The 58,140-nt window shown below is 43.0% G+C and overlaps 6 protein-coding genes and 1 long non-coding RNA gene across 21 annotated transcripts in view; 3 read left to right on the forward strand and 4 right to left on the reverse strand.

Moving 5' to 3' along the window:
- The window catches only part of LOC146519408 (glutamine-rich protein 2), a 20,437-nt gene extending 17,978 nt beyond the window's left edge, over positions 1 to 2,459 (reverse strand). The window contains exon 1 of one of the 5 annotated variants that reach the window (XM_085157863.1): positions 1,660 to 2,459. In XM_085157863.1, coding sequence (XP_085013989.1) covers positions 1,660 to 1,986 — 327 coding nt within the window. In that variant the 5' untranslated portion in view covers positions 1,987 to 2,459. The remainder of the gene's footprint in view (positions 1 to 1,659) is intronic. The other 4 variants (XM_085157861.1, XM_085157862.1, XM_085157866.1 and 1 more) reach the window with 4 other exon arrangements.
- Positions 2,460 to 3,306: 847 nt separating this feature from the next.
- mfsd11 (major facilitator superfamily domain containing 11) lies at positions 3,307 to 12,232 on the reverse strand. Of its 2 annotated transcripts, none has more exons than XM_085157879.1 (14): positions 11,911 to 12,232; positions 11,368 to 11,549; positions 11,231 to 11,286; positions 10,468 to 10,575; positions 10,308 to 10,387; positions 10,123 to 10,219; positions 9,580 to 9,638; positions 9,313 to 9,472; positions 6,719 to 6,762; positions 6,566 to 6,631; positions 6,297 to 6,422; positions 6,036 to 6,210; positions 5,597 to 5,732; positions 3,307 to 5,514 (listed from the first exon to the last, which is right to left on the reverse strand). In XM_085157879.1, exons 2-14 carry the CDS (start codon positions 11,461 to 11,463, stop codon positions 5,353 to 5,355), a joined length of 1,365 nt encoding a protein of 454 aa, XP_085014005.1. In that variant the 5' UTR covers positions 11,464 to 11,549; positions 11,911 to 12,232; the 3' UTR covers positions 3,307 to 5,352. The 2 variants fall into 2 exon arrangements, with proteins under 2 accessions (XP_085014005.1, XP_085014004.1); XM_085157878.1 differs by having other exon boundaries at positions 11,951 to 12,231.
- Positions 12,233 to 13,799: 1,567 nt separating this feature from the next.
- Positions 13,800 to 18,161, forward strand: srsf2b (serine and arginine rich splicing factor 2b). Of its 8 annotated transcripts, XR_014873855.1 has the most exons (5): positions 13,800 to 14,530; positions 14,860 to 15,159; positions 15,318 to 15,380; positions 16,409 to 16,475; positions 17,971 to 18,161. XR_014873855.1 is itself a non-coding variant. In XM_085157886.1 (3 exons), the coding sequence occupies exons 1-2, from the start codon at positions 14,172 to 14,174 to the stop codon at positions 15,155 to 15,157; spliced, it is 657 nt and encodes a 218-aa protein (XP_085014012.1). In that variant the 5' UTR covers positions 13,800 to 14,171; the 3' UTR covers positions 15,158 to 15,159; positions 15,318 to 18,161. The 8 variants fall into 8 exon arrangements, 3 of the variants coding, with proteins under 3 accessions (XP_085014012.1, XP_085014011.1, XP_085014013.1); XR_014873854.1 differs by having other exon boundaries at positions 15,318 to 16,475; XR_014873851.1 differs by having other exon boundaries at positions 15,318 to 15,939; positions 16,145 to 18,161.
- A 5,087-nt stretch (positions 18,162 to 23,248) lies between these two features.
- Positions 23,249 to 25,655, forward strand: eif1 (eukaryotic translation initiation factor 1). Its single transcript, XM_085157895.1, has 4 exons — positions 23,249 to 23,441; positions 24,070 to 24,233; positions 24,330 to 24,431; positions 24,516 to 25,655. Exons 1-4 carry the CDS (start codon positions 23,411 to 23,413, stop codon positions 24,558 to 24,560), a joined length of 342 nt encoding a protein of 113 aa, XP_085014021.1. The 5' UTR covers positions 23,249 to 23,410; the 3' UTR covers positions 24,561 to 25,655.
- LOC146519413 (serine protease 33-like) lies at positions 25,252 to 34,391 on the reverse strand. Of its 3 annotated transcripts, XR_014873850.1 has the most exons (7): positions 34,204 to 34,389; positions 31,936 to 31,956; positions 31,549 to 31,711; positions 31,093 to 31,361; positions 29,271 to 29,416; positions 26,559 to 29,184; positions 25,252 to 26,436 (listed from the first exon to the last, which is right to left on the reverse strand). XR_014873850.1 is itself a non-coding variant. In XM_085157882.1 (6 exons), exons 1-6 carry the CDS (start codon positions 34,331 to 34,333, stop codon positions 28,921 to 28,923), a joined length of 990 nt encoding a protein of 329 aa, XP_085014008.1. In that variant the 5' UTR covers positions 34,334 to 34,391; the 3' UTR covers positions 25,252 to 28,920. The 3 variants fall into 3 exon arrangements, 2 of the variants coding, with proteins under 2 accessions (XP_085014008.1, XP_085014006.1); XM_085157882.1 differs by having other exon boundaries at positions 25,252 to 29,184; positions 31,093 to 31,358; positions 34,204 to 34,391; XM_085157880.1 differs by having other exon boundaries at positions 25,252 to 29,184.
- Positions 34,392 to 34,978: 587 nt separating this feature from the next.
- LOC146519414 (uncharacterized) lies at positions 34,979 to 43,731 on the forward strand. The gene is made up of 2 exons (XR_014873858.1): positions 34,979 to 35,356; positions 37,696 to 43,731. It is a non-coding gene; the product is annotated as an uncharacterized LOC146519414 (long non-coding RNA).
- Positions 43,732 to 45,250: 1,519 nt separating this feature from the next.
- LOC146519415 (uncharacterized) lies at positions 45,251 to 56,133 on the reverse strand. Its single transcript, XM_085157537.1, has 6 exons — positions 55,942 to 56,133; positions 53,683 to 53,703; positions 53,331 to 53,493; positions 52,766 to 53,034; positions 52,024 to 52,169; positions 45,251 to 50,668 (listed from the first exon to the last, which is right to left on the reverse strand). The coding sequence occupies exons 1-6, from the start codon at positions 56,009 to 56,011 to the stop codon at positions 45,251 to 45,253; spliced, it is 6,087 nt and encodes a 2,028-aa protein (XP_085013663.1). The 5' UTR covers positions 56,012 to 56,133.
- Positions 56,134 to 58,140: the final 2,007 nt, after the last annotated feature.

The raw sequence follows: 58,140 nt of genomic DNA on the forward strand, positions 1-58,140 counted from the left end.
TTACACTCCAGCCTCGTGCAGATCAGTCACTCATTAACTATAACCCCCCCCCCCCCCTCCCCAACCCAACCCTGACCCCGATGCACCAAAAGCCATGTTCAGGTAAACAGTTGTCTGTCAGATTAATGGCTGATGGCCGCCACCCGGCCTTTCACGTGGAGAATACACTGAGGTCATGCAGCAGGATGAAGAGGGCGCGCCAGCAGGAACAGCAGCTGACCCGGGCCGAGCCTACAGAGGACATGAATGATTCAGCCGCACCTCCGTGCACCTGCTCGGTGTCCTGCTCTTCACCTGAGAGCTATTCATCCCCTGACAACCAGAGGCATCTCTGCAGGGGACTAATTACCCCCTATCACGCAGACAGGGGAGTGCGAGGAGGAGGAGGGGAAGGGGGAGGCAGCAACGTGTGAACCGCAAACACCTCCGACCTTTAACGTCCTCCATGCTGCGTGACGTTTTTAAGATCAAAATGTTGCTGGGCGGCCTGATGATGTTGTATGTGCTCATCTGCCGGCGGCAGCTCTGCAGAAACCTGAACGGGGACACTCAGGGGTCATTTGAGATGTCAGGGTGGCGCCCATCTCCCATTGTGCTCTGCTCTATCATCAGCGGCTTAGTAATATGCTGAAATGTTCACCACTGCAAGCCAGACGTGGAAGAAGAGAAGAAGAAGTCGCTGGGCCACGGTCAGGGGCAGCGTCATGTGGTTATCTACAGTGTGTGGTCTTTACTGACGCTTTATTCTTTCTTTATTCTCACTCTGTGCAGGAAAACAATACATATTCACTAAAAACAAATAAATGTAGTCTTTTAACTCGTCTCCAAACACTCTGAACATTACTGCAGCACAGCACAAAAGCATCACCCACCACATCAGGCACCAGCATTGACACTGATGTTCAGTGTCTGGAAAAACAAGGATTTCTTTCTTTTTAAGATGCAAAAAAGGCGACGAAACCACCAAAGAATTCAGGCACACGCACGTCTACAGGTGTCAGCACTGAGCAAAAATGTGATGATTGTTTAATACATGGTACCAACAGGCAGACCACGACAGCAGTGTGGTGTCACCACATCATACTGCCTGTTGATCACTGTTACACGTCCATGCTGCAGATGCTAATAAAGCTGCGTTCTCAGCACCACCAGAAAAGGAGCATAAACTGAGGAACTGTTGTTTTTTAAGCAGACGGTCATTTCAAACAATTCAACAAATACAGGACAGTGACTGCAGGTTATGGATGTTACACTGGTGCCCGGCACACTGTGGGAACCATGGTTATTACTGGGTGGCCATTGGTTGTGAGGTCACTGAGGTCAACCTCGTAATTTGATTCATTGGAAACGGGCACCAAAGCTTTCTTTTACTTCGAAAACTCTGTGTTCAGGTGGTTGGATGACTAAGAGTGAATCAGAGCTACTGAGTGGGTGACTTTGCCTTCCTGCTCATTTAGTTTCAGGTGAAGGAATATTTCTGTGTTTTATTATTTTGTTTTGTTTATGAACGCAGTGAGCAAAAGGTTTCTCCATTTAAATGTATGAAGTGTATGAATTTCTATTTAATCTTCCACTGATTATATATCATCATACAGATTCTGATGTATTTCTCAGTGATCATAGGTGGTTTTTCTTTAAGGTGGTCTTTGAGTACTTCACCTTAGAGAGGCCGTCCTCACATGTCTGGATGCGGGAAAGGAGGTTCAGCTGGTCGGGGTCCGGGCCCGGGCATGAGGGAGTGGCTGCCCGATTCTGGAAGTCAGTGTCCGGCTGAACCTCCACCTGAACCTCCTCCTCTGCCGCCGTGAGATCAGGGCTCCAATAACCCGAAGAGGAGTCCCTCCACCGGGTCTTCACCTCCCGGAGATTCAGGTGTTTCAGCAAGGCGAGGAGCAGCGAGTGCAGGGCGCCGAAGTTCACGGAGGACTTCTGGGGGGTCCCGATGGATAGGTTCAGCAGGTCGTACAGACTCACCTCCTCCGACATGTTTGACGGACCGTTAAACCGTTACCGTGAAGCTAACGTTCGCTCAAACTTCACCCTTAGCTACTCAAGACCCGGTATTTATAATAAAAACAATTACAAGTGTCAGTGGTCTTTCCCTAGAGTCGGTTTTCCGGTGTTTCAGTCAGACATCCCACCAGCGGCGGTAATCTCGGGTTTGTGCTGGAATCTAGTCACGTTCAACAGAAAACAGCAGCTCCCACTTAACAAGCTAGCCATATTAGCCGGATGCACAAACGCTGACCTCTCAAAATAAAGTTTGAATGCAAACTAAAACCCGTATTGTGGAAACAAAAATCTTAATCAAGCTAACATGACTTATTGTATTTTATAAATATGCAGATTAGCGCCACGTCGTTCGGCTCTGTTGTGAATCTTGCCAGCAATATTTACCAGTTATACTTTTATTGTTAAGACGGTAACCGGATGTGGTGTTGACCGTTTACTCTTACTTGACGTCGCGTCGCGCGGCAGTCCCACGTTGGAAAGCTCGTAGCGTTGATTGTTGCCAGGCAACAAGCGGCCCTAAGGCTGTGTTGAGGAAAAGCGGATTTCTGAGAGCTCTGTAATGGAAACAAAAACACGTCCGGGACTATTTTAGGATGAGTTAATTTTTTTAAAATCGTTTTTAGTTTACACTTCACTTTTATTTTCTGTTTCCAGCTTCACTTCGCTTCCACGGAGAAACAGATTGTTGCATCAGGTTTTCGTATTCTTTTATGTGGCATGGGTAGGATTTGTCAGGGGAGCTATTTAATGAGTATCATAATAAAATGAACAATAAAAGGACATATTTGAAGGCAAATACCTCGCAGTCACAGTCTCTATAAATATAGAAGAAAAACAGACTCACATAGTCACCGTCTGCTCTGAAATCACTGTAAAAATCATTCATATCACAGAGCTGATACAGCTCACAGATATCTTATTCTTTTAGGTTTTTTTCTTGAGTTTCAGTTTCTATCACCCTTGGAAACACATCAGCTCTCATGCTTACATTGCACAGCCTGTTTTATCAGATTTGTAGTTTCTATGCAAGCACTTTGCGATGCTGGTTTTGACATGTCATACAAATAAACTTTAAAACTACTTAAGAAAGGAACTTAAACAGTTTAATGTTTGTTCATGTTAAACAGTCCAGAGGTCCAGATGAGTGAGTTAGCTGAGGTGACGCCTCAGAGCCCAGAACAGTTTGTGTATCAGGCAGTAAGCATGATTATTGCTGCTGCAGAGGTTTAACACAGGAGTCTGTGGGGACTGACTCACTGCTGGAGCCTCCTGTGGACATTAGAGGAACTTCTCTTATTTTATTTTATTTTTTTGTTTCACACATGGTACAGCAGTAATTCATTTCCCATACACAACCTTCCTTTCAATTAAAGTAACACTGTTTCCATGCATGAAAAGGAGCAGGAAGAAGAATAAATTCTTAATTCTTCTCTTTGGTTTAGCGTCTCACACACACAAATAACTCAGCAGTCAGTGAGGATCCAGGTGTGTTTGAAGTGACCAACAGCTCTGTTCAGATCATCTCGTGTTTCTGTCCTTAAAGCTGTGGAGCTCTCCATGTAAACACAATGAATGCAGAAAACTGTATTTTATGGACAAGAAAAACATGCAGGCAGAAGTTTGGGTGTCATTTTTAATTACATTCAAGTATAAAATCATCATCTTGGTACATTTCCCTTATTTATCCTTTGATTGCGTTCACTGCAGTAGCAATATTAACCAAAGTTGAGCAAACCCGACTCCCAGCAATAAATTAACTACAATAGTGTACGGCCATTCGTTGTTTGACACTTGGAACAGAAAAAAAAAAGAAACTACAGCATGTCTGATGTTGCTCCTCGTCACCATGGCAACATTATAAAAAGCATTAAGGCTCAAATGTCACGCTGTGTCTGTTTGGCGTCACATCAGTTTAAACCAGAGAGTGAAACTGTGAATCTGCACTGAGCAGCAGCCCAGAGAGGCTTGACCTTCTGTGATTACCCTGTGCACGCTGCAGCCACTAGGTGGCAGTGTTTTCACGTGTTGAGCTACAGTCCACCATCATAAGTGAGAATATATCATGAAGATTTAACTGGTTAAAGGCTACTGCACCATCTAACAGAACATCACAACTGCTTCGACTCATTTTGTGGCACTTTAACTGTTTTTAAACAAGAATTTATCATTTAAGAAAACCTGAACCAAAGGAACGATTAAGTTCAGTTCAAGACGGGCAGAGGGGAGTCAGATGACGAGCAGAAAGATGAACGAGGGCACAGTTTGTTAGATTTGTGTTCCTTTAGTTTAAGCATATTTTTAATCCCGATCATTAACATTAAATGGGGAAATTTTGAAGTTCATTTGGTTGAGTTAAAATGTGGATTAAGGAGGTGAGCTGCACATGTAGGCATGACCAGTCTACGTACAGTCAGTGGAAAGAGTCTGCATTTCCTTAGATCACATTAATAAGTGCGTGTCCTCTTATTATTGGCCATTTCATTTGTTAAAGAGTATTTCTAGAGTAAAAGCTGTTAAAAACAATCAGTTTTGGTGATTTTCTTTTAGTGGAAGGACAGATTTTTCGCCCCTATATGCAGGAAAACTCTGGATATCTTCCCATGATTGTTTCTCGTGTTTTTGGTGGCACCTCCATCGTCACATTTACCAAAAGTGATTCAAACTAAGTGAAATAGCACCCCCTAGTGGGCAAAAACTGCACAGGGTGCCTTTAAGAGGAAGGGAAAAAACAGTTCAGTGGATGTTGCATTATGGGATTTTGTAGGAACAAGCATTTTTCCCTCTCTTTGTACTGTAGACACCTACCCGTGTGAGCCACCAAAGGTTAGAGATACCCAATCACTGAGGCGCCCATACAAAATATGTTTAACCTTTTAAAACTGCTCCGTGATTGGCTCAGTGATCTGGACGCCATTTTTCCCCTCAGGTGGGTGTGGTTTCCGTGGAGCTCTCCTGTATGTTTCTAACAGATGACCGAGGGCTTTTCACAGAATTTGTTGTCAAGGTGGAAGTTGGTCGAGTGAAGGAGGACTAACAGCGTGACGCCAACACGAGCAGTGGGATTATTACTCTCTTTGCCTTGAATAGAGTTTATTTACAGACCGAGTGCACAAGAAGGAGGAGTCTGGTTATGAAACGAAACGAGGTATATGAGGCGTGCACACCACCGTCACCACATGCCGTTTGATTTAATTGGGTAAATGCTGAGATCAGGAGGAGCGTTTGGTCCCGGCTTCAGAATCTAAATGTACCACAGCGAGCATCAGTCTGTGGGCCGGTCGTCCCTGGGCGAGTGGAGAGCGAAAAAACTCCAGCTGTGCCCTCGTCATCCGGCCCGGCTCAGATACTGTCGTAGTCCGACTGCCGCCTGCTGGAGTTGGCCACGTGCTCCACCTTGAAGAAGGTTATCGTGCCCAGAAACCCCACCAGGACCAGGATGAGCAGCTGCCAGTGCAACAGCAGGTAGTTACTGTAGTAGAAGGCCAGAGCGGCCATGATGGACTGCACAGGAAATGACAAACACAGGTTAATTCAAAATAAAACTCAGCTGTAAAACAAATCTCCTGTTCAGTGTTTGTGTCACCTGGATGAACTTGAAGACGGCAAAGGCGGGGGCGCTGTTGTCGTGGAACATGAAGCCGATGATGCTGAGGAGCTGCGTGTTGAAGCAGCTGTCACCCAGACCGAGCAGGAAGCTGCAGAACAAGGCCACGCCCACGCTGAGGCACACAAATGGTAACGTTAACCCGACAGCATCGTTTAAATAAGTCAGAGGGCTCGTAACGGAGGCTCAGGGGAAAGAGAACAAGGCTTTTATTGTGAAAAGGTAACAAAACCATTTATTTGCATTATTTCAGTCATTTCATTTTAAATGCACACACATTAATAATCATATATATTAAAAACTTTATAATTTTTCATCAACATCTCTCCTTTTTCATTAGTTTGATAACAAATTATTTTTTAAAAGTCAATTTTGTCGTTATGACTCAGCCTCAGCGCCTCACGTGATTTTTCATTACCTGGGGGTGATGAAGGCCTCCAGATCTGTTCCTTCTTCCGGGGCCAGCGGAGCGTCGCTGGCGATGTTGAGGAAAATCAGGTAGAAGGCGATGATGTGGGTGATGAACCCGAGCAGGACGATGGGGTTCCTCCCAAAGCCGATGCGTTTGTTCAGAATCCCGAACACGCTACCACCTGCCGGAGAGACGCGACACTCCTCAGCTCGTCTCCTTGTTCTCGCCCTGCGGCGTTTTCCCTTCAGACGAACGAAGATGACTCACCTAATATCTCGCCCACGCCGATGCAGATCCCAGAGATCCCGATCAAACTCTTCGCATCCTGGCCGAAGCTCATCATGGCGCCGATGCACGTGCCGTACACGCCGCTGTAGAAGGTCAGCTCCAAACCTGACGGGTCAGTTTGAGGGCTTCAGTATCAGTCGTGTTTAAATGTGCACTGAGCAGCTTTTTGCATTCAATTATTTTCATAACACATCTGATTGTGACTTAAAGGAGACCGTCCTCTCCTCGCCCAGCTCGTCTCCACCCACCTGTGTATCCGATGGAGACGCCCAGCAGCAGCATTTCTTTGGTGATGAACAGCTTACAGGCTTTGACTGCAGACAGGACGGCAGAGGTTAACACGCCGCTCGGGACGTTTCAGCTACAGGCGAGAAACCGAGGGTATTTTTTCAGAAACTCACCGAACGCGTCGAGCGCCTGAGAGCAGAGGTGAGAGCATCCCGAGCTGCAGAGAGGAGAGAGAGCGGGAGGTCCGTCATCCTCATCTAAACAGTCACCGTGAACGTTTCGGCCCCTCGACCTTCTAAGGTTCATATTTATATTTGGGCCCTCCCTCCTGAGCCGCCTCGGTATCCCGGAGACGGAAATGCACAAAAGACCACAAAGGTTGTGTTTACAGTTAAAGGTCGCCTGTCTCATTTCCACAGTCCCTCTGAAATAATGATCCTTCCTCCCGTGGACCAGAGAACCACGGCACCATCCGGCTTTTAAGGGGGAAAAAAAAAAAAAAAAAGAGTTTTCCTGAACATTCCCAATCTACTTCCCATAATACACGGAGCTCTTATTTAAAACGCATCTCAATTTTCATTTTGAATGTACTTGATACTCACACAGCACACTGATCACCTGAATAATTATTAATGACTCAGAAAAAGTTTCCATTTACTCTCATTTTTCTCATTTTCTTTAAATTATGAATCATTTGACTGTTTAACCCTTTAAGACCTACCATAGAACCAAGTCCGCCAGAGCTTATATTATATTTTTACATGCTGTGGAGCCATTTTTGGGAGCGTTTCAAGTTGCTATACATCAATACAACCATTACAGCCTAAATTTTAATAATATGTCTGCATTAAGTGCATAGTAATTACATAAATTGCAAAAAAGTGCAATAAACTACAAAAAAAAAGAAGTAAAATCGTTTTTGTTTTTTTAACATATATTTCTAGTTAGAGAAATTTAAGAGGCTTATCCCTCAAAACTGTAAATACAAAAAAGTTGCACAAAATAGTTTCCCACCACAGGAAATTTATTTTGAGTGTCTTTATAGTTTTATTTTTGAAATACACCAATTTTTATACACTGCAGGAAAAACGAAAATAAATATTATAATGCAAATTTGCAAAAAAGCAGCATATGCATCAAAATAAACTATTTCCAGCAGTGCAATATGAGTCCTAAGCATCCCAGAAACCACACAGAAAGTCATAAAGTCAAAGATAACTTTTAAAAACACCAGTATAGGCTCATGAGGCCCTGATGGTAAAAAACTACATTTCTGCAAAATGACGTCACTTCCGGTTTCGGGCAGGTCATGGCGGACATGCGATAGTTCGCTCTGATGGACGTAGGAAGTGTTACAAACAGCTGATTGGATCAGCAAAGCGTGTTTCTGGAATATTATGTTTTTGTTGCTGCAAGTGCTTTTTATGCAGTTTTTGCAAAGTTATATGTGGAAGGAAACTGTGACCGAGGACAAGCTGATGGCATAAGATGTAAGTACAACTCCTCAGGTTTCATATGCAAAAAACATTATTGCGCTAGCTCACGTGGTTGCAGAGCTACCGGGATTTAAAAATAGTTACGCAAAACAGAGCGTGCTGCTCTGACCGGCTTTAAAGGGTTAAGATCAAAGCTTCGTGTCTAAGTGAGGTGAAGCCATCCCAGGCCGTGTTTGAACATACAGCCAATCTGTGTGATTGGACAGTGAAACTGCAAGCCAATGAGCTTGCAGTTTCACAGTCGGACCCGCCCACTCCACCTGTTTGTGTTTTAAAAAAACAACGACAGCAGTGAAAACGCTCAAAGCTTCCATATATTTTTCAGTGCAGCCGTAAACACGTGAACGCTCGCCGGGTGGAGCAGGTGAGGCTGATGCAGAGGTGGGGTCTGAATCCACGCCGGGGTCATTTCCCACTAGCATCTACTCGACTCAACTCTATTGCATTTCACTCGTTTTCCATTCCAACTGGGTCATTAAGGCAAAGCTGTGCCCTCCTTTCAATGAGACGAGCAACAATGGAGGACATCGAGGTGAAGGTCCACCTGCTGCTCGCTCTGCAGCTTTTTCCCAGGATGAAACACGAGAGCCCACGAAGGCGGCGGGCGGCGCGTGCACACACTTCCCTCACTGCTGGATTTTTTTTTCTTTTTTAAAAATGGAGCTTTGATGGCCCCGCTGATGACTCATCTCGTCACGTCCCTCCCTGACCAATCAGTGGTCGAGCAGGCATTATAAAAAAAATCCTGGTACCAGGAAGTCGAAGTAGGTCATAGTGAAAAAGAAAAAAAGAAACCGTGTTACTGCGCATCTTTCCCTGCCGCCTGTCCACCGTTCTGTCACAATAAAGTCTTAAAAAGCCCCAAAATTATTTAAAATAAAACTGAATTTTGTTGAAATGCATCATTTCCAGGTCTTTAATAACAAAAAGCAACACACAGAGACATCTCCATCTTTTCCTGAACTCAGTCACCCAAATGACATCCGTTCCACTCTTAAGCGATGGCCCTGCAGACCTCAGTCTGCATGTTGTAGCTGTTTCCTGTCAGCAGGGGGCAGTGAAGAGGCGCTCTAACAGAGCTGAAGGTTGAAACAACGAGAGAGTCCCGCTGCAGCGGCGTGTGCAGTCTCTCATGATCTTTGAGCGTTTTTTTTGTTTTTTTGCTCTGTTGTTGCTCCTCGTCCGGTTCCATCCAATCAGCATCTGACCCACAAGGCTGCACACGCCTCTGCGTACACAGACACAGACCATAATGTCACCTGAGTGCTCACCTGGTTGCGGTGTTGTCGCAGGATTCCTCCTGCAACAGCGGCTCAGTCGCCTCAGCAGAGGAAGAGCTTTCAGAATCAGGCTTCCTGATGAGGAAGAAGAGGAAGCAGCCGACCAGGCTTATCACCGTCAGAGAGATGAACACCGTCCGCCGGTCCTTGTCTGAGAGGAACAGCGTGAGTCAGACGCTTTTCATGAGACGACCACACAGGAAGTTAATGCTATAAAAAGCGCCGTGTGAGGCTCAAAGAAAATGGCTGGAATCAGACCTGTGATGTGGACGTGTCCGTGCCAGGCGCAGTAGATGTAGAGGTTCCCAAAGAACAAGCTGCAGAGAGAAGGAGGACGTTTAAAACGGCGTGCACAGAAATCATCATGTGACTCAACTTCCCACAGAGCGCCATGAGTTTCAGAATCCACCGGTCACGTGAGCCACTCACGGTGAGAGCTGTTCACGAGCACCACAGTATCATATTCACCAGCATGCTGCACTGAACATGCTCTGCCATAAAGCTCGCCATCGTTACCGTGGTTCCCGTACAGCTGGGTGACCTCTGACCTGTTCATAGTGACAGTAAGGCTTATATCCAATCAGATTTCTTATTACAGGCACAACAGCTGGCCATCAGGAAGACCACTGTAAACCTACATCCATCTTTTATTTACAGTCTATGGCCTGCTGACGTGGTCATTGAGCAGAATCTGAAACGTTCTGAGGTTTGTATGGCGGTGGTTTGGCTTTTAGACCAAACTGGGGGCAACATGGGGGTCATTGAAGCTTACATCCTGACTATGTGCTGCTGAAGGTTTACCTGAACTGCAGCAGCGCCCAGAATATACCACTGTTTCTCCCAATGGTGCTGTCCGTGGAGTTGATGGTGAGGACGTTCCCCTGAGCTGTCCACAGCACTAGAGTGCACAAATCAAAATGTCAGACATGTGCACAGACCAAGCGTCTTTTCCAAATATCCGGGCTACAGGGATGCTGCTGCTTTACCTGCTGCTGCTATTCCAACCAGCACGGACGCCGTGTAGAAGCTCCAGGTGTACGGGTAGATGAACATGGCGATGTACAGGCTGTGGAAGACGACAGTGCAGGAATTAGGTTTGTTTTCTATTGAAGGGGTGGAAGAGAGTGGATGCGAGTGTGCAGGTACCTGTACAAAAGCCCGCTGAAGAACATGGAGAGCTGGGGCCCGATGACCGCCACCACCGACGGGGCGATGAGGTTGGATGCAGAGAAAACGCCATAGATGATGGCCATGCTGCGAGAGGCAGAGCACAGTCAGGCACCTCGCTTTAAAATTTGAAGCCACGCGAAGTGCACAAAACCAAACTTTACAACCACCACACAGAAGAAAAAGGAGCGGTTTAGGTTCCTGCTGACGGCCTTGCAGTGCTTTCCACCAATCAGCTGTTTTCAAGGCTGTGCCTCTGCTAACGTGATGTACTAACGAAGCCCTCTGCTTCAGTTAAATGCTCTTGAACTCTTTGGTCACAGAACACTGACGAACTCCGGATGATCTGCTTGATCCACTCATACGGCATCATGGGAAATGTGGTTGTAATCACATGGTTGGTAGTTAACAGCTTCCTTCATTAGCTTTTTTTTTGGTGAAAGTTGTTTTTTGAGCCTTCTGCAGACATCTGAACACTTTTCTGTTTTTTTCTGCTGCTGGCACCGAATTGAAATGAATATAGATTTAAAACAACAACAACAACAAAAACAGTGAAATGTCTCCGTTTTAAATGTGACGTCTTTTCACTGCTTAAAATCAGCTTTAAATAATCGACAGTGATTATGGTCTCCTCACTTTCTTCGGTTCAATAAGATTAACCTTAGACTGAATTAACCCCTCGGCGCTTTCTGGCCGCGACTGATTCGATTTGAGAAAGTGCCACCAGTCGACACTTGTTTACCTCGTGTATCCGCTCCCGTGAAACTCGGTGCTGTTGAAGCTCTTGATCACTGTTTGCTGTTAAGATAAAGAAAAAATGACTTATAAGATGTAAAGTCTGCGTAACTTTAACAGAAGTGCGGTCAGTGACAAACTTACCTCTATATTGCCACATGTCTGAAAAGCTGTGAACATGAACATAAAGCCGAAGCCGAGGATGATGATGTTTAAAAGCTTCTTCCCTTCTGGACTCATTCTGGAGGTTATCTGAACTCCCAGAGGAAGTAAAAACCAAAAATACAAAAAAAAATAATAATCTACTGTTGGTGTGAAGAGCTCATCTGAGAATAGAAACAAAGGAACATGTCAGAATATGTCTGTAAGAAGCTTTAATCAGTCAACAGCAATAAAACTAAGCCACATTTATATTAAATTAAACACCCATTTTCTGCGACACTGCCTTCAAAGCAGTGTAGTGTGATTGATGTGATGTACGCCGAATTATAAAGAAGACAGTCTGGGCTGAATGACCACAGCTGTGTGCTCTCACTTGTGTGCTACCTGATTTTATATGAAAGAGCGTTTAATTTAGACATTTCTAAACGAGATTCGGTCTGCTGCTCGTTGCTAGAAATGCATAATGCGGAAATGCTATTTCTAATGACAAGAGACTACTTTTAGTTTTTTAAGTGTCACGCTTACAGAGCAGTTGTGCCCGGACAGTCAGCCGTGATCAGCTCACCAAATCTGCCGACGCTGCTGAGCTAACCTGCCCGCTTTTCTCCTCCCTCAGTCGGTCAGCTCTTCGTGGGAACCCCCGCAGCCATTTATCACCGTTCGGACCCTAAACCAACTTTAACACCATGTTTCCGCCGTGGAAAGCTGGTTCCCGGAGCTCTTTCACAGCACCGATAAACAGGACTGACCTGAAACTAAAACGAGGGTCATGTGAGCGAAATCAGCTGACAGGCTAACAGGCGCTGCTACAAGGAAACGGCTAAAAACTTGCACATGCGCAGAAAGAAACTCACGCAACCCGCGAGCAAGGCGTTTCTCTTGGTTTCCGTTTCCGATTTAATTTTTTTAATATTACATTTATTATATTTAAACCCTCTGGATTTCCTGTTCTGTAGGGGGAGCTCTCGAGTTCGCCCAGAAGGCGTCTGAGGCGCTGTAGAATAAAATGTTCGCAAAATACTTATATTTATACTTATATTATTTTTCTCACACACACGCGCGCGCACGCACGCACGAAAAAACTGTATATTTGCAACGTGGACATTGTCCAGTTTACGACATCCGCCATCTTGATTTGGGGCATGAAGCCAGCAGTAGGTTGTGGCGGTTGAAGGTGTGGCATCATCACACCTACTGCTTTTTCTACACACAGGTAAGCTTCTGCTGTGGGCTAACCGCGCTTCTGAGTTGTTGTTGTTGTTGTTGTTGTTTTTTAATTTTTTAATATAGATCTTTATTGGAAGAAAGAACAAAGTACAAACTCATTAACTTAAAATAAATAGATTATACAGTCATACTTATCAGAGCTTAAACACAAAAGAGACAAGTGTGAGAGTGGGAGCAGAAAACAAGAGGAAAAATAGCAAAAACTGAAGAAGCTTTTGTATCAAGCATGAATGAATGAACTAATATTTAGTTTAGTTAAGTTCTAACTGTGTCTTTAATTAGAAGTCTGATAGTGTTAAAACATAATTTCATTAGGGCTTATTAAATTAAAGTTGTGGAATTCCATCATAAAGGTGAGGAAATGAGGTTTTCTGTTTAGAAATTTACATTTATGAATGTGAAAATTGCCAAAAGGAGAAAATAAGTGAAGAAACCAGACCTTCTTCCACACACAAGATGACTAAAAAAAGTTATATCCATCAAAGCTAAGCTTTTTTTTTTTTTTTTTTTTTTAATGAAACAGTTTTTAATGACATTGTTATCAGAGTCAGACACTTTGAGCCCAACTTCTCAATAGTTACTCTGGCTTTTGTATTCATTAATTTCAGGGTTGTTGATTTTTTTTAATTTTTGCTCAAATACACAATTTATTATATTAGCTCAAACTATTACAAAAGTAATAAATATACATATAAATGTTGTAACTAATATATATCAAAGAGGACTGTCTCTGGGTTACGTCTGGTGTCAGCGCAGGACTTCAGTAACAGGGCTGCACATATGTTGTGGGATACTTACAGCCTGTGATTACTGTTATATAAAAGATGTTGATAAACAGTTATAAGAGAGATATCAACACAATTAAAGGTGAAATTTAACTTATTTTGTTAGTTTTTATGCACTTTGCTTTTCTGGAAGCTGGGATAAGAGAAAATGCCATTCTGGAGGTTCTCGGGAATTATTTTGTGTTTTAGACAACAGTTTGAAATAAAATTTTCAACAACATAATTCACTACATAAAAAATGTATGTTTGGTGCACGCGTCATTTTCAGAGTCATGAGTGGGACAGTATTTAGCAATAGCAATTCATTGTTAAGTGGTTAGTGGTAATGTTCTAAACAGAGGAACACCAAGTGTGGTGTATGTGCGCACTGATCCACAACATGGTCAATAAAGTAAGTCACTTTCCACTAAAAGGGTTGTTAAGTTATCAGAGAGAACATAACATTGTAGAATGACCCAATAAAAACATCTTGTTTTGTTTCCTCGTGTTTAATGTAAAGCCTGCCATCACCGCACCGTGGCGCTCGGGAGCGGATTACACTCCGTTTGTTTTCCGCGTGGAAGAAGAAGCTCTAGTCGCTGCTGGCTCGGCGCGGTTCGGAGAAATTTGTGGCGTGCTCTGTGCTTTTGGCGGCAGTAAACTGAGCCACATCCGCGAGATTCTGCTTAAATCGCTCCGTTCTGTCTCTGCGTAGCGTTTCGAGCCGCGCAGGCGCAATCTGTGTTACTTTCCGGACTGTTCTGGGAGCTTCCCGGGCCTCTCGCGCCAGGCAGCATGAGTTACGGCAGGCCTCCGCCGGACGTCGACGGCATGACTTCCCTCAAAGTGGACAATCTAACGTACCGGACCTCTCCCGAAGCCCTCCGCCGGGTGTTTGAGAAGTACGGCCGGGTAGGGGACGTCTACATCCCGCGAGACCGCTACACCAAGGAAAGCCGGGGCTTCGCGTTTGTTCGGTTCCACGACAAACGGGACGCCGAAGACGCGATGGACGCCATGGACGGCGCGCTGCTGGACGGGCGGGAGCTGCGGGTCCAGATGGCCCGGTACGGCAGACCCCCCGACTCCCATTACGGCGGAGGACGACGAGGAGGAGGACCGAGCCGGAGGTACAGCGGACGGCGGAGCAGAAGGTAAGGAGAGGCCGGATCTCTGGTGTGCAGAGCGAGCGTGACTGAATGTGGATCATTTACTTTCCCCCACAACACTGTAATTGAGACTCCACCATTTATCAATGATTGCATTTAATTATCCAGAGATTTATGAGTTATTTGATTAAAGTAAAGACCGGAGGTTTTCTTCAGACCAGCTGATTGGAGGCTCGGAGCTAACCAGGAGATCCAGATGGCTCCTGACTGTCAGCTCTGCTCACTTCAGCTCCAGCCCTGCAGCTCATGTTCTCCTCAGTTCAGATCCAGCTGTTTTTTCTTTGACTGTAACTCAACCCACTGAATGTATCCAGCTGTTCCCCCAGCCCGAGACGCAGGAGACGGAGCAGATCCCGCAGCAGGAGCCGCACGCCTTCCCGAAGCCGGTCCCGCTACAGCAGATCCAGGTCCCGGTCCTACTCCAGGTCCAAGTCCCGCTCTCCCAGGACCAAGAAGACCAAGGCGCGCTCTCCTTCCAGGTCTAGGTCCCGGTCCAGATCCAGATCCAGGTCTAGGTCCAGAAGCCGCACCCCTTCCTCCAAGAGAGGGTCCAGGTCGAGATCTAAAAGCCAGCCAAAGTCAGCCGCAGAAAATGGAAATGAAACCTCGTAGAGGTGAGTTTAAACGTTAGCGGCCATTTTATTAGATACACACATTTTTCCCTCAGATGATCAGCAGGATTTTTTCCCCAGTCTAACAAAAGTCTCTAAACTTCTCAGTTATAGAAGTTGTGTATTTAAAAAACAAAATGTGGAATTCTCTCCTCCCCAAGCTGCGTATCCTGTTTGCTAAGGTGGAGTTTGAGCTGAGCTGAGGCAGAATGAGCAGGTACAAGGTGTGTGGCGAGCTGCAGCAGCAGGGTGGAGGCAGTCAGTGTTGGTTTGGTGGTGTTGAGGTATGTGTGTCTGCTGTCTTGACTGCGCACAAAGGAGCGGCGGTTTGTGGTGCTCGAAGGGTTGCATCACTTCCTCTTAGCTCCACCTCATTTGAATTTGTGCACATTAGATAGAGAAGGGTGACTTTACATGAGCTGGCCTCTCCAGGTGTATCTGCTGACTCTTGCTCTTATTTTGAAACTTCGTGTGCTCATCCACACATTCGGGGGCTCGTTGGAGAGTCAGATGTTTGACTCGCACGCCCTCTGCAGTAGTATTCATGTTTTACTCCTGCGCAGATACTTCAAACACTGAGCTGTGCAGGCGATGCATGCTTGTGCTTGCAAAATGACCTGTGCCTCACTTGTGACCTGAACTTCACGCTCGTTAACCCGTCCATCCTCCTGTTGCTGGCAGTCCTCATCGTCCTCTGCAGACTCAGAGAGCTCGATGGTTTTCCAGCTGCTGCAGGTTTTGTTTGAGCAGAAGAAGAATTAGCAGCAGCTGTGGTCTGAGGCGGTGCCATTGAAGTTTGCAGAGCTCGAGATAGCGACCTGAGCAGGACGTCCTGCAGGGAAGTAAAATGAGATGTGAAGCAGCAGAGCCAGCTGGTTCCGGCTGCCTGCAAGAAGGAGTAAAACCAGCTGCTGTGGTCCAAACCAGTCCAGAACATTCAGAGCTCATGCAGCTGAGCAACAACGACAGCGAGCTGGTCCACAAGCAGCTGCCGAACTTTCAAAATAAGAGCAAGGGCTTCCTCCACATGTGTGTTGTGTTTTTCTCAGATGGGCATAAAGTAGCTAACTGTGTGATCACAGCCAGAGAGTAAAATGAGAGTTCGGTTAACAGCGATCACGATGTCTGCTCCAGTGATCTGAGCTTCACGTGTGAATTTGCACGTTTCTCATCAGCCTCGTATAAAATGCTTCTTTCTGTGTCAGCTGCTACTTTCTTTAACTTTTATTCCCGACGTTTGTTTGATTCACAGTTTCGGTTAAAGACGTGTGACCTCCCGGACCGGCTCCCACGCAAGCAGCAGAGTCCAGCTGTGAAAGGTTATTTTGTCTTCCGTGCTTTGGTTCATTTCCTTTTTTTCGCTGATTTATTGTGATTTTGTTTCCTTTTCATGTCCCGATTACGGTTTAAATGGTGTTTTCAGACCTGGATTTAAAGATGAAATGTTCCACTGCTTTCATGTTATCATCTCCTCTCTGGCCTGCATCACAAAGGTGTCAGAACTGCAACACAGTCACATGTGTGAACTGATGAATTGTGTACTATTGTTGCTGAGAAAACTCTGATGGGTGAATCGCCTCAGTTTCTAATATTACTAAACCTTCTATAATAATACGTCTGATGCTTTTAGTTGAGTTTGGACACAAAGGTCTGTCCTTTGTGTCCAAACTGTCCTTTATGATAACAGAAAACCTCATTTAAGCTTGAAATTAGCTGTGATCTCCCTTTGTGATACAGGCCCACAAAATAATGCTTAAAGGATAATTTATGTGTAGATCTTCTTGGGGGTGGGGCTACAGGAAAGTGTTTATACCTGAGCAAACACTGAGCTCCCTGCAGGTCCAGATTCAAACCCAGAGCTGCTGTCAGAGCCACCAGTCCCGTGATCGCTCTTTAAATCAGCATCTGAATTCACTGTTAACACAAAAGACTCACAAAACTAAGCAGGTTAAAGTGTCTGTGAGTTAAAATTCCAGTTTTTGTGAATGGAGCCTGGTGTAGTGTGGAAAGACTGCGTCCATTTCCACGACGAGCGCAGCGTGTTTCACTTCCTGATGCAATTCCAGAGATGGCTGTGTTCACAGCTGTGTGTGGACTTAGTCTGCGTGGGGGTGTGGCCTGCTGTCACACGCAGCAGGTGACACCTCAGCTGAGCTCACCTTAAAGAAATACAGTGATTGAAATCAGCAGAAGAAGAAGTCTTTTACTGCGTTTCCTGGAAGCTGCAGCAGCTCCTGATCGACACACAAACGACTTTTTTTAAAATTACTTATTGTTTTCTTTATTTTAACCTTTGTGTACGTCGCTTTGTGACTCCCCGTCTGCGAAAAGCGCTTAATAAATAAACTTTACCTTACTTATCAACAAAATCAACATTTATATTGATTAGACGGCTCTAATGAAAATACGAGTCGCACACGAGTCGTTTAAGTGTTCGAAAGGAAAGAACGGATCAGCTTCTTCAGAAGCTGCAGGGAAGCTCAGGCCGTCCAGCGCTGCTCCTTAAATCCCCAAATCTCTGAAAAACTGAACCAAGCCAGAATTATACTTTAAGCATCCGTTTGTTTTCTGTCTCCATCTGCTTTTCTCGTCTGATAAAGTGACATGAAACACTTCCCCCTGTAGAACTGTAGCTTTTTATTTCCAGTGTGTTTATTTAGCTTTTTCATTGAATTTCTGCATTTAAAAAAACACAAACTAGACATTTGTGCAGCTCAGTGTTTGTCAGGTTATTCCAACCTTTTCAGGACACACACTGACTCCTTTGTTCTTTTTCTAATGCTAACCCTGCTCGTGTGTTTTTTTGTGCACTAGGCGCAGTTGTGTAGCAGTTGAGTTTTGCTGGTTAGCTGTTAAGGTGGCGTGTTGCGCCGACGTGTTCTCCTGATTGGTCCTGTGACCGCGGCGCTAACGACTGCTTCAGTCTCGGCTTCTGTACAAAGACACGTTTTTTCTCTTGTACACAAATGTGACTTTCAATAAAGATTTGATGTTTTGTGTATAAAGTTGTCGTCTCGTCATTCGGCTGTGCGTGTGGTGATGTCACGCAGGAGGAATCCAAACAAGTCAAAGTTATGGATGTGAACTTCTGCACAGCAAAGATGAAGACTTGGATACAAACTATTGTAAGTGTGGGATTATGTCCCAGCATCATCCCAACAGTTGGGAAATTCCAGAGTTGTAGCAGCTGGAACATGAAATACAGCCTGTGACTAAATCTCTTAAATAGATTACTAATAAAGGGATGGGTAAGCCTAAAATGTTTTACTTTTCAACATGAATAATGCACTAACACGGCTGTGGATGGATTCATTTACATCATCGTAAATTGTTCCAATAGGATCAGTCCGGTGGTAAATGACCACCTCCGGTGCGATTGTTCAGCAGGACGCTGGTAGAAACGACTGTTGGCTGAAAGCAAGTTTATTTATATATCACAATTCAACAACGAGGTGATTCAAAGTGCTTTACAGAGACATGAGAAACAAAAGCAAATGAAAAGCAGGATTTAAAATTGATTAAAACAAACAAACAAAACATAAAATCAAAACAGATAAAATCAGAAGTTAAAATGTAAGTTTTGAAATTTAAGCTTAAGTGTGGATTTGGTGCTTTATTCAAATGCAACTGAGAACAGGTGAGTCTTCAACCTGGATTTAAATAAACTGTTTCAGCTGATCTGAGGCTTTCTGGGAGTTTGTTCCAGATATAAGGAGCATAAAAGCTGAATGCAGCTTCTCCGTGTCTGGTTCTGACTCTGGGAACTGATAAAAGACCGGATCCAGATGACCTGAGGGATCTGGAAGGTTCATACTGGGTCAGGAGGTCATATGCAGGAGAGGAAAATGAATGAGGGGCACAGTAGGTCAATCCTCACCTCCTGTTCACAGGTGACTGAGCCACAGGTTGGCTCTGATGTGTGAGTGTTAGATCAAAGCACTATAGGACAGTGTGTGATGGAGACGTGGTCGTTTGAGGACTCAGACTGAGTAGAAATGTGCTCTGTAAGTACCAGTAAATGTACATTTACAAAGGAAGGGGAGCGGGGGGGGGGGGGGGGGTGGCATGTTAGAAGGCAGTGAGACGGAGAGGCAGCAGTGTGGAGGTGAGAGCAGGAAGGTAGGAAATACGAGCAGTAAAGGAAGATGCTGGCTGAGAAATGTCTGCAGGGACGTGTCAGGCGGAGGCCTCAGCAGAGAGGTCATGTGCACAGCAATGAGCGAGTCGCATCACGAGTGCACAGCCTCTTCATGGTCACCACCTCTCAGGCTTAGACGTGTTTGGGATGCAGAAACGTCAACGACGTCAACAAACTGAGATCTCACTCAGTGCACCGCTGACCTGAGGCTTCAAGCTGCTTCGGTTTGTGGTGTCACGCCTCCTCATGTGGTCTTTGTGTTTATTAAAATGGCAAAACCAGCCCATCCATCCATTCGCTTCTGTTTATCCTTTTCAGGGTCACGGGGGCGCTGGAGCCTATCCCAGCTGTCATAGGGTGAGAGGCGGGGTCCACCCTGGACAGGTCGCCAGTCGGTCGCAGGGCCAACACACAGGGACAGACAACCATTCGCACTCACATTCACTCGCACATTCACACCTAGTGACAATTTGGATTGTCCAGATCCAATTAACCTATCCCCACAAGCTGCATGTCTTTGGACGGTGGGTGGAAGCCGGAGTACCCGGAGGGAACCCACGCAAACACGGGGAGAACATGCAAACTCCGCAAAAACCAAAACCAGCCCTTCTCGTGGAAAGTCCTGCTGATGTCTCTGGCAGTTATTTTAGCTTCGTATGCAAATCAAAGACATTTCTACAATCACTGGGGCATAAAGCCTAAATTACAGATTTATAATTCATATATTATTATTATTATTTGACTCCTGTTGAATTTAAACGTGCTCAAAAATGTTAGGCTGCTGAAAAAACACATTTACCTCCATCCTTACTATGATAAAGAGGACACGTCGGTCACCACGGTGAGGTTTTATCTTTGTATTGATTAAACGTGCTTGTTTTGTTTGTACATGTTATATATTGTGCGTGTTGTCTGGTCGGCTGGGTGACAGACTTTCTGACTAATGGGTCACAATGTGTGAGGGTGAATCATGTATTTTCTGATGTGCTCTCCTCCTCTACTGGATCACCCCAGGGTTGCTGCCTCTCTCCCCTTCTGTTCATTCTGTACACAAATGAGTGTCGCAGCAGTTTCACGAACACATCCTGAAGTTTGCTGACGACACAGTGATCGTCAGTCTTCTAGTGGGGACGAGTCAGGCCATGGACAGGTAGTAGATGATTTTGTGAATTGGTGTGATGAGTCCTTCCTTTCACTTAATGTGTCAAAAACTAAAGACATGATTATTGATTTTAGGAAGTCCTCTTACAGCTCATCACCTACTATCATTAAAACTGCCGATATTGGGATCGTTGAGAGTTATAAATATCTAGCTGTGGTACTTGACCATAAACTGTGTTTTGAATCTCATGCTGATGCCACTACTAAAAAAGTTCAACAAAGACTTTTCTTTTTAAGGAAAATGAGATCTTTTAATGTCTCATCTGAGATGTTGTCCTTGTTTTATAGAAGTTTTATCGAATCTGTGACGTCTTTTTGTATCGCTGCGTGGTTTGGTAACCTGACGGTGAAGAATAAGAATCGGTTGGGACTTCTGGTAAAAACTGCTAGCAAAATTTCAGGGTGCTGGCAAGATGGACTTTTGGCCATTTACAATAGAAATGTGCTTAGAAAGGCTCGTTCTATTATTAATTGTGTGAACCATCCACTTCACAGTGAGTTTGAGTTGTTGCCTTCCAGCTGCCGTTTTAGAGTTCCTGTGAGGAGGACTAAAAGACTCCAGGTCTCTTTTATCCCTACTGTGTCTTTAATGGCAAATATTTGTCCTAGGATTTTCTATCATTATTATTGTTAATATTATTTTATAGTATTATTCTGTTTTTTTATCCTGCTGCTAAACTAATTTCCCCTTGTGGGACAATAAAGAAATTGAATTGAATTGTGCTGTTTTTGTATTTTATGGGATAATGTTGGGAAAAGTGCCTGAATTTGCTAACATGTGACTCCACAGTGATATAAACTTAACCAATCAGCTGTTTGGCTTCTCTCACCAAGGTGCTTCAGCATGAAGGGTGAAATGTTCTGCTTCTGGGTTTCTTGGCACAACAAACATCACACAGAAAAAGGGAAGAATGAAGATGGAGAAAAACAGCCTCCACAACAGGAATCTGAAGCTGATCCATCCACTGAGCTTCAGCAGGAAACACAGGCTGAAACTGTTGTAGGAAATCTGTGGGAAGACATGAAACAGTCTGTGAGAGAGGAGGGATCAGCAAAGATGCCTGAAAGTTAATGAACAAGGACTAGAAAAGACTCTGAGCTCTTAAGCATTTAAAGATGACGTCCATGAAGGCGGGTTACTGACTTTTAGATATCGTCTCCTTTTTGGCTTTGTAAAAAATAACATTTGAATTTCAGTGCAGTTTAAGTAAAACAAGAGAAAAAGTATGGAAGGAGGGTCAAAGTATTACATTCACAAATTCACAAACTTGAATACCTGAGAATCCAATGAACCTCCAACAGAGAACACTCAGAGTGCTGCTTTCTTCTCATTAAACACAATCTGTGCATTAAGAATGACTTGATCGGCTCATCACGGCACAGGAAGCAGCTGTGGTGTAACGAGGTCTATCAACCCTGCAAAGTGAAGCCATGAAGTCCAAAAAAGTTTACAATCTAAATGCCACCAATTTACGTAATTTCCTTGGGGATTAATAAAATCTTCTGATTCTGATTCAATGAAACAATCCAGCACAATCACTTCTGACTCATTCATCGTCAGTAAAAGAATGTACTCAGTAGTTTGATTGTGAAGCAGTTTTTTTTATAAGGTCTTAAAGGTGTTTTGTTTCAGTGGGGGCGTGTCTGATCATGTGACTCATGTAGATAAGAAGTCATAAGATTTCATCAGCACTTTAACCTGATCAGTGTCTGAACGGTGAGCAGAGAGTCTGTGGAAACAAACACATGTATGATTATGGTTTAATTGTTTATTTAGTTTATTATTTACCTTTATTTCACCGGAAGTTCCACTCATTAAAAAGACGATGTCATGTGAAATGACCCAAGTGCAACATACAGAACGCAGGAGGAACTTAAAACATGCATTTGATAAAAGTCAGGATCAAACAGGACCAGAGCACAGTAGGAGATAGAAATGCGCTGGGACACCCTGAGGAGGGAGACACAGTAGTCGGATTTATCCAGTCATACAGAAAAAGACAACAATGGATGGAGTGAAAGAAACAACATATACGAATGTTACAACCAACCAAACGAGAGCGAGCTGATGTAGGTTTTGTTTGAGTTCACTTCCCACCCCTGTGTCGAGTAGATTTCCCAGCTCTTAGATCAGTTAAGTGCACCTTATGTTATCCTTTATTTATTTATTTTATTTTTAAATGAACAAATTATAATCAGAATTTTAATGAATGAATAATAAAGACACTAAAACTTGAAATAATCTAAGAAATGTAATTTTATTTATTAACTATGACAACAAGATACAAAACAAAGGAAAAACATTTCTGATTAAATGAAATCGACCAAGTCACAACAAATATGAGAGAAATATTAAAGTTTTTAGAAATCAAAACCGTAAAAAATCATTTTATTTATTAAGCTAAACTGAAAAAAGAGACTGGCCATCTCTTGGATTTATATAAGCATATTGGGTGTATTCAACACAACTGCCTCATGTTTTAAAGTTAAGTGAGTTAATTTAACTCAATTGTTTAAGTTGCTGCCAAAGCAAAACATCTGTGTACAACCAATGTCCACTTTTGAATTATATATATATTTGTGTGTGTGTCTGTGTCTATACGTTTTTAAATATAATTATATGTTTATTTGTAATTTTTCAGTTGCCAGCTTGACTAAATTCTGACGACATGACGTCACCCTTCCGGTAAAGTTGAGAAAGAGTTCTGGGCGTGGCTGCCTGCGACGTGCCGCTCTTACGTCAAAGACGTGCTGACGCCAGTTTCGGGGCGGAGCTATAAAGGGTTGTTTTCCAGCACTGCCAACCTTACGCGATCTCCATTTTGTGAAAGCTGCCGAGGCCGAGCCGTGTGTCGTCCCCAAGAACCCCAGAAGACACGAACAAAAGAGTCTAAAGCAGCCGACGGACCGCTAGCTGACCAAGTTATTATCCGAAAGGAAAGCAAATCTTATCGTATGTCCGCTATCCAGAACCTCCAAACTTTTGGTGAGTGTTTTTTTGATCGAAGAGAGCAGTCGCAGAGGGTGGGGGAAGGGCGAGCGCTAACGGGGCTAACGTTCAGCTTGGGGCCGAGGCTTATTTCCTGTGGCGTAGTTTCATTTACCTGCTTTTTACGTAACTAATTCGATCAAAATAAAGCGTGAAACTGGAGAAAATAAATGGGAAATGTCTGCCCGGATGTGTTAACTTTGTGGAAAAACGCTGTTTAGCGGCCTTGCTAACGTCAAAACGGCCGCCATTAGGCCCAAAAGCCGCTTCGAGCTACATATTTGTTTTCTTAGAAACCTTTGCCGCCTTTTTTTCTTGAGTTTATTTACTGGTGGCGTTCAAATATCGGATAAATGTCTCGGGTGTGATATACCGCGGGCTCGGTGGTGCCGCTAAAGTCGCCCTGCCATGACTCTGCTGTTATTTGGCAATGGTTAAAAGCTTGCTGACCTGCTGCATCTGTGCAGCTCTTCATTTGAAATATGACCCCCCAGTGGTAAACACGGGCAGGATTTGGCAGCAGGACAGCCAATCTGTATGTAAATCAGTGAGACATTATTGTCAGACAAGCTGGGTGAGCTGCCAGCCTTGTGTTCATAATTCCATTGTGTTCTGCTCTTTCCAGACCCCTTTGCTGATGCAACTAAGGGTGATGACCGCCTCCCAGCCGGGACAGAGGACTACATCCACATAAGAATCCAACAGCGGAACGGGAGGAAGACCCTCACCACTGTCCAGGGCATCTCTGCCGACTATGACAAGAAGAAGCTAGTCAAGGCCTTCAAGAAGGTACAGCCACAGCGCTGCTTTGTTCTGCGTTTGGAGGTGGTTCTGGTTGTTGCTGCTGCAGCGTTTTTGCTGATTGACACGTTTTTGTCTCCACAGAAATTTGCCTGCAATGGGACAGTGATTGAGCACCCAGAGTATGGTGAAGTGATCCAGCTTCAGGGAGACCAGCGCAAGAATATCTGCCAGTTCCTCATTGAGGTAGGTGTTCGTCCAGATGTTGCCCCTGATGTTTGTTTTCAAAGTTTCCGAGTGTAATTGGATCCCTTTGTTTGTCTTCTGTAGATCGACTTGGCCAAGGAGGAGCAGCTCAAAGTCCACGGCTTCTAGGAGCTGCTCTCGACCCACCCCCCCTCTCCTCAAAGGCCATTAAACTCCCCACCCCGCTACATCTCTACCCCTCCTATGTGCTGCTGTTGCTCTTCCTCCCCCCTCCCCTCTTTGCAATCCCACCAGCTCCTGTTAGCTAACACGTGAATTACCTCTGAAACAAACATGGGACTCTGTAACACCACCGCCCCCCTACAACACCAGGGGGCAGGCTCGCTCTCACAAAGACACACCACTGCAGCTCCACACAACATCAGGGATGAGTGGTGATGACCCTCCCACACACTTCCACCTCCTCGTCCCTTTTGTTTATTTCCTTTTAAATTTTTTCTTTTAGGTCTCGTGCCACAGTACGGAGGCACAGTCTCATGTAACGTTTTTGTTTTGTACTCTTAAGGTGTTTCAATAAAACGATGAGTCTCCATATTTTGGAGTCGAGTGGTGTCATGGGGAACGGGGTGGGGGTTGGGTGTGCAGGAGGGTCCCAGTTTTTGCAGGTCGGAGGAGGTGCTGAGGATGTCTGTTAAAAGCAGAAAGGGGTTTCTGTAGTTGGCCAGCTCCAGATCTTTACCTCCTCTCGTCCTGCCTCATAAGTTGCCATTGTTTACATCCATCTGAGTGGAGAGCATTTAAGTGACCATCTTCACCACCATCCAGCAGATTTGGGCTTCTTGTTGGGTGCGTTTTCTTCTCTTTGCCAATCCAAGTATCACACTTTGACCGACGCGAGGCCTGTAAGGAAGGTGGAGTCTGTTCACTGTGATCAGATGGCAAAGTTACACCAGGGTGGGAAATTTAGTCAAAGCTGGTTTCATTTCTTTTGGGGTTCATTAGTGAGGGTTTCCTGCTCTGGTCCTCAACCAGCTTTCTGGTTCAGCCCCACAGCAAATTTGGTACTGAGCCTGTGGTTTATGGACACTTGAATCTATTAATTTCCTGCAATGCAATAATTTATAAACAAGTTCAGATGTAGTGATGCTGAAATAACAATGGTTTAAAACGAACACAAAGCCATGGCCAGGTCGCACTGTGCTACTGTGATGGAGTGTTTTGCAAGTTCCACATTTGGTTCAATAAAATTTCTGCAGTTGATAAGCCTGTCATGTGTGGGTGCTTTTACTACAGTTTGCAGCAGATTTGAGCTCCGAGGTGGAGAACACAAATCTGTGCACATGTTTAATGTGTAAAATACTAAAGATATGCTGCTTCGGTGCTTTATTTCTGTAACTGCACAGCTGTTTAAAGTAGACTCGTGTCAAAGTATTTAATAACAACCAGCATATTTGCTAGTGATGTGTAGATGAGGCCTCGTGAAGCGTTTCAGCACAGTCCCCAAACTTATCGATACTGAGTCGACGCAGTGTTTCTGTTTTACTCCATACTGCCACCTGGTGGACCTTAAATATCATTGCAGGCTCACAGACACTGATTCAATGACCTAGTCATACTTGTACACACTGTAAGGTACTTTCCATGGAATCATTTTATATCTTTTACATTTCAAATATTGTAGACATCTTTAAAATATGTTGCAAATGACATTAAGTGAAAATTAGAATTAATTTATTATAAATTTCTATTCAGAAAAAAAAGTTTATCCAATGATTTTGCATTCAGCCTATTGCATTTTTTGACACCATTTCCCCAGCTTTGGAAAACACGCTCACAGGGCACAGATGAAGCTGGGGTACAAAAACTGTAAAGCCAGGTGGGAAAGGTTCGGATGCGATGTCTTCCTATTCCCTCAGTACGTTAAAGATCTTCTGATCTTGGAATGTTTCTCTCCGATAAGTAGCGCTGGACCTCAGTGATGGAATCCGCTGTTGTATTGTTGGGTTGCTGCCAACTTCTCCATCGAGCTGCTGCCACACGTTTTCTGAAATAATAAAAAATGCATGGCTGTTTTAGTTTTTGTCATCTATCCCAAATTAGCACACATTAGCATTAGCTTTGAACGACAGCAGCGGGGGAGGAGTTATCTGTCTCTGTGCCGCTCACCTGTTTAAGCTGCTTCATCTCCAGATTAATGATCTGTGACGGCTGTGAGCGTAAAACCCTTCATCCCAATTCAATTTTAATAAGTAAATGACAGCGTTAAATATTAAAGAAACAGAGTAAAATAAACGTCTTGCTGTGTCACGTGGACGACCAGCTCCTCCAACACATCCACGCCCTGTCGCAGGTCATCCTCTTCCTTCTGAGGTCAGTCATCTCTCTGTCAGCTGTAGCAGTAGAGATGATTCCTCCTCACTCTTCTTCTTCTCCTTCCATCTGCTCCCTTTAGAGGTCACCACAGCAGATCATCTGCCTCCACCTCCTCCTATCCCAGCATCCTCCTCTGTCACACCGACCCTCTGCATGTCCTCCTTCACTACACTCTCAGGTCTTCCTCTTCTCCTCCTGCCTGGCAGTTCCATCTTCATCATCCCCCCTCCCTCCTCTGCACATGCTCAGACCATCTCAGCCTCTCTGACTCCATCATGCTCCCTCCCAGTGAGCATCTGAGCATCTTCATCTCGGCCTCCACCTCTTTAAACCTCCCTTTCCCTCTTGCTGCTCGCCTTCTGTCACAGATCACTCCTGACACTTGTCTCGACTCTCAATCTACAACTACAGGCTGAAGTCTTTCAGGTGTGTAAAACAGGCAGGTGTCACAATTCCTCTGATGGTGTAAAATTAACGAAAGGTCTGTGGCTGCTCCACACCGCTCCAGAGAATCATCCACTAGTGCTCCGTACTCCTCCAGCTGCTCATCACCGATGCATCCAACCATGTAGTCAGAGTTTAAGCTGCATCTCTGCGGTTCACAAAAGAAGCCGGCACGGCGACACCGAGATCCAAAGCTAGGCTTCTCTTACAGTCGTGACACACCGAGGCTGCAGCTGTCAGCAGCTGTTTGTTGGTCAGTCACTGCTCTTAGTTTATCCACAGGAAACACGTTTATGTTTGCAGGTCTCACTCTGCACATGCATGAATCTGCCAGCAGGGGGTGCTAAAAGATCTGTTTTCACACTGCACACAGTGTGTGTCATTTCCCTGAGGTCCACAGGACGAGCAGTCTTTCAGCTTTTTAATTTCCCCCAACATTTAGTAACATTTTCACATTTTTGTAACATTTTCACATTTTTAGTAACATTTTCACAATAATCAAATAAAGTGTTATAACAAGCACAAAATCAGACCTGCTCTTTATTTCTTTATGTTAGGTGTCGTGATGATGTTGTGATAAGTGTAATTTGAATCTTCTTTCTCTTCTCTCCTTTGGTCACCTTTTGAGACTGTATGCTTCTGAGTTTTATTTATTTACTATAAATAATAAATAATGTTCAGCTGTAATGATGTAATACGTTAGCACTGCTGCCTGGGTTTGAATCCCCCATCTGGCTGGAGCCTTTCTCTATAAACCTCCATGACATTTACACCAGGATAAGGAAATAATAATGTTATGAAGTGGTTACTGAAATCACGATAATGAGAAGAAGAATCAGAGAAAGAGCTTGCATCCATGTGCTAATGAGAACATCGTCGTAACCAGGTGAGCAACACGGCGAGCGCTTGGTGTGTGTGCTGCTGACAAAGACAGTTCAGGTCGTGTCAGGTCATGGTTGGAGTGGTGGTGGTTCTTTTAGGGGTTGTGGTTGGAGGGGTGGTGTTGGTTGTAGGGGTGGTGGTTGTAGGGGTGGTGGTTGGCACTGGTGGCAGTCCTTTGCTGGTGACACTGAGGTCAGGGTTAGGGGTTTGTAGCTTAAACCTATTCGCTGGAACGTTGAAGACAATGTAATTACACAGCAAAAGAAGACACGAGTAGGCAAAGTTCTTCATGTTTCTCGTGCACGGGAGAGAACCGGACAAACGCCGTTCCTTCGCTTGACCCCAGTCGCTCTCGTCCGCTCCACCGTAACACTGCTCTTTTATTGAGGTTACATGAATATGCATAGGTTCATTAACATATGACGTTTACATACAAACAAAGAGTACCTTGCCTGTGTGTGTGTGTGTGTGTGTGTGTGTGTGTGTGTGTGTGACCCCATAAATGACTTCCCTAAACCTGCTGGTCTGGAAGTCCAGCAGGTCATCTAAACAAAAGGCACTTAGACTAAAACAGATATAGACACGTTTATCCATAAAACAATAAGACAAGGTACGACCTCTCCCAAGCTCCCAGAGTGCTCTGGGATGCACACAGTTTGCAGACTATTAAGGTTCAAACCTCTACCAATCTAAAACTAATTATGAAACTCTAAGCATATATAAGTAGATATTTCTAAGCATAAATGATAATCAACAATTATCGATATTACGATAATTGTGTGTGTGTGTGTGTGTGTGTGTGTGTGTGTGTGTGGGGGGGAGTTTTAGCCTAGGGCACCAAGCAGGGTAGGACAGCCACTGGTGGCAGTCCTCTGCAGGTGACACAGAGGTCACTGTTGGTCCCAGTGGACGTGAATGTCATGAAGCCCGGCTGGTCGGAGGAGATCTGGCTGTTGATCCAGGTCTGGTACTGGGATACTCTGGCGTAGACTCCTGGAAATTTCGGCCTGGCACAGCCTCTCCCAAAACTGACGACTCCCGCCTGAATCCAGCGACCGCTCTGCTTGATCACCATTGGACCTCCTGAATCTCCCTTTGAGAGCAGAAACATTTACTGTTAGCTGAGGAGAAGAAACTGTAGAAGGTGAAAATGTGCCAAACACAGGTAACAACAATCACCTGACAGGAGTCCTTTCCTCCTTTACGTAACCCGGCACAGATCATGTTGTCAGTGATTCTTCCCACTCCATAGTTACAGTTACACTGCTTGTTTCCCACAACAGGAACCTGCACCTCCATCAGGTTTTTTGGAGAAGGAAGGGGCACTAAGGCAAAAAAGTATAAAGCAGAAAAAGTAAAGTAGATGAAAGGTCTCCCTCATTTGATACCAGGATTATTGTGTGGCTGTAATTCCTTCTGTATCAAAATATTTTTCTTATCTAGTCATAATTTAACACTGGGGAATGACGCTTTGGATGTGAAAAGAGAAACAACACCAGTATTCACATGGCGAGACAAAAATTGGAAGAATTCTAACGTAAAATTGGCCAAAAAATGAGGTGAGTGGTGAGGTTGGATGCACTCCTTTTGCAGGCCTGTTGACTGCAGTGGCTTGTTTTATCTCAAACACTCTTGAAAGAGTAGCTCTCAAACAGCTAACAGATCAACTGCAGAGGAACGGCTCATTTGAAGGTCTCTATCATGGTTCTGGGTCATTTTGACGCAGCATTTTCAGTTTCTTGTATTTTGGTATTATTCTATATGATTTATGTTCTGATTCTCTAGTTGTGCTGTTTTGATGGTTATTATTCTATGTTTCAGTTTAATTCTGGTTATGAGTTTAGTTCTCAGGTTTTGTTCTTGTTCCCTCGTGTTTAGTGTAGGTGTCATGTCTGTGCCTATTGTGTGCTTCCTGTTTTACTTTGAAAGTCTGTGTCTCATGTCAGTGTTTCTAATTTTGCTTCCCTTGTCTCGTTAGGTCTAATTTCTCCCAGCTGTGCTTCCCTCCTGTCTCCGATTCCGGGATTACTCGACTGTGTACTTAAGCCCTGTGTTTTCTCTGCTCCGTGTCGCATCGTACCCTCTGTGTGGGGTCTCTGTTTCCTTGTAGTTTATGTTTATAGTTTTCTAGCGTTAATCCTTAGTTTCCATGTTCAGGGTATTTTGTTTGTTTTTGAATTGTTTTTCCAGCAGTAAGGCTGTGCTTTAGGTCAATCAGTCAGTCTCTGAGTCCTGTATTTGGGTCCAATCCTGCCTGCAGCTCTGCCAAAACACGACAGTTTCAGAGCTCATCACAGCACAGAAACAGCTTTAGTGAAGATTACAAATGATCTTCTTATGGCCTCTGACAGTGGACTCATCTCTGTGCTTGTCCTGCTAGACCTCAGTGCAGCGTTCGATACTGTTGACCATAATATCCTATTAGAGCGATTAGAACATGCTGTAGGTATTACAGGTACTGTGCTGCAGTGGTTTGTATCATATCTATCTAATAGACTCCAGTTTGTGCATGTAAATGGAGAGTCCTCTTCACACACTGAGGTTAATTATGGAGTTCCACAGGGTTCAGTGCTAGGACCAATTCTGTTTACATTATACATGCTTCCCTTAGGCAGCATCATTAGAAGACATAGCATACATTTACACTGCTATGCAGATGACACCCAGCTCTATCTGTCCATGAAGCCAGATAACACACACCAATGAGTTAAACTGCAGGAATGTCTTAAAGACATAAAGACCTGGATGGCCGCTAACTTTCTGCTTCTTAACTCAGATCAAACTGAGGTTATTGTACTCGGCCCTGAAAAGCTTAGAAATGTAATTCATTACTATCAGGAAGTACTAAAAACTCTCTGAAAAGCCTTCAATTAATCCAAAATGCTGCAGCAAGAGTCCTTTATTGCTTGAAGTATTTCTGAGCCATCTGAGAAAGCACACTTATTTCCTTCAGTGTGGAGATTTTTTACTGTAAAACCAATCAGGTGTCTTTATGACCCACCTCCTTCTCCAATTCTGCCCCAACCGGTGACCCAGCTGTTAACACCGCTGTAGAAGGTGCTGTTTGAAGCTGCCAGGCAGACGGGAGAAATGTAGCTGCTGAAATTCACCGGTGAGGAGAGCTGCAGGAGGCAGATGTCGTTGTCATCGGTAACAGAGTTGTAGTTTGGATGTTTGATGATCTGTGTTACAGTTCGAGACACTGCATTGGGATTAGATCCCTGTAGACTCTGAAGGCCCAGATTCACAGTCAGACCGGTTGGAGTACTGCTGAGATCATCAAAGAGCACAAAACAGCATGCAGTTATTACGATGGCTAAAAAGAAATGATATTATTGACTTCCTACTCTGTTAAATATTTATCCTGTTACACCCTCAGCCCCCTGATTACGACCTTTCATAATCTCTTTATGGTAATAAATCTTGTTTAGTGTGCAGCTTCAGCCTCATTACTCACGTTGGAAAGCAGTGAGCAGCAGTCAGCACCCACTGACTGTTAATGAGGGATCCTCCACAGAAGTGGGACCCAGATCTTTGCAGACTGACCTGCCAGGGCCAGCTGCCAACAGGAGCCACCTGTCCTCCTACAATCTTGGTGTTCAGAGGCGCCTGACCACAAACTGAAGACCGACATTAAAACACAGAGTGAGCATTACTGTAAGAGCTGTAAACTCTCAGCATTACAAACTGCTGAGTGAGGACACAGTGATCCTGGACTAACAGCAGTAAAAAGTAATCTGATTTCAGGAGTTCACTGCGTCTCAAGTCTAGAGTCCAGTCAGAAACTAATATTCATCCTCATGATGTATTAAACATTACAAGTTAAAAGGAAACTTCATCTTACCAGCCAGCTGTGACTCCGACTCTGAAAAACAGGAAAACATTTTGGTTAGTGTCACCTCGGCTATTTTGAGTCTTCAAACTGGACGTCTGGACTTTTGCAGCATTTTTAAAGACATCATCTGATCAATAACAGCGCTGCTGCGGTTTCAAGTCTTTGGTGTCTGGGAGTCCACGAACACATGAACTGCAGTTACATCATAAGTTTAAAGCTTATGGACGTGCTGCACATGATCACTACATGATTACAATGACCAATAATTATTTTTAGGGGCTTGTTTATATTAAATAAAACATGATACAGAGCATTACAGCACATTAAAAAGACAACAACCTTAATTAACGCAGTGGGCGATTGGACCCAAACGTTGGGTTGATACGTCATCACTTAACAGATAACAACGAGGGTAACTAAGAGTGAGCTCATAACTAAGATCTCCACCCTCCCATCTAAATATGGCCACATCTGACTTCATGAGCTTTAAGAAAAATAATTTCCTTGGTACTAAAACTGACTCTGAAGTACAATTTCACTAACTTAGAGGGTAACCGTGGCAGATCGTCTCAAAACAAATTTCCCACGTGTGGGACTAATAAAGGTTATCTTATCTTGAAACAAGCGTAATCTCCACATTTCAACTTTTGTTTCAAAATAGATTTTCTAATTTAATCTTAAAAATTTGACTTTATTCTTAAAATGATCAGTAATGTTTTTTCCTAATGTGGCCCTAATACTCTGTAATTAAGTTCTAACTACATAATTATATCTAATAAAGTGACTTCTTACATTATATCCAATATAAGCATTAGAAATATCCTGTCTCAGAGTGACGCTGAAAAACTGGTTCATGCATTTATTACTTCCTGGACGACTGTGATTCATTATTATCAGGAAGTCTTCAGTTAATCCAAAATGCTGCAGCCAGAGTCCTGACAGGGACTAGAAAAAGAGAGCAGATTTCTCCTGTATCGGCTTCTCTTCGTTGGCTCCCTGTCATGGGACCCAGCATTTTCTGTTCATTTTGCATCATTGGCATGTACTGTAGAAGACGTGCTAAGTTCTTGTTGTTTCTACCATTAGTTCGGATTTCAGTAACCTTGTATTTTGACATTCTTTTATGTTAAGTCATCCAGTTATCTTAAATGTCCTTAGTTGCTCAGTCTTTAGTCCTTGTCGATCTAGACCCTGTTGTGTCGTCACCCCTTATGTTCCAGTCTGCCTTGTTCATGTTGTCAAGTCAGTATTATGTCTGCCTCCGTCATGTTTCCTGTTTTATTTTGAAAGAGTCTGGTGTTCTTTGTTCATTGTATTTAGTTCCACTTCCCCTGATCGCCCCTCGTGTGTATTTAGTCTGTGTGTACGTTTCTGTCTGTGTCACCATGTCTAGTCACAGCACTCATAGTAGTCACAGTAAACATAGTTATCATAGTTATCGTGTTTAGTTTTCCCAGTGTAGGTTGCAGTTTAGTTTGTCACCCAGTTTGTATTGTATTCATATTTATCAGCCAAAATAAAATGGCTTGGCTTTGGTTTAAGTCTCCGCTCCGTCTGCTTCTGTGTGGGCCCTCGTTCTCGCACAGTCAGCTCCGCTCGCCGTGACACTCCCAGTTAAATCCAGAATTGAATTCAACATCCTGCTCCTCACATACACGGTCTTAAATAATCCGGCCCCATATCACCCCCTGAAATGTTGGTGATTTGACGATATATAAATAAAACTGAATTGAACTGAATTTTCTTATTGCAACAAAAACAACAGCTGAATGTCATCTACGAAGGACGTGAGCCACATATTTGAACTGTAATATCTCTTCTTGAGTATTAAGACTTAATATGTTAACATTATAAAACTCTGTAATATAAGTCGTAAGTTCTTAGTATGAATTGAAATAAAATTTAAACACTGAATCAAAGCTAAAATAAATTAAATACAATAAAAAATTAAATAATAATTAAAATACAATAAAATAATAAAAATACATTAAAATAAAATAAAATTTAAACTCGGAATCAAAGCTAAAATAAAATAAAGCAGCTCTAATAACTGTGATACAGACGCTGATTGATGGAGAGCTGTTCAGCCTCTCAGCTGCTTCCAAACCAAACAGATTAATCTGTGTTTAAGTTTTCATCACCAAGATAAAGATGAAGCTAAAATAAACCACCAGTCCTCCTTTTCCTGCAGTGTCACTTTAAAGTGAAGCGATGTGCTCCTGAGTGTTTTCGCCCTCTGAGTCGTACCTGATGCAGGTGTGTGCAGAGAGCTCTTACCTTGGGTCAGGAGCATCAGCCCGGCAGCCAAACACATCACTTTGTAGAAAGCCATCGCTGTAAGATCCAAACCTCCAGACCTGCTGAGGCTTAAATAGCCTTCCTCTCTCATCCTCCTCTCTGTCTGCATTAAACACACCTCTCTCTGACACCTGTCTGACGACACACCCAACGCCTCACTGCAGCTCACCTGATCCAGGAATTTCAGCAATGTTGAACTTTTTTATTTATCCGTTCCAGCTCAATTTCTCTCCCAGTCAATCAGTACACGTCCTTTTCTCCTTCCTTGGTGTCCAGCCTCACATACAGTTCACGATGAGCCTTTTCCTTTATCTTTGCCAGCAGTCCGGTCCACTTCCTTCAGCTCCCTGACTATCCCCCTTTTTCTTTGCTAACCTCTTCCTTTGAATGCTTTCCTGTACTTCCTCATCCTAACACCAAGTCTTCTTCAGTACACCAAACACCTTCTTGGATGTTTCCCTCAGCGCTTTCCCAGCTATCTGGTAACTTTTTCCTTCCAACCAGAACCTGAACTCTGAGCTACATTCTGCCTTCTTTAACTTCCACCATTTCATCTTTATCTCTGTCTTTAGCCGCGTCCTCTTCTTGATTTTTATAGTCATCCTACAGAGTGCCCTCAAAATCTCCCTGAGGCCACCGTGCAGTCTTACATCTCAGATCGCAGGTTCTGCGTGAGACATAATTTTATTGTCCAGCAGAATTACTGGACTTGAAAACCTGATGCTGAACAAACTGAACTTCACAATTTAGCATTTCTTCTTGATATTTCATTCTGCTTTTTTCTAACCTAAATAATAAATATATTTTAGGGGTGCAATGATACTCGTATTGATATTGAACCGTTCATACAGGTTTCGGTTCAGTACGCATATGTATTGAACAATACAACATTTTTAATTTATTTTATCAACTTTCCTTCTGACGGTGCTGTCTGTGTTGAGCGCTCAGTGGATCTGCACTCGACAGTGCAGCCTAGGTGGAGTAGTCGAACACAGATTCACTGAGCGCAGGGCAAGCTAGCCAGACAGAAGCTAAGCTCTCGTTGCAACATGGCAAATTGAACCTCCCCCACCCTCATTCAGATCTGGCGTTTGGAACTATTTTGGTTTTCATGTGACGTATGACCCTGAAGGTAAGCGTGTCATGGACAAAAGTAAAACAGTATGTTGGATGTACCACGCAATGCTCAATTACATGGGTGGGAACTAGTGCGTTAGCGCAGTTAGCTCGTTAACGTGTTGCTCGTCCAGTCCCACCCACGGGGCAATCCTCGGTAGCTCGTTAACGGAGATTTGCCGTGTTGTGGCGTTAACATCATTTCAGATTAACGCTGACAGCACTAGTGGGAACACAACGAATATGACTGCACATTTACTCCGACATCATCCTCGTGCAAAGACAAGTGGAAGCAGACAAAAACAACAAGCAGGCATGCTACAAACTTTAGCCGAGTCATTTAGACAGCCGTTAGCACATGATTCTCCTTATGGGGACCTGATATGTTTAATATGCTGCTGAGAATATAGCCCAGAAGAAGCGTATAGTAGAGCTTTTATTTTGGAAAGAGACATTTCTCTGTAATAAACTCTCTTTTCCAAAGATGAGGGATTCCTCAATCAGATACAGGGCTCGCAAAATCGCTAGCCCGACGTCCCGGGGCTAGCGATTTTTCCAGTCGGACTACCAAAATCTATCTCTGCCCTGCCCGTCGACCTATGGTAGGAAGGAAAAATATATGTCAATGCTTTTGCATTCTTTCGGAAATGTAGCTGGGTAATTATGTCATTGGCATCGGCCACTGTCAATATGTGACATACTGAAATCGCGTTTGAATTTGCTTGTTTTTTGCTTTCACTTTGCAATCGCGCGAACTGTGTATAGAGAGCGACAGCACTGATTGGTGAGTGATGATAATTTGCACCAATTCCTCTGACATCGTCTTATCAATCGTTAGCTTACTATGCAAACATGACAAGTGAAATCTCCCGCAGCTTAAACATGTGAGAGGTTGATCGCGCAGAGAATCGCTGAGCGTTATGTGAGTGCGTGTGTAAAAGCAGCAGGATATATATTTTAGTTCTGCTGAGCCAAATAAGACAGGTCAGGGTGAAGAAGTGACAGCCAAAGAAAAGCTTACCACAAAAAAGTTATGACAAATCAGACTATGAGGCAAAAAGAAAGTGCAGCTTTATGGTTTCATGGACAAAAGAATTTCTGTGGCTGCAATATGACGAGCTAAATAACCAGGGCTGCACATAAGTGGTCTGCAGGTGCGCATTTGCTGTCAAAATAAAAAATGCGCACAAGATAAGAAGTTGCAACGCGTGTTTGCGTACATAAGATTTTCAGGAGGAGGACAGACATTTGTTTAGAACTCTTAAAGATGTCGAAGAAGCTCCTTTAAGCAATTACTGTGATGTTCCTCCACCTCCAAAGAAATGTCAGAAGGAGTCCGAACCACAAAAGAAGCGCGTATTCTCGGAAAAGTGGTTGCAGGAGGTGAGCTGGCTTCAAACAAATGATGAACGCACAGAGATGTGGTGCAGAATGTGCCGTGAAAATTTAATAAATGACAAATTAAAAAGGCATGAACATTTTTTTTGTATCGAAAAAATATCGAACCGTGACACCAAAGTATCGAACCGAACCGAACCGTGAATTTTGTGTATCGTTGCACCCCTAATATATTTATATTTATTATTTATAAATATTTATATTTATTCTGCTCTTAAAAATTTGAGCATGTGCGAGTCAAAAAATAGTGAACCTGTCTCTTATTATTCGGCTGTAACTCTGATAATAACCAATCCCAGAGTGGAGACAGCCGTCAGCATTTTCTTTAAACTTGACTTAAAAGCTCAGCAACACAATAGCGTCAGAAGAACAATGACCCGACTCTTTATTGTGAAATTATGACTAATGACTAAGAATGTAAAGTTCAAATGTCAGCACTGAAGTTTTGTTTAAAGAAGCAGTTTCTGTTTGAGCTGTATAATTCACTTAGAGATTATAAAGGACAGAAACACAACAGATCTGTTGTGTGATTCGTTTATCTGCACTGACAGCAGGACTTACACAGTAGGGAGTGTCAACAATCACCCTGCTCAGGAATTAAGTGGTCAGACTTCATTAGGTTTCCTAGAATTAACAAATGAACTGCATCCACTGTCAGTGACATAACGTGGAATTACAGTCTCCTAGTTCTCACTCCCCCCCCCCCTTTTTTTTTGTATATGAGGGGTGGGGGGGGCACACTGGTGGTCTAAATACTAGAGACTGTAATACAGAGGCAATATTACATTTCCTCTGCACATGCTCAGTAAGCCTGTGGAAGTGAAGTGCAGTTATCTCACTTATGCAGAGATGCTCAAGGTTCAATCGAATTTTCTCATGAGGAAATTTGTTTTTGTAATATTTTTTTTGCTGCCAAAACTTTGGATAACTGGATTTTTTATTTATTTTTAATTCCAGAGGCCAAACAAAGACTCACAGGCTTGGACAGCTGATTGAAGGAGATGCTCTGTCCTCACTGCTGTTCTGCATCGGCATGAAACCCCCTCAGTGAGATCGTTGACGAGACTGGCTGCAGATACCGACTATAGAATCGAGCAATCATCAGCCACCTCCTCTACACGGATGACATCGAGCTGCCAAGAGTGAAGGAGACATCCTATTCACAGATCCACACCACCAGGACATACAGCAACGACATCGGAAGGTCGTTCATACCGGAGAAGTTAAATTCAATTCAATTCAATTTTATTTAGATAGCGCCAAATCACAACAAAAGTCGCCTCAAGGCGCTTCATAGATACAGAGAAAAACCCAACAATCATATGACCCCCTATGAGCAAGTACTTTGGCGACAGTGGGAAGGAAAAACTCCCTTTTAACAGGAAGAAACCTCCGGCAGAACCAGGCTCAGGGAGGGGCGGGGCCATCTGCTGTGATTGGTTGGGGTGAGAGAAGGAAGACAGGATAAAGACATGCTGTGGAAGAGAGACAGAGGTTAATAACAGATATGATTCAATACAGAGAGGTCTGTTAATACATAGTGAGTGAGAAAGGTGACTGGAAAGGAAAAACTCAATGCATCATGGGAATCCCCCAGCAGCCTACATCTATTGCAGCATAACTAAGGGAGCATTCAGGGTCACCTGGTCCAGCCCTAACTATATGCTTTAGCAAAAAGGAAGGTTTTAAGCCTAATCTTAAAAGTAGAGATAGTGTCTGTCTCCCGAATCCAAACTGGAAGCTGGTTCCACAGAAGAGGGGCCTGAAAACTGAAGGCTCTCCCTCCCATTCTACTTTTAAATACTCTAGGAACAACAAGTAGGCCTGCAGAGCGGGAGCGAAGTGCTCTAATAGGGTGATATGGTACTACAAGGTCATTAAGATAAGATGGGGCCTGATTATTTAAGACCTTGTATGTGAGGAGCAGGATTTTGAATTCTGGATTTAACAGGAAGCCAAAACAGGAGAAATCTGCTCTCTTTCTAGTCCCTGTCAGTACTCTTGCTGCAGCATTTTGGATTAACTGAAGGCTTTTCAGTGAGTTTTTTGGACATCCTGATAATAATGAATTACAGTCGTCCAGCCTGGAAGTAATAAATGCATGAACTAGTTTTTCAGCGTCACTCTGAGACAGGATATTTCTAATTTTAGAGATGTTGCGCAAATGGAAGAACGCAGTCTTACATATTTGTTTAATATGTGCGTTGAAGGACATATCCTGGTCAAAAATGACTCCAAGGTTCCTCACAGTGTTACTGGAGGCCAAGGTAATGCCATCCAGAGTAAGAATCTGGTTAGATACCATATTTCTAAGCTTTTCAGCGCCGAGTACAATGACCTCAGTTTTATCTGAGTTAAGAAGCAGAAAGTTAGTGGCCATCCAAGTCTTTATGTCTTTAAGACATTCCTGCAGTTTAACTAATTGGTGTGTGTTATCTGGCTTCATGGACAGATAGAGCTGGGTGTCATCTGCATAGCAGTGAAAATGTATGCTATGTCTTCTAATGATGCTGCCTAGGGGAAGCATGTATAATGTAAACAGAATTGGTCCTAGCACCGAACCCTGTGGAACTCCATAATTAACCTCAGTGTGTGAAGAGGACTCTCCATTTACATGCACAAATTGGAGTCTATTAGATAGATATGATACAAACCACTGCAGTGCAATACCTGTAATACCTACAGCATGTTCTAATCGCTCTAATAGGATATTATGGTCAACAGTATCGAACGCTGCACTAAGGTCAAGAAGGACAAGCACAGAGATGAGTCCACTGTCAGAGGCCATAAGAAGATCATTTGTAACCTTCACTAAAGCTGTTTCTGTGCTGTGATGAACTCTGAAACCTGACTGAAACTCTTCAAATAAACCATTCCTCTGCAGATGATCTGTTAGCTGTTTGACAACTACTCTTTCAAGGATTTTTGATATAAAGGAAGGTTGGAGATTGGCCTATAATTAGCTAAGACTGCTGGGTCTAGAGATGGCTTTTTGAGTAAAGGTTTAACTACAGCCAGCTTGAAGGCCTGTGGTACATAGCCGATTATTAGAGATAGGTTGATCATATTTAAGATCGAAGAATTAATCAATGGCAGGACTTCTTTGAGCAGTTTTGTAGGAATGGGGTCTAAAAGACACGTTGATGGTTTGGAGGAAGTAATTATTGAAGTTAACTCAGAAAGAAAGATCGATTGGAGAAAAAGAGTGTAGTGTAGTTGGATAGAGACAAAGACAGGTGATGGTGTTTAAATGGTGCTTTAATTAATTAATTAATTTTTACTTTAACGACGCTGAAGGAGATAGCGTACAAAAAAAAACATATGGAAAAGATAATAAAGATTTTTTGTGTTAATTTTATTTCAGTCATGTAAACAATATACAGAAGTTCATTTAGCAAAAAAATAATTGGATAACAATACTGTGACTGCTCATCAGCATTCACACTAAAGATGAAAAACACAGCCACAGTTTGAAGCCACCAACAAATAAACTGTTCAGGTAAATTCACCCAGTCAGGGGATCGCAGCCTAGCTGACTGACTGGGTTTCTCCCAGGCTGACCATGAAGCACAGCGGCTGAGTGATTAATGCTGGTGTGCGTCACATCTATTATGTCTATAATACCTCTGTTTTGCTACGCTGATGCCGATTTGACGTAGCTACTTCTTACGAGTTATTCACTACCTGAACAGTTTGGGTGGTTCATAATGTGGCTTCAAACACTGTGACGTTTTTCCTCGTTTGTACTGAGATCTTATTTTTATTTTCTGTTTTTTTCTTCATTTTTGCAGAAACCCTTATGTACCATCACACATTAGAGAAACTGCATCTTTTGCAACTCAGTCCCTGGATGTAAGACCATCCTTCTGATTCAGGATAATCACGGGTATGGTGCCTTCAGCCGACAGACACCACACTGCACCTTTGTTGTGTTATGCTCATGTCGTGGATTACTGGAATGCTGGTGGAACTGAGACCTGTGATTTTCTGGACCTTTAGTTATTATTACAGTCAAGCAGAAACACTTTGACTAAACAGGTGATTTTAAATTTTTGTGACTTCTTTATCTTCAGGATTCAGGTCACAGGTGAGATAAGTGCAAAAGAACCAATTAACAATCTAATAAAACATGAAGCACTCCTGTGTGTGTGGGAAGGAAGAGGGTGAATTTTTGAAAACTGGTTCTCAGGAAACACTGTAATGATAACTTTATGTGAAAGATGATTTCCTGGAATAATACTTTAATGTCTGTCAGCAAACTGGATCTACCAGTAAGAGCACAGGTGAGTTTACAGGTATGCAGGAGTGCAACGTCATTGTGCCGTGAGAGGACCTGAAGATGAAACAATTCCTCTGATTAAAGGAGACAATAGAGATTGTATGAGAGTTTTTGTTAAAGGCTGGCAGGTTATTAAAAGCTCTGCAAGGGATTAGCTGCTTGCTTATACACACCTGAAACACACGGCAGGTTTATCGGCATTAAAAAATAAGAACAAAGAATGTAACATGAAAAAACAGACGCTCCATCTTTTCTTTGAAATCCCAAACAATGCCATCACTGTCCTTCTTAGTGAGAAGAAACTTGGTATATATCTGTTTCTGTGCTCATTTGGGGGCTGGTGAGGTTGAGAAGTCTTTATTCAGTTAAATTTTAGCACCAAATCAGAACAGCAGTCACCTCAAGGTGCTTTATATTGTCAATTCACTAGCTGGGCCCACGTCCTCATTTTTAGGTTTGACAGCGTTTTAGTGCCAAGAGGAGTTCCAAATGAATATTGGAACCTAACCAGAGACGCCATGGAGGGGTTCGCAGAGCAGCTGGGGCCGACCTCGCTGATGGGAGTGCAAAATCGAATGGCCCTGGACGTGTATGTGCCATGTTTGGTGACATGTGTTGAACCTTTATTCACTGGTTGGGGTGAGAAGGAGAACAGGACAGAGGCAAGCGTAGGGAGAGCGAACGCCGAGTGGCCTCGGCACCCAGAGAAGAGGAAAATAACTGGTGGCAGGCTAGCGAAGCTGAACAGCTCTCGATAAGGTAGTTGAGGATTCATGGAGTGGATCAGCTCGGACAATTGGGAAGGAATGGCAGAAGAAGAGGTCAAAGCAAATTGAGAACAACGGGAATCTTAATAGGTGAATGAGGGGAACCCTGGATCAGGTAGCGACATGGCTCGACTTTGACCTGAAGCTCTGACAGAGAAGTATGCTGGATTTTGAGATTTGAGGTGAGGCTTGGAGGTTCGTAAGGCTTGCGTGAGCTTGTCTTTGAGTAGAAGATGGAGAGGGGGTGCTTAGCTGGTTAATTACTTCAGATAAGGTAGTGATAACTACTGTGCTTATTTCTGAAATGAACAGAAGTGACAGCAGCAGCTTGGGAAGGGTTGATGAATTGAAAGACTGATTTGAGAAAAGTTGTCTAGATGCGGAGAAGCTGGCGTCCCAGCGGTAGAAGGATTCACTGCTGCTTTTGCTGTGATAAATGCAGAGAAACTGGTAACTCTATGGTAAACTGCTCCCTGAGCTTTTGTTTTGGACTGTTTCATAAGCTCCATGTTCTCTTGTAAAACCTTTGCTCTGGCTCTGGTCAGTTTTGGTTTTGCCTGATTGATTTAGTTTTGCATCTCTTAGTCCAGCCTCTAATAAATGTCTCGTTTTCAGTTAATATTAAGTTTTGTTATTTTGTGTGTCTGCATTTGGGTCCACCTTCTTCATTTCTTACAGTCTGCCTCATCCAGACTGTGACAGATTCTAGTTTAACCCTTTCATGCATGAATTATGACAGATTCAATCAGGATTTTTTTCTTAAGAATTTTTCTTCATCTTTAGGCATGAAAAAAGATTGTTGAACTTATTTTTTTTAATATGTACTTTGCAAAGAGATATTTACATGTCCACTTACACATGTCCACTGGCTGACCAGTGGGTGGCAGGGTATGGAGTGACACATCAGTGTCCAATGTAGTGGTTTATCTGCAAGTATACCATCAACACTGACACAAATACAAGAAAACAGCCTTTGAATAGCTGTCCACTGTAGTAACCACTATACGTGAAAGAGTTAAAGCAATCAAAGTCCAGCCCAGTTGGTAAATAATAACAAACACACTGTAATAAACTAATAAAAGATAAAAGCAACAATGTCAAAAATGAATTTATCAAAGAATCTGTATCAATACTCAATTAGAAATTAATGAAACAAAAAACTAAGATTCAATTTAACAATCAACTCAACAGGAATTATGTCAGAATCAAAGAAAAAAAATGAAAATGAATTTAGCAATTGACTCACGCAATTATTTATATATTAAACAGATACAAACTGGGGCAGCACAGTGGTTAGCACCATTGCCGCACTGTCCTGAGTTCAATTCCACCATCAGGCCGGGGTCTTTCTGTGTTCTCCCCGTGTTTGTGTAGGTTCGTTCCGGGTACTCCGGCTTCCTCCCACAGTCCAAAGATATGCAGTTTGTGGGGATAGGTTAATTGATTAATCCAAATTGCCCATAAGTGTGAATGCGGGAGTGAATATGAGTGCGAATGGTTGTCTGTCTCTGTGTGTTAGCTCTGTGACAGACTGGCGACCTGTCCAGGGTGTACCCCGCCTCTCGCCCTATGAAAGCTGGGATAGGCTCCAGCGCCCCTGAAAAGGATAAGCGTAAACGAATGGATGGATAAAAATCAATCAAAGAAAATCATATGGCAAAAACAGAGTAGTAGTTAATTTTAGAACTGTTAATTATTATCAGTCTGACAAAAATCAATTATAAGATCAAATGCAAAAACAAAACAGCTAACCCCCAGAATGTTAACTTGTCATCAATCAATAACAGAAATGAATCCCGAAATCAACTGATTACCAACTAATAAAAAAATCAGTTAATTCAATTCAATTCAATTTTATTTAAATAGCAACAAATCACAACAAAAGTCGACTCAAGGCGACTTTTGTTGTGATCAGAATGCAGAAAGAAATATATATATATATATATATATATATATATATATAAAAAAAACACCAGTTAATTCTATAGCTTTTTCCTGATATCAGAAATCAACTTAAAGAAAACAGAATACAAAACCCAATTAGCAGTTAACTCTATAGTTGTTAACTTTTTACCAAACAAAAATAAGAGTCAGTTTAATATTTATCTTCTAAAATATCAGATAAAAAAAAGTCAGTTTAGAGTGTAATTTTCCAGAAACATTTAATAATTTATCAAACAAAAATGAAGTTCAATTTAGAATTTAACTTCAGAAACAATTACTCAAGAAATAGTTTTTCACTCTCTGGCTTCTGTAACAAACCTTGATCGTGTGATTGTAGCTATTTATGTGGTTATCATGTGTTTATTTCTTTACTGTTGAGAACCACTAGTGTTTATTAAAGGAGAATTCCCTCCTTCTTACAGTGACTATGATTAAGCACTACTGCGGTTATTGTTTTATACAGTTCCAGTGTCGACTCAAAATTCACTATTTTTAAGGAGGGGTGATCAAGACGTCCCTGGGATTTGCAATACATTCCCTACTTGTTTAAATGTGTTATTCACCATTATGTTATTTAATCCATATTTTATTTTTAAAACTTAGCCTATTACTTTAACCTCCTAGGACCTGGCGTCCACATATGTGGACATCATATTTTAGTTTATTTAGACCAAAATACTCAATTTACAAGGGCCTGTTAATCACTTCTGAGGACATTATACTGCCACTGTTCTATCGAAATTTTAATATCCTCATATGTGGCTCTCATTTTTCTTAGAAACAAAAATCAGGTAAAAACACCTGGTAATTCTTTGTGTTTACATTCATCAGGCTCCAATATGCCCGAATATCAAAGAGAAGTTAAAAATACATGCTGTGGAAGAGTTTGCGTCTTAGGAGGTTAAGCTGGTTTAATTTCTCATTACTCACGGTCTTGATTTATTTCCTTGTTTGATCTTTATATACATCATTTCCTTGTTCTTAGTAAATCTCTATTTAACCTGTTTTTAAACTGACCTTTGACCTATTACTTTTTAACTTAAACATCACTTATGATCTTAACCTTTTTTGCACTTTATTACGAACTTGTACCGTAACTCCCGGACAACAGAGCGCACCTGATTAAAAGCCGCATGCTCTAATTTTAGAAAGAAAATCAATTTTGTACTTCTACAGGCCACACCGGATCTTAATCCGTAAGGTAACATAAACATGGTAACATAAACGTTATGGTAACATACAAAAATACATACTGCAAATGCTTTTTTTACTCGAAGAGTGCCTATAACACAACTACCTTTAAGTATACGTACGTATCAATAACACACAAATTACGTTGCTTATGGGTTTTTTTACGGAACAGTGCACAAACAACATTACAACGTCTCTTAACAACCGGTAAAAATATATACCGTATATGTACTACTTATCATTTTGATTGGTCTACTGTTACCAGGCAAGATGTTTTTGGACGCATGAAAAAAAAAATGCATTAGCCGCACGTCAGTATAAGCCGCGGTGTTCACAGTGTTGGACGGTTGATGGTTGTTAAAATTGTAGTGTTTGTTGGAAGTGTGTTGTTTGTAGATGTGTTTGTATTTGTTGGACGGTTGATAGTTGTTGGAAGTGTAGTGTTGATAGGTCTTGTGGTGTTTGTTTGACGGTTGGTGGTTGTTGGAAGTGTGGTGTTTGTAGGACTTGTGGTGTTTGTTGGACGGTTGGTGGTTGTTGGAAGTGTGGTGTTTGTAGGTCTTGTGCTGTTTGTTGGACGGTTGGTGGTTGTTGGAAGTGTAGTGTTTGTTGGAAGTGTGGTGTTTGTGGTTGTATTTATTGGACGGTTCATAGTTGTTGGAAGTGTAGTGTTTGTAGGTCTTGTGCTGTTTGTTGGACGGTTGGTGGTTGTTGAAAGTGTGGTGTTTGTATGTCTTGTGGTGTTTGTTTGACGGTTGGTGGTTGTTGTAAGTGTGGTGTTTGTAGAGCTGGTGGTGTTTGTTGGACGGTTGGTGATTGTTGGAAGTGTGGTGTGTATAGGTCTTGTGCTGTTTGTTGGACGGTTGGTGGTTGTTGGAAGTGTGGTGTTTTTAGAGCTGGTGGTGTTTGTTGGACGGTTGGTGGTGGTTGAAAGTGTGGTGTTTGTAGTTGTGGTTGTATTTGTTGGCCGGTTGATAGTTGTTGAAAGTGTCATGTTTGTAGGTCTTGTGGTGTTTGTTGGACGGTTTGTGGCTGTTGAAAGCGTGGTGTTTGTAGTTTTGGTTGTATTTGTTGGCCGGTTAATAGTTGTTGGAAGTGTCATGTTTGTAGGTCTTGTGGTGTTTGTTGGACGGTTGGTGGTTGTTGGAAGTGTGGTGTTTGTAGGTCTTGTGCTGTTTGTTGGACGGTTGGTGGTTGTTGAAAGTGTGGTGTTTGTAGGTCTTGTGGTGTTTGTTGGACGGTTGGTGGTTGTTGGAAGTGTGGTGTGTATAGGTCTTGTGCTGTTTGTTGGACGGTTGATGGTTGTTGGAAGTGTGGTGTTTGTAGGTCTTGTGGTGTTTGTTGGACGGTTGGTCGTTGTTGAAATTGTGGTGTTTGTAGTTGTGGTTGTATTTGTTGGCCGGTTGATAGTTGTTGAAAGTGTTATGTTTGTAGGTCTTGTGGTGTTTGTTGGACGGTTGGTGGTTGTTGAAAGTGTGGTGTTTGTATGTCTTGTGGTGTTTGTTTGACGGTTGGTGGTTGTTGAAAGTGTGGTGTTTGTAGAGCTGGTGGTGTTTGTTGGACGGTTGGTGGTTGTTGGAAGTGTGGTGTTTATAGGTCTTGTGCTGTTTGTTGGATGGTTGGTGGTTTTTGGAAGTGTAGTGTTTGTAGGTCTTGTAGTGTTTGTCGGACGGTTGGTGGCTGTTGAAAGTGTGGTGTTTGTAGAGCTGCTGGTGTTTGTTGGACGGTTGGTGGTTGTTGGAAGTGTGGTGTTTGTAGGTCTTGTGCTGTTTGTTTGACGGTTGGTGGTTGTTGGAAGTGTAGTGTTTGTTGGAAGTGTGGTGTTTGTAGTTGTGGTTGTATTTGTTGGACGTTTCATAGTTGTTGGAAGTGTAGTGTTTGTAGGTCTTGTGGTGTTTGTTGGATGGTTGGTGGTTGTTGAAAGCGTGGTGTTTGTTGGAAATGTGGTGTTTGTAGAGCTGGTGGTGTTTGTTGGACGGTTGGTGGTTGTTGGAAGTGTCATGTTTGTAGGTCTTGTGGTGTTTGTTTGACGGTTGGTGGTTGTTGAAAGTGTAGTGTTTTTAGAGCTGGTGGTGTTTGTTGGACGGTTGGTGGTTGTTGGAAGTGTGGTGCTTGTAGGTCTTGTGGTGTTTGTTGGACGGTTGGTGGTTGTTGGAAGTGTGGTGTTTGTAGTTGTGGTTGTATTTGTTGGCCGGTTGATAGTTGTTGAAAGTGTTATGTTTGTAGGTCTTGTGGTGTTTGTTGGACGGTTGGTGGTTGTTGAAAGTGTGGTGTTTGTATGTCTTGTGGTGTTTGTTTGACGGTTGGTGGTTGTTGAAAGTGTAGTGTTTTTAGAGCTGGTGGTGTTTGTTGGACGGTTGGTGGTTGTTGGAAGTGTGGTGTTTGTAGGTCTTGTGCTGTTTGTTGGACGGTTGGTGGTTGTTGAAAGTGTGGTGTTTGTAGTTGTGGTTGTATTTGTTGGACGGTTCATAGTTGTTGGAAGTGTAGTGTTTGTAGGTCTTGTGGTGTTTGTTGGACGGTTGGTGGTTGTTGAAAGTGTGGTGTTTGTATGTCTTGTGGTGTTTGTTTGACGGTTGGTGGTTGTTGGAAGTGTGGCGTTTGTAGAGCTGGTGGTGTTTGTTGGACGGTTGGTGGTTGTTGGAAGTGTGGTGTGTATAGGTCTTGTGCTGTTTGTTGGACGGTTGGTGGTTGTTGGAAGTGTGGTGTTTGTATGTCTTGTGGTGTTTGTTGGACGGTTCGTCGCTGTTGAAAGTGTGGTGTTTGTAGTTGTGGTTGTATTTTTTGGCCGGTTGATAGTTGTTGAAAGTGTTATGTTTGTAGGACTTGTGGTGTTTGTTTGACGGTTGGTGGTTGTTGGAAGTGTGGTGTTTGTAGGACTTGTGGTGTTTGTTGGACGGTTGGTGGTTGTTGGAAGTGTGGTGTTTGTAGGTCTTGTGCTGTTTGTTGGACGGTTGGTGGTTGTTGGAAGTGTAGTGTTTGTTGGAAGTGTGGTGTTTGTGGTTGTATTTATTGGACGGTTCATAGTTGTTGGAAGTGTAGTGCTTGTAGGTCTTGTGCTGTTTGTTGGACGGTTGGTGGTTGTTGAAAGTGTGGTGTTTGTATGTCTTGTGGTGTTTGTTTGACGGTTGGTGGTTGTTGTAAGTGTGGTGTTTGTAGAGCTGGTGGTGTTTGTTGGACGGTTGGTGATTGTTGGAAGTGTGGTGTGTATAGGTCTTGTGCTGTTTGTTGGACGGTTGGTGGTTGTTGGAAGTGTGGTGTTTTTAGAGCTGGTGGTGTTTGTTGGACGGTTGGTGGTTGTTGAAAGTGTGGTGTTTGTAGTTGTGGTTGTATTTGTTGGCCGGTTGATAGTTGTTGAAAGTGTCATGTTTGTAGGTCTTGTGGTGTTTGTTGGACGGTTTGTGGCTGTTGAAAGCGTGGTGTTTGTAGTTTTGGTTGTATTTGTTGGCCGGTTAATAGTTGTTGGAAGTGTCATGTTTGTAGGTCTTGTGGTGTTTGTTGGACGGTTGGTGGTTGTTGGAAGTGTGGTGTTTGTAGGTCTTGTGCTGTTTGTTGGACGGTTGGTGGTTGTTGGAAGTGTGGTGTGTATAGGTCTTGTGCTGTTTGTTGGACGGTTGATGGTTGTTGGAAGTGTGGTGTTTGTAGGTCTTGTGGTGTTTGTTGGACGGTTGGTCGTTGTTGAAATTGTGGTGTTTGTAGTTGTGGTTGTATTTGTTGGCCGGTTGATAGTTGTTGAAAGTGTTATGTTTGTAGGTCTTGTGGTTTTTGTTGGACGGTTGGTGGTTGTTGAAAGTGTGGTGTTTGTATGTCTTGTGGTGTTTGTTTGACGGTTGGTGGTTGTTGAAAGTGTGGTGTTTGTAGAGCTGGTGGTGTTTGTTGGACGGTTGGTGGTTGTTGGAAGTGTGGTGTTTATAGGTCTTGTGCTGTTTGTTGGATGGTTGGTGGTTTTTGGAAGTGTAGTGTTTGTAGGTCTTGTAGTGTTTGTTGGACGGTTGGTGGCTGTTGAAAGTATGGTGTTTGTAGAGCTGCTGGTGTTTGTTGGACGGTTGGTGGTTGTTGGAAGTGTGGTGTTTGTAGGTCTTGTGCTGTTTGTTTGACGGTTGGTGGTTGTTGGAAGTGTAGTGTTTGTTGGAATTGTGGTGTTTGTAGTTGTGGTTGTATTTGTTGGACGTTTCATAGTTGTTGGAAGTGTAGTGTTTGTAGGTCTTGTGGTGTTTGTTGGACGGTTGGTGGTTGTTGAAAGCGTGGTGTTTGTTGGAAATGTGGTGTTTGTAGAGCTGGTGGTGTTTGTTGGACGGTTGGTGGTTGTTGGAAGTGTCATGTTTGTAGGTCTTGTGGTGTTTGTGTGACGGTTGGTGGTTGTTGAAAGTGTAGTGTTTTTAGAGCTGGTGGTGTTTGTTGGGCGGTTGGTGGTTGTTGGAAGTGTGGTGTTTATAGGTCTTGTGCTGTTTGTTGGATGGTTGGTGGTTTTTGGAAGTGTAGTGTTTGTAGGACTTGTACTGTTTGTCGGACGGTTGGTGGCTGTTGAAAGTGTGGTGTTTGTAGAGCTGCTGGTGTTTGTTGGACGGTTGGTGGTTGTTGGAAGTGTGGTGTTTGTAGGTCTTGTGGTGTTTGTTGGACGGTTGGTGGTTGTTGAAAGTGTGGTGTTTGTAGTTGTGGTTGTATTTTTTGGACGGTTCATAGTTGTTGGAAGTGTAGTGTTTGTAGGTCTTGTAGTGTTTGTCGGACGGTTGGTGGCTGTTGAAAGTGTGGTGTTTGTAGTCGTGGTTGTATTTGTTGGCCGGTTGATAGTTGTTGGAAGTGTCATGTTTGTAGGTCTTGTGGTGTTTGTTGGACGGTTGGTGGTTGTTGAAAGTGTGGTGTTTGTTGGAAGTGTGTTGTTTGTAGGTGTGGATGTATTTGTTGGACGGTTGATAGTTGTTGGAAGCGTAGTGTTTATAGGTCTTGTGCTGTTTGTTGGATGGTTGGTGGTTTTTGGAAGTGTAGTGTTTGTAGGACTTGTACTGTTTGTCGGACGGTTGGTGGCTGTTGAAAGTGTGGTGTTTGTAGAGCTGCTGGTGTTTGTTGGACGGTTGGTGGTTGTTGGAAGTGTGGTGTTTGTAGGTCTTGTGGTGTTTGTTGGACGGTTGGTGGTTGTTGAAAGTGTGGTGTTTGTAGTTGTGGTTGTATTTTTTGGACGGTTCATAGTTGTTGGAAGTGTAGTGTTTGTAGGTCTTGTAGTGTTTGTCGGACGGTTGGTGGCTGTTGAAAGTGTGGTGTTTGTAGTCGTGGTTGTATTTGTTGGCCGGTTGATAGTTGTTGGAAGTGTCATGTTTGTAGGTCTTGTGGTGTTTGTTGGACGGTTGGTGGTTGTTGAAAGTGTGGTGTTTGTTGGAAGTGTGTTGTTTGTAGGTGTGGATGTATTTGTTGGACGGTTGATAGTTGTTGGAAGCGTAGTGTTTGTAGGTCTTGTGGTGTTTTTTGGATGGTTAGTAGTTGTTGAAAGTGTGGTGGTGGTGATAGTGGTGGTGGTTGGCACTGGTAGCAGTCCTGTGCAGGTAACACTGAGATCACTGTTGGTCCCAGTGGACGTGAATGTCATGAAGCCCGGCTGTTTGGAGGAGATCTGGCTGTTGATCCAGGCCTGGTACTGGGATACGCTGGTGTAGACTCCTGGAAAATTCGGCCTGGCACAACCATTCCCAAAACTGACGATTCCTGCCTGAATCCAGCGACCATTCTGCTTGCTCACCATTGGACCTCCTGAATCCCCCTTTGAGAGCAGAAACATTTACTGTTAGACAGAACCATCAGGGTTTATAAAGAGAGCGCAGTGAGAAGATGGCATGTAAGAGGAGTGAACTGCTTATGCATTTCTGTGAGTTCCTTTCCCAACGAAAATACATTTGTTATTTTTTGTGCTTCACATGTTGAATTTGGAAACCTATCCAGAATATAACAGGACCTTGATTGAATGTCAGTCTGATTAATAACACACACAAACAAAAAAAAACAAACATTTGCAAATCTACTTTTTATATATCATGGGGTTTTTTTTAATTAAAAAAGAAAAATCACCTGAGAAAGTTTGCATTGGTTCTGGGAAAACCAGCTGTAACACACTTTAGAAACAAGTTTAAAAAAAGTTTAAAACACAATCACATCTTTTAAACTGTTTACCTGTCCACCAGAGGTCTTTTTGTAGAGCTGTCATGGTGATAACTAGATCAGGGTTTTTTGTTCTATACCGCCCCTTTAAGAGCTGCCTTAAACTAGATTACAGACAGTGAGCTGTGAGTGGGAGGCATTTCACAGAGATTCTGAAATGTGTCACGTGTGTGTGTTTAATGGTCATGTACTGTGAGCGGTACTGACAAGTGGTTTGGCAGGGGAGCTAGCTTGCTGTATGATTCCTGTGTGTGTATTTGTCCTAACGCATAGCTTGTGTCAGTGACCTGGATCTGAGAGACCCAGGGTCCATGAGCAGTTATACCAATATAATATATGATGTATGTTTGCTGCACTGTGTTGTTCTTGTGTTCTCCATGCTTGTATGTATAGGCAAGTGGGTGTGTCTGTGGGTGTGGCTGAGCACAGGGTTTCAGGCAGGCTTGGTGGGTGTGTCCCATCTGGAGGCAGGCCCCACCTGCAGCTAACGAAGCCTCATCGGGGAGCTACTTAACCCTGGAGAACCCATGGGGTCAGAGCCAACCCCATTGGTTTTCTAGGGAAACCATGGGGTCAAGCGTGTGGCTGAGCGCTCCTCGGCGCGGGATCGTTGTGTGAGACTCCACGTCAGTGTTCTTTGTGAGCCAAGTTAAGTGAGTGCATGCCGATTTATTGTTAAATTTAAGCTTTTCTGAATGCAATCAGAAAATAAAAAACCCAAGAATCTTTCCTGTGTCGTGTCTCATTCCCCATGACTGAGCCACACATATGATTTCCTGGTTATAGTTAAAAAACTGCATCTGTTCTATTAGTAAATTACACACAGCTCAATATGGTCTCTCTTAGCAGATCAGGTATGTTAAATAGGAAGGAACTGACTGCATCTGTGTGCACCTGAAAAACTAAGAAGAAGAATTTGTAGAAGGTGAAAATGGGCCAAACACAGGTAACAACAATCACCTGACAGGAGTCCTTTCCTCCTGCACTTAACCCGGCACAGATCATGTTGTCAGTGATTCTTCCCACTCCATAGTTACAGTTACACTGCCTTTTTCCCACAACAGGAACCTGCACCTCCATCAGGTTTTGTGGAGAAGGAAGCGACACTGAAGGGGTAAAAAAAAATCTGTTTAATAAACAGCGTGTGACAGATTAAAGGTACAAACCAGAACAGTAAACAAAGCATCGTTCCACTTCCAGGCATTTATTCTGGTGGTGAATAAGTTTTAACTCAAAGGATTTCCCACTTTCAGTGGTCACATGACAGAAAGCTGTATATATTGAACCACCAGACAAATCTGATTAAAAGTAAAAAAAATGCACAATCAGTTTTTTAAAGTGTTTTTGACGTTCTGTTCGTATCTATATCTTTGATGCTGCAGACATTTCCCAAATATTTCAGTCCATGTTTCTTTTAGTGTTTATAAAGTCTGTTTCCCCTCCACGCGCACAGGTTTATCATCAAAAACGAAACTACATGAGGCCAGTTTCTTTTTTACAAACATTTCCTTTGAGGTTGGCTCAGAAATTTGGTGTCTTTTCTATAAATTCATAAATCATAGTTTCTGAAACATTTAGGCTTCTCTTCAGCAACAGAATCATAAAATAAGCAGACAAAGGCCTCCTTTATGGATACTTTGGAGAAGCTGTTTGTTTCCTGTCATCCTCAGACAATATTAATCTGTTCTAACCAGTGACCCACCTCCCCTTCCAATATTGCCCCAGCCAGTGACCCAGCTGTTAACACCGCTGTAGAAGATGCTGTTTGAAGCTGCCAGGCAGACGGGAGAAATGTACTTGTTGAAAGTCACCGGTGAGGAGAGCCTCAGGAGGCAGATGTCGTTGTTGAAGGTACCAGAGTTGTAGTTTGGATGTTTGATGATCTGTGTTACTGTCCGAGACGCTGCATTGGGATTAGATCCCTGTAGACTCTGACGGCCCAGATTCACAGTCAGACCGGTTGGAGTAATGCTGAGATCATCAGGAGCGACACAAACAGTGCACAGTTGTTACAATTGTTATAGACGAGTATAACATATATAAAGTTTGACTTTCTGCCCCTTTTAAATATTTGAAAGTGATCATTTTATTTATATAACACATTTCATTACATGAAAATTCAATGTGTTTAACAGAAAATGAAGAAACACTTAAAAAAATTTTTTTATATGTAAATGTAAATATTGATCCTGAACCCCCCCCAGATTAGGACCCTCCATAATCTCTTTAAATCTTGTTTAGTGTTCAGCTTCAGCCTCATTACTCACGTTTGAAAGCAGTGAGCAGCAGTCAGCACCCACTGACTGTTAATGAGGGATCCTCCACAGAAGTGGGACCCAGATCTTTGCAGACTGACCTGCCAGGGCCAGCTGCCAACAGGGGCCACCTGTCCTCCTACAATCCTGGTGTTCAGAGGCGCCTTACCACAAACTGAAGACAGACATTAAAACACAGAGTGAGCATTACTGTAAGAGCTGTAAACTCTCAGCATTACAAACTGCTGAGTGAGGACACAGTGATCCTGGGAGTCTACAGTTTACTCACAAACTAATATTCATATGAAACTAAAGATTTATTACACATAAAAGTAAATCATTACACAAAGAAACCTTATCTTACCATTCAGCTGTGACTCAGACTCTGAAACACAGAAAACAAACAATGTTTAAACAAAAAATCTGCATTCATTTGTCTGTGGTTTGTTCATTGTCTGTAATAATAGTGGGTCAGTCAATAGTCAATATCTGTGGTTAGCTAAAAGCATCCAGCAGTGAGTCAGTCCCCGTGGGGAGGGGCTGTAGCTGCTAGCTTTCTGTTTGGCTTTACCTGAACTCGACCTCTGGGCTGTTGGAGCATTTTTAATGACATAATCTGATCAATAACACAGCTGCTGTGAGGTTATTGTACTAACAGACCCTCCAACCCACATAGCAAAATTGGTATGGCCCGGATCTGGCCCACACACCGCAAAGAATGACGGCCCATGTGTGGGCCCAGATCTGGTTTGCCAGATCTGGGCCACACATGGGTCAGCACAAGGCCATTTGCAGACACACTGGTGGTCCTGTGCTGGCCCATGTGTGGACTACCTCTGGCAAACCTGATCTGGTCCACCAAAGGGCCGTCATTGTTTGCGGTACGTGGGGCATGTGTAATTTGTGTACAGCCACGGGCCAGTTGTAGACAAACTGTGCTGGCCCAGAACAGTTTCAGCTCTGGCCCCAGATGTCAGAATAATGTGTACCTTAATCAAGCCATGTAATAACAACATGTGCCAGAACATGCAAAACAGTGCAAAAGTAACATGACACATGTTCAGACAGTGAATGGACTGACTCTTATATAGCATTTTTCTACTCTCCCGGATTACTTAAAGTGCTCTGTACAACATGCCACATTCACCTAATCACACACAAAACTCTGTTCAGACATTGAATGACTGAGTCTTATATAGGTTTCTAGTTTTCTTTCTTTTCTAGTCTCCCGGATTACTCAATGTGCTCTATACAACATGCCACATTCACCCAATCACACTGAGTGCTTCCTAACTACATTCATACACATTCACACTCTTGACATGTGGACTGAAGGAGTCAGGGATCGAACCACTAACCTTCTGACCAGTTGGTGAGCTGGTCTACCTCCTGAGCTACAGCCACCCGGTGGTAAACATGAGTAAACCGTCACTAGGTTTTGCATAAAGTGTACACTCACAAACCTGTCAAACCTGCATTTGAAACGTTGGCTATCATAGCAGTATAGTATTGCAACATGGCATTTGGGTCTTCTAACTAAAATAGGAACATAAATAGTGCCATCATTGCCAGACCTGGCCCACATCTGGTTGACATACACTCTGTCATGACACCGGTCAGTCAGAAGTGCCAGCTTGATGCTGGATCCAGGGAAAACCTGTTTTCTCTGGGCCTGGGCCACATAAACCACACCACAATTGAGCCAGATTTGGCATGCCATCATGCCATATCTCCATCTATGAGGAGCCATCAATGCCAGGCCTGGCAAATTTTTCAGTAAGATGTTAATAAATTGAATGTATTATGAAGAATCTTTACATATATTTTTATATAAATATTAACATGTGTGTGTTATGTTTCGTTTTCCCCAGTTTTACAGTAGTGGTTAACCACGCAAAGCAGTCAAAGACTCCAGTGGGCGCTTCCTTCGTCTGTTAAATGCAATTTCTGTAGTTAGTTGTGTGTGTGTGTATGTGTGTGTGGTTACCATTAACACCATTATTGTTTTCGATTGGCGAGCTGTCACTTCAGACTGGTTTTGTTATCATGTAGTTGTTTTCTGACAAAGATCAGTGAACTCTTTTCTTTAAAGTTTTCTGATCTTTTTGTGTGTTTATGTTTGTGTGTGTTCTCATCTCAGCCACTCAGTGTTTTTTTTAGTTATGCTTTCATTTTCCACTCTCCACAATTACTCCATTGTTTGATAGAAAAGTTATAAACAACCATCAAATAATCATTAATAAACGTTTTTAGTTTTTTAAACATGTACACCCTCATGAATAAATCTCTGTGTATGACTCAAAACTGACTGATTACATCATTAAAAAATAAATTGAATTGAAAATGAAAGTTAAAAACTGAATCAAAGCTAAAATAAAATAAAGCAGCTCTAATAACTGTGATACAGACGCTGATTGATGGAGAGCAGTTCAGCCTCTCAGCTGCTTCCAAACCAAACAGATTAATCTGTGTTTAAGCTTTTATCACCAAGATAAAGATGAACCTAAAATAAACCACCAGTCCTCCTTTTCCTGCTGTGTTACTTTAAAGTGAAGCGATGTGCTCCTGAGTGTTTTCACCCTCTGAGTCGTACCTGATGCAGGTGTGTGCAGAGAGCTCTTACCTTGGGTCAGGAGCATCAGCCCAGCAGCCAAACACATCACTTTGTAGAAAGCCATCGCTGTAAGATCCATACGTCCAGACCTGCTGAGGTTAAATAACCTTCCTCCTCTTTATTTGCATTAAACACAGCTCTCAGTTTCCTGTCTGGCGACACACCCAACGCCTCCATGCAGGTCACCTGATCTTCCTCACACCAAACATGTTGTATTAAACAGGAATTTCAGCTTTCAGGCAGCAACCTTTTTACTGATGAGTAACTTATTTTTAGAATTAATTATTAATTTTACATCATAAAACCAAAATCCTGCTACAGACTGAAGTATTTTAAAAGCTGAATAATATAAATGTAGTGATGTGAAAAGTCTGTTTGCAGTTTAGGAGCAGCAAAGATGAGTTTCTCTTTGAGTCAGCCTGCTGTTCAGGACACCTGAGAACATCTAGTCTATGGTGTTGTTGAAATTAAATTAACTGTAGTGCCTATGCTTTATATTAATAAGTGTCATATAATTATATAGCGTAGTATTAAGGGCCGTGTCCACTTAATAAAGGCTACATGTAATAAAGGCTACGTGTCCTTTAGTGGTAGAATGTTGGAGACTCTCACTCACGCTTGTCTGCAGGAGTTGATAACAGGGAACCATCTGCCAGTTTTCCAATTTAATGGAAGGGAGTAGGGAAAGGTCACAGCCTCGCCAGAGCTGAGAAAAGATTTTTTGCAGCTAATAGACAATAACCTCTGAGTGCGCTGTGCAACATGACTACTGAATGCCTGTGTAACACTGTTGTTTAGACTGGAGTGGGACAGCCGGTAATAAAACTGTTAGGGGCGCACCGCCATTACCAGATCCACGGCAGAGTGTCATTCAGGACACATATCCCTTGTAGAAGTGATTTTGTGAGAGAATAAAGTGTAAAATGGTCGACTGAGCAGTGTGTTGTCTTCCATCAGATGCCTATGAGGAATCAAAAGAACAGTGAAGTGTTGATATTTAACAGTGTACATTTATCCTCAGCCTCAAACGTCAGACCACAAACAAAAAGCCATCAAACTTCGGTCTAAAAAGGCATCACACTAAACGCTCTCAGTCTTTATCTCAATCTCGAATAGGACTTAAGAGGTGATAAGCTGCCAGGAAATACAGTGACAAAGCAAAGAATCTAATATGGGCGACATGAAAAAGGTGGAGCTGAGCAATCATGACTTCGCTTAAAGCAACCGTTTCTATTTCCAAAAACCTGATGGACTCCCTGATTTTGGTTTAACCCAGCATCCTCCTCTGTCACACCAACCCTCTGCATGTCCTCCTTAAGTACATTCATGAATCTTCTCTGAGATCTTCCTCTTCTCTTCCTGCCCAGCACCTCCATCTTCATCCTTTTGTCCAGTGTATCCACCCTCCATCCTCTGCACATGCTCGAGCCATCGCTGCCTCTCTGCTGTCTCCATGATGGATTCATTTCTGATCCTGCCTTTTCCTCATGGCCACTGTCTCCAAGCCATACATCACAGCAGGCCTCACTACCATGTTGTAAACCTTCCCTTTCATTCATTTCATTTACCTTGTCCTGCCTACTTCCTTCATCTCCCTGATTACCCTACTTTTTCTTTATTAGCCTCTTCCTTCGTATACTTTCTTGTATGTCCTCATTCTCCCTGCTCGCTTTCCTCTGTGTGGAGGATTCACCAAACGCCTTCTTGGCAGTTTCCCTCAGCAGTGCAGCTGTACTCTCCAGCTACCTGGTACCTGTTCCCTACAACACAGAACCTGAACTCGGTGCAACCTTCTTCCTTCTTTAACTTTAAACATTCAATCCTTGCCTTCAGCTGCTTCCTAGTCTTGATTTTTAAAGTAATACTACAGAATAGAAAGGCAAAACGGAGCTACAGGGAAAAACTAGAGTCACAGCCTGCGCTGATCAGCTAACACCGGTGTTCACGGAGATCTTCAACCTCTCCCTGGCCCAAGCTGTGGTTCCCACGTGCTTCAAACAGTCCATTATAGTTCCTGTTCCAAAGAAACAACAGCCCGCTTGCCACAATGACTACCGTCCAGTAGCACTGACTTCAATTGTGATGAAGTGTTTTGAAAGACTGATGAGAGATCACATCACTTCTTCACTTCCTGCCACCATCGACTCACTTCAGTTTGCTTACCGGACTAATCGTTCCACAGACGATGCCATATCTCACCTGCTCCAC

This window comes from Neolamprologus multifasciatus, chromosome 4 (assembly GCF_963576455.1).
Source record: "Neolamprologus multifasciatus chromosome 4, fNeoMul1.2, whole genome shotgun sequence".
Taxonomy (NCBI): domain Eukaryota; kingdom Metazoa; phylum Chordata; class Actinopteri; order Cichliformes; family Cichlidae; genus Neolamprologus; species Neolamprologus multifasciatus.

What these genes read in the sequence shown, in the direction of transcription:
- mfsd11 (XM_085157879.1), bottom strand. Translation starts at nt 11,463, where the DNA reads ATGAGTCCAGAAGGGAAGAAGCTTTTAAACATCATCATCCTCGGCTTC. An exon ending in GAGGCCTTCATCACCCCCAG is followed by an intron (nt 5,733 to 6,035) that starts GTAATGAAAAAT and finishes TGTGTGCCTCAG; the next exon opens with CGTGGGCGTGGCCTTGTTCT. An exon ending in CCGTCTTCAAGTTCATCCAG is followed by an intron (nt 5,515 to 5,596) that starts GTGACACAAACA and finishes TTTCCTGTGCAG; the next exon opens with TCCATCATGGCCGCTCTGGC.
- srsf2b (XM_085157886.1), top strand. Translation starts at nt 14,172, where the DNA reads ATGAGTTACGGCAGGCCTCCGCCGGACGTCGACGGCATGACTTCCCTC. An exon ending in AGCGGACGGCGGAGCAGAAG is followed by an intron (nt 14,531 to 14,859) that starts GTAAGGAGAGGC and finishes GAATGTATCCAG; the next exon opens with CTGTTCCCCCAGCCCGAGAC.
- eif1 (XM_085157895.1), top strand. Translation starts at nt 23,411, where the DNA reads ATGTCCGCTATCCAGAACCTCCAAACTTTTG. An exon ending in CCAGAACCTCCAAACTTTTG is followed by an intron (nt 23,442 to 24,069) that starts GTGAGTGTTTTT and finishes TGCTCTTTCCAG; the next exon opens with ACCCCTTTGCTGATGCAACT. An exon ending in TCTGCCAGTTCCTCATTGAG is followed by an intron (nt 24,432 to 24,515) that starts GTAGGTGTTCGT and finishes TGTCTTCTGTAG; the next exon opens with ATCGACTTGGCCAAGGAGGA.
- LOC146519413 (XM_085157880.1), bottom strand. Translation starts at nt 34,333, where the DNA reads ATGCAGACAGAGAGGAGGATGAGAGAGGAAGGCTATTTAAGCCTCAGC. An exon ending in GGGCAGAATTGGAGAAGGAG is followed by an intron (nt 29,417 to 31,092) that starts GTGGGTCATAAA and finishes TTTTTGCCTTAG; the next exon opens with TGCCCCTTCCTTCTCCAAAA. An exon ending in GAGGAAAGGACTCCTGTCAG is followed by an intron (nt 29,185 to 29,270) that starts GTGATTGTTGTT and finishes CTGCTCTCAAAG; the next exon opens with GGAGATTCAGGAGGTCCAAT.
- LOC146519415 (XM_085157537.1), bottom strand. Translation starts at nt 56,011, where the DNA reads ATGGATCTTACAGCGATGGCTTTCTACAAAGTGATGTGTTTGGCTGCT. An exon ending in GGGCAATATTGGAAGGGGAG is followed by an intron (nt 52,170 to 52,765) that starts GTGGGTCACTGG and finishes TTACCCCTTCAG; the next exon opens with TGTCGCTTCCTTCTCCACAA. An exon ending in GAGGAAAGGACTCCTGTCAG is followed by an intron (nt 50,669 to 52,023) that starts GTGATTGTTGTT and finishes CTGCTCTCAAAG; the next exon opens with GGGGATTCAGGAGGTCCAAT.